Source organism: Macrobrachium nipponense, chromosome 5 (assembly GCF_015104395.2).
Source record: "Macrobrachium nipponense isolate FS-2020 chromosome 5, ASM1510439v2, whole genome shotgun sequence".
In the NCBI taxonomy this organism is placed as follows: domain Eukaryota; kingdom Metazoa; phylum Arthropoda; class Malacostraca; order Decapoda; family Palaemonidae; genus Macrobrachium; species Macrobrachium nipponense.
Genome location: NC_061107.1, coordinates 12,877,589 through 12,949,677, shown reverse-complemented (window position 1 = coordinate 12,949,677; position 72,089 = coordinate 12,877,589). Strand labels below are relative to the sequence as shown.

At 37.0% G+C, this 72,089-nt stretch overlaps 1 protein-coding gene and 1 long non-coding RNA gene across 11 annotated transcripts in view; both read left to right on the top strand.

The window, feature by feature from the left end:
• LOC135215210 (Ig-like and fibronectin type-III domain-containing protein 1) overlaps positions 1–16,074 on the top strand; it is a 485,867-nt gene extending 469,793 nt beyond the window's left edge. For all 8 annotated transcript variants that reach the window (XM_064249702.1, XM_064249709.1, XM_064249708.1 and 5 more), the window contains 7 exons: positions 2,743–2,856; positions 3,364–3,538; positions 4,366–4,512; positions 5,801–5,912; positions 6,459–6,658; positions 8,349–8,530; positions 12,148–16,074. In XM_064249702.1, the coding sequence (XP_064105772.1) occupies positions 2,743–2,856; positions 3,364–3,538; positions 4,366–4,512; positions 5,801–5,912; positions 6,459–6,658; positions 8,349–8,530; positions 12,148–12,390 (1,173 nt within the window). In that variant the 3' untranslated portion in view covers positions 12,391–16,074. The remainder of the gene's footprint in view (positions 1–2,742; positions 2,857–3,363; positions 3,539–4,365; positions 4,513–5,800; positions 5,913–6,458; positions 6,659–8,348; positions 8,531–12,147) is intronic.
• A 24,506-nt stretch (positions 16,075–40,580) lies between these two features.
• Positions 40,581–65,105, top strand: LOC135215967 (uncharacterized). 3 transcript variants are annotated; one of them, XR_010314770.1, is made up of 5 exons: positions 40,581–40,769; positions 50,295–50,506; positions 52,899–53,021; positions 59,851–59,938; positions 64,468–65,105. It is a non-coding gene; the product is annotated as an uncharacterized LOC135215967 (long non-coding RNA). The 3 variants fall into 3 exon arrangements; XR_010314769.1 differs by lacking the exon at positions 50,295–50,506; XR_010314771.1 differs by lacking the exon at positions 59,851–59,938.
• Positions 65,106–72,089: the final 6,984 nt, after the last annotated feature.

Below are 72,089 nucleotides of genomic sequence, written 5' to 3'. Positions count from 1 at the left end.
TGAAATAACCTAGTCATACGAAGGAAGATGGAATGGCGTGGTCGGTATGGTGTTGGCGTGCCACCTCGTTGGCCGCGAGTTCTGTTCTCGGGCATTCCATTGATGTGTGAGAGATGTGTATTTCTGGTGATAGAAGTTCACTCTCGACGTGGTTCGGAAGTCACGTAAAGCCTTTGGTCCCGTTGCTGAATAACCACTGGTTCCATGCAACGTAAAAACACCATACAAACAAACAAACAAGTTGGAATGAAGAACGTGAATGAATATGGAAAAATGAATAGGGTGTCACATACTGAAAACAAAGGGAAATAAATGTGAAAGGTTCTTAAAGTAAAAGACAATAAGAGAACGTGTTTTAGCGCGAGAACTTTATATCCAAGGAAGACAGCATGGAAAGGAAAGTGAAGGAATATGAAAACTGAATACGAAGTGTCATCCTCAAGACCGATGAGAGAAAATGGATCATATTATTATTAAATAAGACCAACGGGTATATGTGTTTTAGTGCTCGATACATGTGTTGAATTCCTAAACGATTTAACATTCTGTGCGCTCTGTTTAAATTTATGTTGAAAACAGTATTGCACATAAAGAAATGTAAAGTAGGTATTAAGGCGAAGTAAACATGGTTCTCTGACCTTCTCACGAGGAAAGTCGCTAACTGAAAAAATATAATGAGAAATGAAGTTAAAATAAAATAACCAACAAAGTATTATTATTTCTGTAGTTTCTAGACGTCGAACGTATGACTAATGACAACATTGTCGATAATATTTAAAATCATTTCGACTGATTTATGAATAGATAGAGATTATCTCCGGTGAAATATTCACGTGTCGGTGACTACTTCTATACGAATTTTATTTGCATGTAAGTTGGCAAGACGACCCATAAATAACTTCTCCCTTACCCAATTCCATTTTGGGTGAATAAACGATATCCTTTGGTTTGAAATTTAATGACCTACTAATCAATATTTAGAAAAAAAAACACTATTGACCTTAGGAGTGAGTATGTAACTCGGTGCTTATACTGTACTTAATTTCCTTTAAATGAATGTCTATTTCCATTAAGTTAATGTACGTAAGGTTTTCATATTCTGTGCTGGAAAGTATGGCAATATTACTAACCTGGGTACACCCTATATGAGGGAAGGGGTTGTGGGTACTCCCCCCCCTCCTCCTCCCCTCTTCCCCATTAACCACCACTTCCAATTCCCACATCCCAACAAAGTGTGATTGTAGTACCCACAGAGATATGTCCTAACCTATCTTATTTAAGGACACTGAGTCCTACCTGTTTTTTTTCTGTAAATGTAAGTAAAGGAGGCTTTGCGCATTCGAAAAAAAATTGCTCTTGCAGAAATTGAAAAGTTCAACGTATTTGTACTTTGTCGAAGTGATACTTAATTTGGACCAATAAGACAGAAACTTTTGTGTCCAGTGAATGCTTGTGGGCGTCTAAGGCATCTCAAGTAATATGTGTATTGGAGCATCTAAACGAATAATTCTTTAATTACTCAGTGTGAAAACTTCTGTTTCCTTTGCACTTGAAATAAGCATCCATTGTTGTAGTGAAACCATCTCGAGAGGGCAATACGGTAGGGGGTGGGGAGGGGGAGGGGGAGGGGGTGAGACGGACGAAATCCGGGAACTTCAAAGTTTGAACTTTGTTGAAGTTTTAATTTGCTGAAAAAGTTGCCTAACTGGTAGGTCTCTGAGAGACAGTAAATAGATTTCACAAGTGGCCCTTTCTAGCGCATGCGCTGTACGTGCTGAAAGTTGGGCGAACGATGCTAACGAACGGTGAGGGAAGTCGTTGTAGACGTCAGCTTTCAACTGTGATTAAAAAAAAAAAAGTTTGAATAAACGTCAAACGTCTTTGCTTTTGCCCAATTTTTGCATATATGCCCACTTGAAAGTGCAAAAAGAGGTTCAAAAGTAGGAAGTAAAGTAAGAGGCGACTTATGCTCGTAGAGCCTGTTAGTAAGTTTGATTTGGTTAAGTCTTCAGCTATCCGCGGCAGCTATATAGCCAAAAGTATAATTGTACCCTGTTGAAGGGGCTGCTCTAGGAGCAAGAGCCCGTGCCAGCACAATGGCTAGCTTATATCTAAAATAGCGACAAAAAAATTGTAAGTGGCTCATTTATTGACTGTGGACTATACTACTGAGCATTTATATGCTCTCCGCTAAATATTTAATTCCAGTGACCGTATCAGGCAGTAAAATGTATTTATTTATATATTTCACGTAGGTCTGAGTTGGACATTGTGGTCGTTCTCTGTTGGGAATCAGCTGAACCTATATCTTGTACTTTTGTTTATTTTTCATTTTTCATTGCGTAAGTAATGTCTTAATGTTATGTTTTGTGCTGTAGTCTGCTACCTAGTTTTTAAAATTCTGTTTATTGCGCTTTTGGCCTTCTGGTGCTATTCATATTTTAAAATCTGGATTTTTTTGCTGAAGCATAAGTACTATATAATTTCCTGAACTTACCAACTCACGTTCGAGAAAAATAATAATGAGTGGAGTGTCGGAACTTTGAACAGTTCTGCCAGAGTTGCCTCATCTGTGAAGTTCCTCTGAAAAATCTTTTTTCAGGGTCAGTTCAGATGGCTTGATATAGTCGAATTTTAGTCATTCTGTCGTACACTTTGTTGATCGTTGTGCCTCTGCCATTGAGACATCTTAGTTGTAGTCCCTCCAAGTCAAACATTCTTTTTTTTTTCCCTCTACCACAGGGCAGAGGAATCTACAGCATGAAGCTGTCCATCAAGACAGTCGGGGAGAACGAGACTGGCCTGTACTACTGCTTCGCCAGAAATGCCTTCGGAACATTCACACGCGTCACGAAGGTGAGTTATCCTGAGCGTAACAGAAGAGGAAAACAAAGATTGTCCACTTTAGATCTAACGCTTTTCTCTTATTTTCATTTAATCCCTGTAATGCACGTAGGAAACGTTGTTTACCTGTTTTCTGTGATATAACAGCGATTTGATTTTCGAGATGAGGTCCCAGTCTGTTTGACTGGGTGTGTATTTAGTTTCGTATTATATTAAGTTTGTTATCTCGTTTAAATTTTTAACTGGGCTATGTGATATAAATATATATATATATATCTATATATATATATATATATATATATATATATATACTTACTTACTTACTTACCTTACTTACTTACTTACTTCAGTCACTCCACATTATCCCCTCTTCCCTAACATTTTCTGTTGCCCTATATTCCGGTTGCTGTTTACAACTTCCAGTTATATTTGAGGTTTCATGCGATACTTTACAGTTATATTTGAGGTTTCATGCGATACTTTACAGTTATATTTGAGGTTTCATGCGATACTTTCCAGATAACATTGAAAACTCCCATCAAGCTCGAGATGGACGTAACGGAATGTTGCAGAGTGAACAATGTCTCCGACGCATGCGCAGATGCCTGCTCGTTCGACGAACTGAACTTCGAGCGTGTCATGAACAGAGAGGAGTGCATTCCTGAGTTCAGCAAACTAATGAAGTGCGCTGCAGGTAAGGTCTATTCAAATTTAAGCTTCTGAACTGACTAGACACACAACCAGGTTTTGTACAATAGACTGCATTACTTCCTGCGGTGTAGTAACAGTGTTCAAGTTACTGACTTTTGCTGTTTTGAAGCAGTGCTATTTATGTAAACTGACTGGTTAAGATTTAACACCATCCAGTCGATTATTATTGAATGGTTTTGGCCGAGATTCGCCACTCTTCTTCCTGCGGTCATTTTGCCATAAAGTTCCACAGAAAGAGGGTACCAAAGGTTTGTTAAAAGTTCTACAGAAAGAGGGTACTAAAGATTTGTTAAAAGTTCCACAGAAAGAGGGTACCAAAGTTTTGCTAAAAGTTCCACAGATAGAGGGTACCAAAGGTTTGTTAAAAGTTCTACAGAAAGAGGGTACCAAAGATTTGTTAAACGTTCCACAGAAAGAGGGTACCAAAGGTTTGCTAAAAGTCCCACAGAAAGAGGGTACCAAAGGTTTGTTAAAAGTTCCACAGAAAAGAGGGTACCAAAGGTTTGTTGGTAACAATAGTAATCAGTACTAATCTCACATGATTTAAAAGAACAGGATGAAAGTGTATTGTAATTCATCCTTACATTGAAATGTGTTATACATTCTATGATACTTCTCACCGAATATGAACTCGCAGGGAAAGGATACAGCAAGAAAAAGCAGGAGAATTGTTGGGTCAACTGCACCTTCTCAGACAAGTCTTCCTGAGTTGGTGGGTATCTGGTGGTGCAATTATTTCATTTATAAGAACAAATAATCCGACGTTTTCCCACTGAGAAGTCACAAACATTATTTCCTACTATATTCTAGATGGATCAGATCACAGAAGCTGTTGCAGTCAGAAAGGTGTGCCTGTACACTGCCTGGACTGGTGTCGAGGAGAGCCTGTTCCACGCCAGAATCTGTGTGTGCTCCAATGGGCTCCGCCGATATTCACCTGTTTCAACGAAGGGAAAGGTAAGAAGGATTATATATGTATATATGAAATAACCTCGAATAATAATTTTTTAATACGTAAGGTTGTATTCTCTTGATTTATTTTCGAGACATGGCGTCTTCTTCCCTTGAAACATTTCTTGAGGCTGAGTCTAGGCTAATAGCATGGGCGCTCGCACAGAAGGGCAAGTGACCCCTCTCCTCTCCCCGAAATCCTTAAAAAAATTTATATATATATATATATATATATATATATATATATATATATATATATATATATAATTGCATTATTCATTAAATAAATGCAGGTGCTGATACTGTTTTTGAAATTAACCTGCTAGCTCAAAGGGTCAAAAGTGTTTGCCTGCTTGATACCGGAAACTATCTGTGTTTATTAATATTTTGGCCCCCCTTGGTAAATATGCTGCGGGCGCCCATGCTGATAGTCTCGTAGCACCACTCTCTCAGACTGATTTATTTGCAAACTTCACTATCGCAAGGTTTTTATATTTATTTTATCCCCTTAAAATTTTTCAAGTTGGGTGAAGTAAGTTTGTTGATAGAACTTCTTTGTGTATTAAGTTTCATCTAGTTAATTACTTGGTTTCTAGTAGTCATTCATTTTGATAGAGCTGTTCGTGTAATTTTTGAACATTTGTTAAATAAAAGAAAAATTATTAAAAAAATAACGGTTTCTACGGACATGTTGCCCTGCTAATATTGTGTGACCTTGACCACTTTTAGTGTCTGTTATTTTAAACTCTTTTTTACCGGATCCCACATCGCCAAAGACATAATTTGGGCTGTTATGTAGACTACATTGTGTGATTTTATTGTGCGATTTTATTCTAACATTTTAGAAGGGGTTTGTTCCCAGAGCGTTGAATGGAAATATGTAGGTATTAAATAGACTTTTGCACTAGAAAACGTGTTATTGACTGGATAATCTGCAGGGATGAATTAACACGTTTAAATATCAGATAAAGACAAGACACACAACCAGGTTTTGTACAATATACTTCATTACTTCTTGCGGTGCAGTAACAGTGTTCAAGGTTACTGGCTTGTGCTAACACAGTGTATATTATAATTGACATCTTTGTATCATGAGAAAAAGACTAACAGTATATGATATATCATTGTCATGGTAACTTCTCTGCATTGTATTAAGAAGACATTAAGTGAAAATGAACAACTTGCAAAATGTTTAAATAAATGTGTGGGAGAAAGTAAGTTAAACAAGTGACATACAACACAGCTACCTACTTCCATGACAGATTTACTTACAAGTAAATGTCCTATTCGCCAGGTATGTTACCTGGACCTCCGCAGAACTTGAGTATCATAAGCGATAGCTCTTCAAGTGCCCATGTAGCATGGAAGGCACCTGTGAAGAATCCTCAAGCTGTTGAGTTGTACAGGTGAGTTGATCTCTGAAATCTCGAGTGAGAAGGATAGCTTCAGAAACTAATGGAAGTGTCAGTGAAGGTCATTCATCTCAAAATTTTACAGTAGCTCAATCTTGAGATACTAATTTGCCATGATAAGATTTAGTTTTCTTCTCCTAACCACATTTGGATATTCCAAAAAAATCTTGGCGGTTTTATACAGGAATTGTAGACAGCATTCAACAGAAGAACTACCTTGTGATAAAAAAAAAAAGAGCTATTTCACTGTTGTTGTAAACCTTCTGTCATTGTATACTATGTTTATACATCAAGACAAGACAACTTGTGCCAAAATTCTTCCTAATGGAAATGGTTTTTGTGATCCTTCTGATACAGTAGGCTGTACTGTGGTTTAGTAATGTATTAACTACCAGTGAATATCTTCTCGATCAATTACTGTGCTTTAGGAGTCATTCTGAAAGGACTTTTACCCTGCACTGTCTTCAGTAAAAAAAAAATCCATATCATAATTGGCTGTACATTTGTTTTTGTTTTTTAATAATGACCTGTGCTTCACAGAGTGTTTTGGCGACCATTTGGCAACCGCACTGCTATGAAGAACGATACTTCAGAGACTTCAATGACCATCAAGGGTCTCCAGGAGGGGATGACCTATGAGATAGCAGTGAAGGCTGGTAACTCTCAGGGCACTTCTGTTCTCACGCCTACAGTCAACTTCACTCACAGTTCTAATTATGTGACGTCTTCCAATTTACAAGGTAAGGGCTCATTGTCTACGTAACTTCTTTTATTTTTTTCTTCAAGAAATGTGTTTTAGGCAGAATACGACTTTAGGCTCTTATTTCAGCAATTTGTATGCAAATACTCTCGTGAATGCCTTCTTTACTCTCTTCAGCGTTCATCTTACAGTTCACCGGTGATGCGGAGCTATTCATTGCCATGACATGACCGTTAACTAATTCTGTCCAAGCTATGTTGACCCGAAATCTCAGAGATTGAGACATATGAGCATTGCATTTTTTGATGATTTTTCCTAGTGAAACTTTAAAGTAAACATTATTAATGAGGGTTTTGATGATATTCAGAATAACTTATAATGTAGGATTAAATTGAAATCTGATTCATCATCCAGACTGTATGGAGGATTAATGCCCTTGGCAGCAAAGTAGTTTATCATGGTTTGGCTACAGGGCCTTCCATGCATAGATAAAGGTACATATAAAAGCCATGTGGCAACTTCAACTAAAATAGTGGTAGCAACTGACGCCAGAGATCCTTGCAGAATTCCTAGGTGAAATGATAATCTAGTGGTACTCCTCTAATTCTGCTTCCAGTGATTTTTATTCAGGTCATAGCTTCGAGGAACTGAAGCCATTTGTATCTGTCAGTTTTATGGAGGGGAGGGAGTGGCCACCTAAGGCAAGATATGGAAGAAAGGGGCTAGCTTGGAGAAAGGGGTTCTCTTGGGATTATTTTCACGTCAACCCAAGAGAATTCTGGTTACAATGTAACAGCCTGGATACAAAAGGAAGAATGCAAGAGAAGTTGTCCTCTTTTACTGTAATGGTAGATTTGGTTCCAGACAGAGAAAAGAACACAGGGTATTTTGCAATTATACCAGATTGGTTTTGTTTCCGGTTTTAATGTTAATTACTACAAGCTCTTTTCTTTGCCTGCACCTTACACAGTGTACTGGAGGTAACTCTAAAGGTTATTTTGCGACATCCCTTCAGCCCCAGGCTGAACCAACTTTTTAACCTTTTACTATACCTTCATTCATGCTTCCTTTCTTCCATCTTGCTTCCCAACCACTTCAGCCCTCTTTTCACTATCTTGAGCACTGAATGGTTGAAAGTGTCCCGGTGCTTGGATTATAGTCAGATTTTTCTAATACAGATCATGGCAAAAAGGTACAGAGTCACAGATGGGCAAGTCAGTGCTGATCTGATATGGTGAATTTATCATGTTCAGATGATCGCTCCTTTGTGAAGATATAGTTTGTCGGCATGAATTTTGGTTTGTTACAAGTATCTGGTTACAAGAGAGCTGGTCTTGAAGGAGTTTATAGGAGATTCATGCAAGGCTATAGCCAGAAATGAGCTTGTTGCAAATGTGTGAGCGTGTAAGCCAATTGAAGAGGGACAGTGTAAAATGTGGCTGCCAAGTTAGCTGCCATGAAGGTTACACATTATTAATCCTGGGAGTTTGTGCACACAATTGTTTACCAATAGCCTAGCTTTTTTTTTTTTTTTTTTTTTTTTTTTTTTAGTATTTACTCTCTTCTGTCTTACTTTTCCCTATTCCGCTCCTATTACTATTAAGAGGTTGTATTGAAAGAATAGAGAGATGATTTCACTCTGATTAGGCCCTACAACAGTGCATCTCATTTGTGAAATTCAAGTTTTGACACAGAATTCATTATTTAACCAAACTATCTTACCCTTCCAGGAAGCTCTGGTGTAGGAGTAGCAATTGGTGGAGTTGTCGTAGTGTTGTTGACTACTACAGTGGTCGTGGCAGTGTTCTTTGCTCGTAAGAAACACTTATTTGGAGGAAAAGGATCCGCTAATGGAGGAATATCCTTTGAGAATCCGTCTTATATTAGAGAACAAAATGGAGATACTGTTCAGGTAATGTAGAAAACTTTTTATGTAAAGCAAGATAGGGGTACTGTTAGTGCATACTATAAAAACTTACTTAGACAGGAAGTATGGTAATATAAAACTTTATATTCTGTGATCATTCATGACTAAAATTAAATATTTTGTACATTTTAATAACTTGGAAACAAATGTTGTTGTACCCAAAGAGAAAATTTTTTTTCAAAGTTGTTCAGTATTAAGAAACTATTAATATCTTGGCAGATTAATATCTTGGCAGATCATGATATTCCTTAATGCTAAGTAGTTTTTCCAGTTTTCACTAGAATTGTTTTTTTTTTCATTGACCTGTGTTTTGAGATAAATATTTTGCTCTTTCTCCATGGTTCTCTATGATCATGTAAATCCCATTTCAAGATACAACCCTTGTGTCCATGTCCACACAAATTACAAACCTATTATTTACATAAGCTAGTTAAGGTAGTTACTCTGAGGAAAAAATGTATCTCAAGATACAGGGATGTTATTTGAAGCCCATATTCTCAATGAAGAAATGTGCCATATATGTAAATTAAGAGAAACTGTCAGCCCAGAATGTTGATTATGGAATGCATATAGAATACTTGAAGAAAACTACAGAGATGCAATTATGGACGCAGTTTTGATGTCCATAACTTGATCTTTTTTTGAAACTTGCTAAATGTTTAGATCGTTCACTCATAGAGTCATGCTTATTTAGTATGTATAGTTTAGAAGAAATATCTTCTTGCTTACGGGTAGCAGTTAACCATCATCATCACCAGTTTTAGTAGCTATACAAACTTGCAATCTTGTATAATATAAGAGCATTCACTGAAAAAGGTTATCAAAGCTTGTTATAAAAAGTAGTTAAGTGATGACAGGTAGGTGAGTGGAAGAGTTATTGCTCAATCACCCTGTCTGCAGAATGGAGACACTTAGGTATCCTGCATCAGCAGTGATAATGCAAGATTTATTTGATAAGATACTGTATTGTGATAACAAAAACTTCAGGTTTGTATATCTAGGGAAAAGCAAATTAGTTGAAAATTTGTTATTTTTTCCAACATAGATAAATACCATTGTTTTTTTTTTATTTAAGATGCTTAAGACTGTAGGTGAGAGGTTTGTTAGGTTCCATATCAGAATTTGCATTCATGTGCATGAGCAGGGAAAGGATGACACATGTAGCCTTCTATGCAGCATTGTATATCAGTTGCAGATACTGATGGGCATTATTCCAGAGATAGACACTTACAAAGAACTTATGTAATGGGAACCCTTTCATGCCATCCCTTGCATCTAAAGCTAGGTTCTATTCTTTCCAAAAGGAGCCTGAGAAGCTAGGAGTCACCATAGATCCTATGAAGTAGACGTCCGAAAAATTTGGGCCGAATTAGTGTAGAAATATAACATTAATCTGTCAGCCATGTACATTCCAGACAGGAGGAATGTTGTGATAGACCAGCTTCGTTGCATGCAAGTGACAGAATAATCTCTACATTGTTGCTTATTGTAAGGCATTTTGAGTTTTAAGGAGCACAGTAATTGATCTACTCTTTAAGAAGCAAAGGTGTGCCAGACACCAGCCTTTAATACTCCCATGCCTGATTAGTCCCTTAGAATGGAAAGGATCACAACCTCGTTTTGCCAGCATTAGTACAAAAGAACATGAAGCTGAGGCTAGCAAGAGAAGTTTAAAACAGATAGGCTCAAATGGTGGCTGGGTGAGACACTGGAGAATGAGAGTCATGTCCCGCCTTGAAGGATTAAGTTGACAAGCTTGACAGGATTGCTAAAAGTTCCTGTTGAGCCTCGACAACTCTGGCCCAAGCCTGAGTGTTGGCTTTTCACAAGCCTCTTAAAGGAGCTGGTCTTCACTAAGGTGGGCAAGGAAATCTGCAATCTTCGTGCCAAAAGCATCCTCCGTGCAAGGGCTGCTAATTAGTAATACCCTTAAAAGGGACAAACAAATCATTTGTGGGCTGTTAACCAACGCATGGGGCTATCTAAGAAGAGTAGCCCTTGGGGTTATCTCTCTCAGTGCCTTGCTGAAAAAAGCCTGCAGGTTAGAATTGTTGGCTTTTAGCTGATGAGGAGCCATCAGAATCATGGTGAGTCCTAAGGTGGTCAGCACATCAATAATGTAGGGACAGTTCTGTTACTTGCAACTGAGCTGGTCTGTCACAGCATTCTTCCTGTATATAATGTATCTTGTTGACTGATTATTGGCACTGTGATTTACCCACTCATACATACACCTGCCTTGCCAGCAGGTAAATAGAAGGAGACCATCCATACCATGCCCAGTGACATGTAACACTACACAAGTGTTGTTGCTTATGAGAATTATAGAGTGAGTCATAACTAGCAACACTTTGCATTCCAGAATATTGACATACAGGTGAAGGTTGTCGAGTGTCCACACATCCAAAACAACTAGGTTCCCGTAGGGAACCCTTTCATTGCAGCCGATGCCATCCCTTGCATCTAAAGCTAGGTTCTATTCTTTCCAAAAGGAGCCTGAGAAGCTAGGAGTCACCATAGATCCTATGAAGTAGACATCCGAAAAATTTGGGCCGAATTCGTGTAAAAATGTAACATTAATCTGTCAGCCATGTACATTCCAGACAGGAGGAATGTTGTAATAGACCAGCTTCGTTGCATGCAAGTACCAATGCCTCTCCAAGGCAGATAGTGACCAAGAACAGCCTCTCCAAGCCTCATTGGTTGTTTCTTTTGAGACGTGTTTTAGGGTGAGACCCTCACTGCTGCTATTGTACCTACCACCATACAGCCATACCCTGGTCATTTTGAAGCCATTTGAGCAAAAGGTGCAACTTCTTCCAGCTTACCACAATCTGTAGATGGTGGCATTATACGATGAAGTTCGTTCTCTTCCTACCAGTGTCTTGCAGACTATGACCACAGGGTGACTGGTTGGGAAAAAGAACCAACCAGTCACCCCGTGGTCATAGTCTGCAAGACACTGGTAGGAAGAGAACGAACTACTGTACATGGAAGATGCTACGTGCAAAGAGGTTCCATACTGCACATCTGACCCCTGCAAAAAGAATAGTAATATTGATGAGCAGCAGATAGGGTAACACTTTCAGCAACCATACACCTCACAATCTGGATGCCTTTACTGTTTGATCTCAATCTTACCACCATCAGAATAGCCATCCCTCTCATATTTACATAGGACTGATACAGAAAACAAGCACACAAGTGAACAACAGAAATTCTTAGAAAGTTGCCTCAATACACCAGAGACTTTTGTGCTCAAACAGTGGGCAAAGAAATCACAAGGGTAGGAGAGAGGATGGTATCTTCCACTCATTTGCTGGCACTAAACTACCTTGTTAACAAGTTTCAGTGACTCCCCAGTGGAACGAAGAACCTTCCCCCACTTTCCCACTCTTTATACCTAGTTAAGCTGTAAAGGAATATGTTTGCATTTGTGAAACTTTTATACATTGGAAATATAAAACAAGATATGTAAGATTTCTGACCATACTAAAGATGTTCTTGATAATACAAAGTTCTGTAAGGTATATTAGAGATGTTACGAGCTTGAATATTTCAACATTTTATCTTTTACTAAAGTCGAGTCATATCCTTCACAGATTGCAGAGACCCCAAATGGCAGCCTGAATGGAAACATAACTACGGGAATGAACGGCAGAGTGAACGGCAGCATCTCTGACGGCATGCATGGCATCATCGGCGGCAGTGACATAGGAGAGAATGGAATCTCGCCCATGAACATAAACAATGGCATGTGGAACCTACAGACGGCGTCCAACACAACCCCTGGATTCCAAGACGACCTTCCGAGTAACGGAGGATACAAACGATTCAGTAGCTAGTGATTGGTACGCTGCGGTCAGTGTCTTTTCCCAGTGACAGCAACCTCGTCTGCAGTGGTGTGATGATGAGGCTGGACCCTTTCATATGTACATTCTTTTCTGAAAAAAAAATATATATACGAATATATTGTTTTATGTGAATATAATTCACGGTGATATTTGACTTACTCTTTCATAGTGGTATTCTAATTACTGCAAGGAGTTGGCTATGATTGTAAAGAGGGGGAGAAAATTATACACATAAAAAGAAAAAAATAAGGTAACCTCTATTGCATTTGCTGATCAAAGACGAATTTAAAAAATCCCTGTTGTGAATGACGGGTGAAATAGAAAAAAAAAGCACTTTCTTAACTGGCTTATTTCAGCGAGACGCAGACTGTGTCTTCGCTTCTCTCATTACTGTATCTCTTGGTCATAACCATTTTTGTCAACTCTTGTCACACCCACGTCGACTCTAAATGACATTTAAAAAAAATGGCACTGTATAGTGTCAGTCTCTGACGATGTCTTTAGAATTCTAACAGTGTGGAGCTGTAAGTCACTTTCAGGAGTTATCTCTGGACACTAAAAGCAGTGTGGTTTTTATGGCATTACTAGAATTATATACAGATACTCTTTGTGGTGGTGTAAATGAATAAACAACTGCTAGCAAACGCAAAAATCATGATCCAGTGGCCCTGTAAAGAGGTAAAAAAGCACGTGTACATTTTAGCATAATACAATACTTGTCAGAAACACTATTTTGCATTATTGTAGAGGAATATCTCTATAACTTCTGAGGGTTTTATACAATGTGGGTTTAAAAAGAAACATGTAATTTTTTGTTTTGTTTTTGCTTCTTGTCAGTGCCTTTGTGAAGACATTGACCAAACAGGTGGTCCTCGTATTTGATATCTGAGAATCCTGTAGATAATGCTGTAATGATGTTGAAGTGCTACTGTAATGACAGCATAAGAACGAAATTGCAATGTCCTAATGCTCCTTAAAATAGGGGTTTTGGACCGGTTGTTTTAGTATTAACGGAGTTGTCAGTCCCCATGGACTAGATGAGTTTTTGTGATAGTAGAAGAGAGCTCTTCACAAAGTCTAAATTTCTCGCACTCCCAACAACACAGTGAGTACCTTTTGTGAGTATCCGGAGTTGTAAATCATTCTTTTTGTTGAGAAGTAACTCTAGACTCAGATAAAGCGTTTGACCTCAAGGGAAGCTGTCAGTCCTGCCCAGGCAATAAATTACTATTCTCTGATGGAGACCACCACATCAACCATTAGTGGGTACCTTCAGAACTGACATCTCTATCTCTTGGCTAAAAGTAACCTGATTTGGGTAACGAATATTCATGGCATTGTGCTATTATACTTTAAGCTCTTTAGCTGGTGAAGATCGAATTTGAACCTCATATATTGAAGAAAAAAATTAATTAATCGTAGCAAAAAATTGCCGGGGCATTTATAAATTCTCATTAGGAAATTTGGAATCTTACTATTTCCTTCACTTTATAGTCATGGAAACCGATACACGTTAGCAGCTGATAGAAACGGGATTGTAATTCTCAAAAAGCAGAGTTTTCGTATATCAAATGAGAGCACCACTTTGTAATCTGCCGGAGAAGACTTGTAAATTTATGCCAGTGTACAGGAGTATATAAATATAATAATAGATTTATGTACATTTACATGAATTGAGTGTGTCTATAGTAGGAGAAATCTTTTATCAACTGTCTTGTGTGGGAGAGCAGTAGAAATGAAATTTCTATTTCTATTTTTCTATAATGTATGACTTGTTCAAAATTTTTTATATTTATTGATGTACATATATCGGAGATAAGAGAGAAAGTCCCTTGGTCAATGAGTCACTGGAAAGTGGGCTTTGTAAACAGATTTTAGGAGTAAGTTTTTTGCTATGCAACCGAGCAGCCCATTTACCTTTTGACATCTTATTATTTCTGTACTCCAGATCGACATCGGAATGTGATTCCATTGAGTTTCGTTTTTCATCGTTTTTATTCAAAATTCAGTGATCTCAAAGTCTTAGGTGCCTTATATTAAGGTTCAGTCTTTATATCCCGAAACGAAATCTTGTTCAGCTGAGTAAGAAAGTCTGCTTCTTTGAAAGAACAACGTATCTTCATTAAAAAAAATGTTCAGTGATTTTACTGATACCTAATCTCCAAGTGTTAAGGCTCCATATAATACATCTGATATAGTTTTAACATGGACGGTTGAACAGGATTTTTGTTTCGTTGTTTCGACTTTAGATCTTTTCAGTGTCAATTTTGCTGTTTTTTTTGTGAAGCGCTGGAACCATTTCTTGCAGGAGATGGACAGACATCATGTCGTTTAAAAAAAAGCTAAGCGTAACTTGCGGGACGACAAACGTAGGTGGAATATATATAGATGAACTGTTGTAGTTTATTTAATTAATGGGTCATTAACACAATTCAATAAAATCTATGTTGCTGTTACATTGTATATGCATATCAATTTTGTTACATGACCGCGGTAGTGTAAACGTGGATTAGTTCACAAAGATTACAAGAAACAAGCCGGAAAAAATCTGTTTTTTGTCCTCAAGTTAAAAGGTATTGAATGGAAATGTTGAAATCACAAGACAGATCTAGTTTCTGTTAGTTTTTACTAGAACTTTATTCTTTTTAAACGTAGAAATGTAAAGAAACACGGGAGAACATTGCTATATGCTTTAGGATGATAATAAAGTCTTTACAAGTGTTAAGTTGATTAAGACTTCACATGTGTTAAAAGTTTAAAAGTTTGTGAAGTTGCATCCTTACACATTTGGCTATGTTAAACCAGGTCTGGTTCCATAGCAGCGGGTCCTCCTGACATACTAATTCCTTACATAATAGTCTTTTGTAGTACCGAAGTACCTGTTAGGTAATATGAGTGATATGTTATCTATAGGGTCTCCTGTGACGTAGTTCCTCCAAATCTGGGATCACTTTGAAGGTGCTATAAACTTATTCCCACCTCTGCCCCTGTAAGAGATTAAGGCGTAGCTCTATTGTACATAGGAATCAACCAATATCTCTTCACTCACAAAGTAAAAGTAACACCCAGTTGTCAGTTGCTGCTTTGTTAAAACTGCTATCACATTTCGATGACTGCAGCAGCCATGTTTGTATCAAGAAACTAATGTATCGTCTAAAAACCATTTAAATTTGGTAACATATCAAGTTTTTATTTTTTTTTTTGCTGTTAACTTGCAAACTTATCAATGAGAAGAAAATCTTGATGCATTAGAATCAGCGATGGATTATTTTTGAAATATGAATTTGTAGTGTTCATTTAGTCAGTTCCACCGTTTTATTGAGCCTCTGATGTCTTGTCCATCGTAGTGGAAATGCAAACGAAAGCTTCCGAAAAAAACAGCAAAACAAAGAACTAGGAATGAGCTTTCTTTCAACGGAAAGCTCAATCAGTACCTATTTTATAGGTCGAAAACACATAGGGCTGCATATCTTTATAACAAGATGTGACACTTAGTGACAGATGAGGGCTATTTTTACTGGATTCAACTGATGGTCTGTAAAATTTCGAATGACTTTCTGCTGTTTGCTTACTTTCAACGTTGTATATTTTATAAACAGCTCAGAAATATATGTAAAAGTATGCTGTGTAGCCATACCACCAACACTATTAAAAGAAAACTAAGAAAACACGAAACGGCCTTTTCATTGCCTGTCAACCTGCCCCTGTTGGGTTCTTTTCAGAAGCTAAACTTCGAGTCGAAAGTCTACGGAGACTGTTCCTGTTAACTAGGGAATCCGACAGAGTTTGTGGATATAATCGAATGTGTGAGAATTGTATTTTATCGTAATCATGAATTCTTTCGCCCTTTTTCTACTGGGCGGTGTTATGTTCGTCGATTGTAAGTTTCACCGAGGCGAGATATTTTTTTAAAGAATTTTTCAAGGTGAATTCATGAAGCATGAAGTTTTATCACTGTCGCAAAAGGCGTTTTTCCGGAAGAAATTACATCTGTAAGTTTATGGATGCAATGGGTTAACCGACCATTTCCAAGTGAAATGCATTTCAAATCATTTGAGGTGTGAGAAATGTGTATTTCTGGTGACAGAAGTTCACTCTCGACGTGGTTCAAAAGTCACGTAAAGCCGTTGGTCCTGTTGCTTAATAACCACTGGTTCCACGCAACGTAAAAACACCATACAAACAAACAAAACAAACTAGCATTTCAAATAATGTGAGAATCACTACAAGAACGATACCCTCGTTCTGTAATCCTCTCCTAAACCATTAATCTTGTAGCTTCACTCATGCTACTTTCGGCAATTGTCAATTCCAAGAGCTTATTAATTAATAGTGACAGCAGCCATGAGTTCGACTAGCAAGGGTACAACAAATTCTTTGCCAGCCTGTTTCGCCAACAACCCACAAACCGTACTCGACAAGAAGCTGAGCTGCCCACTTTCTGTTTCCCAAACGTCAACAATGGCTGTTCCATGATACTCAAAGTTATCAATGTAGTTGACATACATTCCCTGAAGAAACAGATTCCTGATTGATTTAAGATTTGTTGTGCCAGATGAACGTTAAGGCCTGTCCACACTACGAAATATTGTTTGCAAACAATGTTTCCTTGACTGGTTTTCGTGCTTGAGAAGCAGGAAACTACTCGCAAAAGAACCGGAAGAAACCGTAAAACTGCTTAATCATCGACATTCCCCGACCTCACGCGATAGACAGTAAAACTTATGTAAACCCTGTAAGTGATAAGTTGAAAGTTGGCACACCGATGACTTTGCAAATGCAAAGGGGACAAGACGTTCGCTCTCGTGAGATCACTATGCAGTGGCTGAATACAGATAGATTAAATATCGCTCGCATGTTCAAAATTCACACAAGACGTAACTCCAGAGTCCAGAGAAGGACCAGAAAAATGTCAGTCAAGAGAAATGGGGCAGTAAAAGTGTGAGGATTGAGTCTGGGCGCTCTCCCCTTTCCTTTAGGTTGTGACAAAGAAGGCGCCTAATGAGCAAGGTATGTAAGAATGTATTTTGGTTTCCCTTTGAGTTTATGGCCACCTAGGTCAGGTTATGTGGGAGTTAGGGAAGGGGGGGGGGGGCGAAGGTTTCTAGGTCAAGGTTACCCCTTTCTGATAGGCCCCGAGGGTCAGTTTAGGTTAGGGAGGATTACGTTAAAATACATTGTATTTTTGTACTTGAATGCGAGGTCACAATACTGCTATCTTTTTTATGTCGTCGTCTTTTAGTCTCCATGATATCCTTAATACGAAAAACGTACTAAAAATTAAATTTAGGTTTGCAGGTAACTAGATATTTACTGATTAATATTGTTACCAACTCTTGTTGACTTTTTCCAAATGCTTTTGTGTCGTCCATAAGAGTTGGTCTCCTGATCTATATATATATATATATATATATATATATATATATATATATATATCTATATATATATATATATATATATATATATATATATATATATATATATGCAAACCTAATATTTTTGTCTTGATGCATTGTGAGTAAATATGGATAGCGTATTTGGAACTCCTTTAGTTATTTTCACTTGGAAATGTGTGTTAGTGGACCCTGCTGAAGCTGGAAGGGTTCTTCTGTTCTAAGGTTCACCAGTCAAGTGAAATCTTTGGAATTCTGGCCTTGCTTAAAAAGAAAAGCTTCAATTCTTTGTCATGGCTCTTATGGAGGTAACGAGTAACTTAATCCAAAAATTATTTCAGACGTATTGCAGATTTCCAAGTGAAGTTTTTCATTGAATATCTCAAACATGTACGAGATACAGAGCCCCCTCATATCCCATAACTATGGAGGACCATAGCAGAAAACTAGGGTTTTTGGGAGGGTAAATGCATAAAACGAGTGAACTACAATATGTATTCTAAGATCTCCGTAATGCTTCATCAGTATCTGATTATCATTAAGTTAAGCAATGTACGTTTTCAAAGTGACATCCAAACTAGGTAGGTACGTGGTGACTTAGGTTAGTTATATGTAGGTAAGGACCCATTGTTCCAAGCTAGGTTAGCTCAGCTTAGGTCAGGTCACAACCCCATTGTTCATTTCAACGTAGAGTACCCTAGTTTAGGTTATGTGGGATCACCGTCCTCCCCAGCTCAGGTTGGCACCTTAGGTTAGGTTAGAATACATCCTTGTCATTCTCTCAGTTTGTTTTTCCCACCGTAAGACCTTTGTATCCCACAGTGGTTCCTATGATTGTAGGATATCAAGGGAGGCCAGTATCGGAAAAACATCGTTAAATCATATCTTCAATTCCGGAATACGATTTGGGTTTAAAGTAAAAATTCCTTTTCCAATTTATGGTGCTCTAAGTCAGGCTAAACTGGGATCAAACCCAACCCCCATCAGGTATGTCATAGAGCCTGAAGAAAGCTTAGCTTAGGGTACGTCCCTGTATTTCAGTAGTTTCCGAAGTCAGTCAGTGATACAGTACGTACTTTAACTGCGCAGTAATATGAAATTTTATATAAAGAATTGTTGAATAATAGTTATTCAGATTTTTTTTTATGCGATATAAGAGAGGCAAGCGAAAGTAAGTTACCTATTTACCGGTAAAGTTCGAAGACTTGAATCATCTTGAAAAACCATTGGTTTTTATTTCTATGGCGTGCCGTTAGTTTTTAAGACGTCCTAGATGCCATTTGTAAGATATTCGATTGAAATGCCATATTTTTTACCGTTTTAGTTATCAGTCTGCCAAAAACAAACTTGTCGAAGCGTTTCACATAAAAACATCATCAGGAAAACGATATACTCCGTTCGTACTCTGTCGAAAATTAATAAGTAGCACATTCCAATAACGCGTTTATTACAGAATGATAAACAAATTTATATTATATATATATATATAATAATATAATAATATATATAGATATATATATATATTATATATATATATATATATATATATATAAAAGCCTATTCACCCGTCAAAAATTACAGATGAGTTATGTAGATTACTACTGAAAATCATTCGGACACCAACGACAGGACAAAAATTAAAGGAATAACTATTATATGACTTAATTGCACTCGGTCGGCGTGATGGGTTGCCAGTAATAATCCACATGACGCTATAATTGCCAATATCTCTTGATAATGTAGATCAGCTAAGTGTGGAACATTTCGTGCGCTCGCTTCCAAAACCCACACCCACACACGCCCACAATTCTATTCGAATTGAAGAGTAGTTTTCATATGAATGAAAATGACGTCATTTTCAATTAAAACGTCGTGCCCTTTTGCGCATGCGTATCACGCAGTGGCATAAGCCTTTTAAGGCGTTATTTGGAATCAAATGGGAGAACGGGAGATCTGGTGTCAGGTTAAAAAAACGTACGAAGGAAAATGCAGATGCAACAAGATCGTGATTACGATAGGAAGAACTTCGTTGTAGAAAAGGGATACTGCAATAATTGACTATCATCTTCATATTAATAATAGTCAGTTATTGACTAAAGATTTTCATTGACCAAATTCCCTCCTACCACACCCCCTAATTGGGCTTAAGGGATATTCGGGACATGTATTTAGGGATCAGGGAAACGTACAACGCGAAAATACAAAGTTTTCCAACCGATACTTTGACCCTTCGATGGTGTGAGAGGCCAAAGACAACTGACCAAATCTATAATTCACGTTATTCTTTTACGAATCAATGTGTGCGTTTAGACTACCTGGATTACAGCAAGAAGGTAAGAAGGTTATTTAACGCTAGGTTATGTCACTCACGTTCCGCTAAACTAAACGTAAATGCTCTCTCTCTCTCTCTCTCTCTCTCTCTCTCTCTCTCTCTCTCTCTCTCCTCTCTCTCTCTCTTCCCATTCTTTTATTAGGAACAGTTTCTTCTCACGCCACTATCCATACTTCATCTCTCACTGTTTATCCAGCAAATACCTTAATTAATTCCGCTCGTTTCAATCATGGAAGAATCGACGAGAGTAAATACTCTCCCACGGACGGAAATAATGGAATCTGGAAAGCAAATAACACACGAGGGTAAACCACGTGAATCTCTCTCTCTCTCTCTCTCTCTCTCTCTCTCTCTCTCTCAAGTGTTCAGTGTACCGTGATATCACACAGACCTATCTCTTACATTTGTACCGATAGAGCAAGTCGCCTTATTCATATGTGTAGCCAAGAAAACTAAGAGTACGACTATATTCCACTTCACGCGCGCGCGAGATGATCAAGGAATCTGAGACAGTAATTAACCAAGCTAATTACCTTACGTTGTTATTAGGGACTTGGGATAGAAATAAGGAGATGGAGGAGAAGCAGGGGAAGGTTAGTTATCACGAAAACCTCACAGAGATTAGGGGAGAGCTCTCGGTTAGGTAGGGTCTGGGTTATCGTGACGAAGATTGATGATGGGGACAAGGGGGAGGTCTTGACTGCGATACGATTGTGTCTCATGATTTGAATTCGACAGCTTGATAATGAAGATCGTTAGACGACTACTGACTCGTTGATGCTCCGTTCAACTTAAGCCGGGAAGAACTGCGCTATTGATAAATACACCTGTTGTTAATTATTCGAAAGAAAATGCTGATTTTTTAAAAATAAATTTGCACAATTGAAGGACCAGCTGGTGGAACCCTAGATTTGAAAGTATTTCACCTTGCTATCAGGAAGCATTGTTTATTATTCCTAGCTCTTTGAAAGCTTAAGATGATGCGGCGTTTCTGAAACACTGCAAGAAACTGTACAAAATCAAAGAAATGGCTCCAGATATAATGGCCCAGGACGGTCAAATAATTTCGCAATTGACAATGAATCTGGCAGAGAATATAATATGACAGTGACTTCAAGTATAACACTCATGAATAAGATTTAGTATATCGGATAAAATCACAGACGCGTTTCTAAGGTCAACCAAATTTTCGTTTTTGTGATGAGAAATGTATTTGGTTTTATTGATATAACCACGGCTTTAAGCAGTTGAAATTTGATGTTACCGAAATTCAAATGTATGTTATAGACACTGTAAGTCTGAGCGTGCAAGCACTATGCAGTCATGTTTCCTTGTTGTGCAATATATGCGGTGTGGTTTTTAATATAGAGGAACAGCCTTTTAATCAAATAATCGGTAATGACTGAGTAGTTTTGCCCACGCCATTATTTCAATTTTTATTGATATTTTAATCAATCACTTTTTGTCATTTTTTATCAATCAGCTTTTGCCATTTCTATTGATTTTGTTCAGATTTATTTCCGCAATTGTTATTCGAAACTTTCGCTGAACAATGATTTTGTTATGGATCTTCTGCAATTTTTTTTTTCTTATTTTTGACTGAGATAGCATCATTGATCATTATTCGAAGTTTTCGCCGAACAATAATTTTGTTATGGATTTTATTGTGATTTTTTATTTATTTATTTTTTTTTTTGACGAAGATAGCATCATAGATCAGTCTGCTTAAGAATAAAAGTAACGTAACTTTACCCTGTTTAAGGTATGTGAAATCATATATCAGAACAAATTCCAGATGCCCTTAGCGGACCTGCAATGTCAAGGGGAAAGATTTATGATCAAAGTCATCGCCATAAATCTTGCAATATCCGGAACGTTTGCTTTCTGTTCGAAGGGGTCATGCATAGGGCGAAGGGAGAATGGGTGAGGGAAGGGGGAATAGCACGCATAATAAATAGAATAATGTCTGTATCTGGAAAAGAAAATACGTTACAGAATGAAAATAAAAAACAAAAAAGCCAACGGGGAAAACTGTGCTCGTATAAAAAACGGTGACAGTACAATGAACGACATATGAACATTTTAAAATATCCACAAGACGATACTGTATCTAGATAAGTAAAAAGCGCCTCAGTGGCGTAGTCGGTATGGTCTAGGCCTGCCACCTCGGTGGCCGCGAGTTCGATTCTCGGGCATTCCATTGAGGGGTGAGAGATGTCTATTTCTGGTGATAGAAGTTCTCTGTCGACATGGTTCGGAAGTCGCGTAAAGCCGTTGGTCCCGTTGCTGAATAACCACTGGTTCCATGCAACATAAAAACACCATACAGACAAACAAACAAATAAATAAGTAAAAATATAGCTACAATTGCGAAGGGCATCCCGGCTACCAGCAGGTAATTTAACAATGTCATTTCTTGAATTCTCGCCACACACACCCCCCCCCTCCCCCCTCCCCATAAAGCTACAAAAAAAAAAAAAATTTTTGACACTCGCAACGCTACCGCCATTATTTAGTTTTAGAAATGATAGTTGTAATCGATTTTATTTCCTTTATGTGTACAATGTAACATTTAAGGTTAGGAAAATTATTTTATACACAAATTTCCTTTTTTTTTTATTAGAAGTTTTCCTATCTCCTTTCCGAAACATACATAATTATGAGATGTGCCATTGGATATCGATGGCCTTCATTCCTCGTAAAATGTATACGGCTATACCACTGATTACTATATCATTCTTAATAAGTAACAATAAGAAAACACAAATAACTGATTTAGGGGTATATCTTAGGTTCGAGTATGAAATCATAAACACAATAAAGTAATCATTATTTAATCGCTATACTATAAGCATTAGACGCCACATTGTGTTTGAGCCCTAACGTCCGAAATTAAATGCCGCATCTGTTGCAAATGACATTTAGCCGAATGAGACTCAGTGTTATGCATTTAGCTTCGACCCCCAAAAAAAAAATTATTGAAGTGAAGATCTGAATGAATTGAATTAACATGAAATATGGCCATTTCATGCTTCGCTTCAAACCGAATGAGATGAAGGGTTACCCATCGTCTATAAATATTCATTTTGCACTGTAACTACGATTTCATACAGCCATTTCACCCGTCTGGGTAAATCTGCATCCAAAATCCCTGGCGACGTCGAATTTGAAATAGTATAGTTGATGATTTCGTTGAATTTTCTCCTCGGTGTTAAATATAGAGCTTATGCAACTGAGTTTCCAGAATACAGTATTCAGCATAAACGGCTTTTCGTTCATTTTCCAAAATAAGACCAAAGGATAATATGCTTCGTTATGTTTTTTTTTTTTTTTTTTTTTTTTTTTTTTTTTTTTTTTTTTTTTTTTTTTGCTCCTTTCGATCTGCATAAAGCGGGGAAAACCGTCTGCATTAATATTCTATCAGGTGATATTACTGTTCTGTTGAATGATGTTCTGTATTATCTTTTTTTATTTTTTTCAAGGGATGCCTAGCGCTTCGTGAAACCAGCTATCGAAATTTTTTGCGAAAATTAAGCTTGTGCGTCATATATACATTTGGTTAGCAAATTATCTAATCTGTTTTTGTCATGGCACTGTTTGCTGGAATCTTTGAAAGTTTTGACCCAAGGAAGACAGTAGAGGCACCGACATCAAAAGCAAGGTATAAAATTTTATACAGATCATACTTTTGTATGTGGCTATTCGCATATACCTATGCACATCTTGTTTCTTGATATTTCTGTAGTCTATGTTATTTCTATATTCTATATTAGTTCTGACTGGTTACAAATCAGCGATTTGTGACCAATGATTGTTTTAATCAATCTTGATCCATTTATTGTTATTTGAACCATTTCCTCAAGTTTCTTTGCCCTTTCATTTGCTCCTTTATCAATTTCTGTTCGTCAAAAATTACTGTTTTTTTTCAATTTCCATCCACGTCTCTCGTAATTCTTCGCTTTTTGCTTTCCCCACCATTTTTCTTGGCAGTATTTCCCGAAGCACATTTCACCGTCATCTTTCTTCTTTTATTACAGATTTGAAAATTACTCATTTGTCTTCATCCATTTTGTCGAACAAATTTTCCTGATCATTACTTGTCCTCATTATTTCCACTGGAACTTTATCGTTCTCCTTCTCTCACCCTCGCATATTTTGTCAATAACTTTACTTTACCCCCAAGTATTTCCTTGACATATTTCCATTCAAAAAATTTCACTGCAATGTTCTCCCAACATTAGAATATTTCGGGCTCCACTAATATTAGTACTTTCAACCCGTTAGCTTTTACTAATAAATCGCTTATTTCACAAAAGTCTCTTCATCAGTTAACTGCTTTCCGTTGTCTCAAGCTTCATTCAAGTGATAGTCTCCTTTGCTCTCTCTCTCTCTCTATCTCTATCTCTCTCCTCTCTACTATATATATATATATATATATATATATATATATATATATATATAATATATATATTATATATATGATATATATAACATATAAATATATAATATATATATTATATATATATATATAAATATATATATATATATAGATATATACATATATATATATATATATATATATATATATATATACATCTATATATATATATTATAATATATATACTATATCCATATATATATATATATATATATACTATATACACACATATATATATATATACTATATATATATATATATATTAGATATACTATATACACACAAATATATATATATATATATGTGTGTGTGTGTGTGTGTGTGTGTGTGTGTGTATGTGTGTGTGTGTGTCTATCGGGTGATCCGTTTTCAGCAATTTCAATATTCTCTTGGCCGACTTATTAATCAACTTTCAGATTTACTATTAACAGCCTTACTCAATCATTTTTGATATTTCAGTTATGTACATGTATATGTTTATTATACATAAATATATATATCCTCGCTCTCTCTCTCTCTCTCTCTCTCTCTCTCTCTCTCGTATCCTGCGTTTGACACCTTCCGTCAGGTCCTTTTACGGGACCTTTTTTCAGATTCTAAAAATTTATTTTTTCGCATCTCTTTCTTACCATGCACGATATTGGTTCATCTGCATAGCATATCTCTCGACCCTCCTCGCACCTCCATTCACTGCTTCTTCGTGACAGACAAAAAACGGACACATGAATAAGTTAGAAGGGGGAAGTGAAGGAAGATAACGAAGGGACTGAATGTGAGAAAATGGAGGTGAAAAGAGAAGGGGAGATTGGAAGAGGGGGAACACAAAGGAAGAAGTCACGGAAGAAGTAGTGAGAAATGGGAAGGAAGAAAGAATGCTGCAGAAAGATTCACCTAGAGAGAGAGAGAGAGAGAGAGAGAGAGAGAGAGAGAGAGAGAGAGAGAGAGAGAGAGAGAGAGAGAGAGAGGCCTTAAAGAAATAGAATATATACGTAGTTCATTCACTCGAAAATACGGCGATGATTTCAACCACGAGGGGCACAGTTTACGGGCTGCTCTCGGAGCAAGAGCCCATGCTGGCATAAGGCCAGCTAAATCTAAAACAACAGGACACAGTTGTATTTTAGTGATTATTATTATCATTGATGGACAAATCATTCTTATTGGCACAACAAAAATTTTTGGCACAATTTCTGCGAAGTTACCTACCAGCTCTTGCAGGTAACTTCGTCAATGCTATATTGGAGATCATATAAATGTAAATGAAGTTAGAATATTCAGTGACAGCTGTTTCGAAGAACCACCTACCCGCGTAAGAGAAGATAGGTGTAAAGCAATGCTCCAGATGACTTCATTCTTCCCTTTCTATGTAAAGGATGATTTGAGAATGAAACTCAGTTAAACACACTTGCGCACGCATATCATAACTATTGTAAATGTCAAGTAAGAGAGATTTTTGTTCTTGTGGTCATCGCGTGGCCGCGAACCAATGCATTTTAGTTACCCCCGATCCCGTTTACAGAAAACGTGTAAAAAAAACGGTGACCGCTCGTCCCACAAGTAGTAACTGTCATCATTAAACGACTTACCGATGATTACATAACAACTGTATTATTGAGTATAGTGAAAAGAATTTTAAAGAAGGATATTCGGCAGAAGCCGGAAAACTGAAGATTTAGTTTTGCATACAATTGTCGAACAATAACGAGTGAAATAAGTGAATAATAAAAGAAAATGTCCTTATCAGTTTATTTGAGATGTCAGTCGATTTCAAAACGAAAACTTCAAAAGCCAATCTGAAACCAATTAAATCACCACAGTTTCTAATAGTCATTGAAGAACTGTATTCGTATGCCAGTGACCTGTCAAGATTGGAACAATGCTTCGATAATATTATTTCTTAATTGGTATATTTTTTTGCTTTCGAATATTCAGTTCAGTAGAATTAGATTTCTCTAAAAGAAACGAAAATTCTAGGTCATGCTTTAAAGTACGTTGTAATGACCAGAATATGACTCGATTTAGCATTCTTATTTAATGAATAATGTAGCTTGAAAAAAACGTGAACGGATAGTAAGCTATCATAGACAACCGTTGAGTGTAAACAATAAAATTCCTATATTTATTTTTCTTATTAGTTATAGGAAATGACTAGCACATGCGCATTTCGACTAACTTACCTTACCCAGTGTTAGCTATAGATGAGAGGCTAAAAATTCCTCTAAAACCTGGAGGGAGAACAACTCCAGCTTGTTCCAGAATTGCATTTTCCCTCTCCAACGTCCAGATGTGTCAATAGCCATGTTCCCTACCTATAGTAGATTCACATCAACCGTGCGCCCTTACGACGTTCCCGATTGGCTGTTGATAAGCCAATCACTGGGCTGCAATCTCTCAGATTCTCTCTCGAGAGAGTTCACATAGGCAGGATGTATGTTCCATCTTTCCTGAGGGATACATTTGACGTATCCCTCAGGAGAAATGGAACATACATCCTGCGTATGTGAACTCGCTCGAGAGACTGAGAGTTTACCGCCTTGTGATTGGATAATCAACAGCCAATCGGGAGCGTCGTAAGGGACTGGCCTGGACATCAGGATGCACGCTAGATGTGAATCTACTGTAGTACCTCCTACACATCCTTTCTTCCCCTGGGGTATCCCCGGGGGATAGGAGGGAGGGGGGGGGGGGGGGGGGGGGGGGTTGTGGAAGAGTGGAGGATGGGCGGAGAAAAATCGTAAAAGGTCTGGAAGACAAAAGGAGAATTAAACCGACGGAATATTTTTGTCCGCAGTTGCTTGTTTCCGTCGTCGTCGAGATCTCGGAATTGTTCGTTTGTGGTGGAGAAATGTGAAGTCGTGGTTGTTAGAAGGTAAAAGAAGAAGAAAAAATAAGGATGTCAAAAGTTTATGATTGGACGGAAGACCTTCAATTTAGACTGAAGTTTTTAGGAGTATTTGGGTGGCATTTACCTCTCTCTCTCTTTTATATATACTCATATGCAGTATTCCATCTCTTTCATGTGCTCTCTGTAGAGGTGTATACATGCATATACGTACAAACATATGCACCTCTCTAGAAACCACAGTTACCACATAATATGTTTAAGTGGAATAATTGACATACGAGTCCTCATGATCCAAATACGCTCTAATCACTTTCGAAGAACAACGTCTGCATAATCTTAAAATTATGATAGATTGATAATACCATAATCTATAAGGGAGTTAAAATGTAGTCTTTCCCTACACTGAAATTTCTTTGATACAATATTTTTCTAGCTTTTCGTCTAATCTTAAGAGAGAGAGAGAGAAAGGTTACGAAGGGGTGCATGTTGCAGCGTTTGTCTTTTGTCATCCAAGAATTTTTCGTTTTAGAGGGAAGGAGGAAGAACCCTCGTTCTCACAGGAGAAGAAATGTCTCTTTCTCAAAGGCTGAGACAGAAGAGAGAGGGCGGAGGAGATAGGAAAGGTCGGCTAAATTCCTCAAAAGAAAGTCAGGAGATTGGAAAACGGACGAGTCGATAAGGCGACCAGAGAGAGAGAGAGAGAGAGAGAGAGAGATGAAGGTAATTTATTATATTATTTGTAGACATTGAAGCATTTTCTTTTTTCACAACTTTAATCGTCAAAACAACTCACAACCCTCTATAATAACATGCTACAAGATTTCGGCTAGACTTAAATGAGACAAATTTAATATCAACAGCCTAGCTTAGCCTAAAGAACTGTATTTAAACCAAAAACCGATGGGCAGACCATACTCTGGATAATCAATTGTGGCCGTTACCGATGACGTCATCATAATACCAGCGTATCCTCTGTTACTGAAGTTACTCTAGCTAAATATCAAAGTTGGTATTGGGAGAAAACCCCACAAGATTAATAAGTATAATTTGTTTACTTGTAAGTATTTACATAGTATTTTTGTTAACGCTCGAGTACTTCCAGGCCCTATCTGTGGCCCTTTCTCAAGAGATGTGTAGGTGGCCAGACTGGGTCAAGTTGTTAATGTTGAAGCAATATTATGAGTCGTCATGCTATGAAGTGCGAATGTCCAGAACACATGGGAGATTTGCCATGCACAATACAGACAACACCTGGAGTCAATACTTGACTAGCTTCAGATGGTTTCATTTATTTGAGCCAAGAGTCACTTCGAATGTTGGTTTTATAGCCCTCAAATATGCAGCCCCAAGACTGAACAGTTTCGACTGAAAATATCCGAGTGCTATGATACCGTGGATTTAACAGTCACTATGGAAGTGTTGCTGTTTGGACAATAACAGTGCAGAAAATAATGAAGGAATAATAGAAACTTAAAAGAATCATTCACAAAAGTAGTTATACACAGCATCTGTCGGCTTATCTAGGGAGGCGAATAAAAGGCAGACATTTTCATAATGATAATAATGTATTGCTGTCATTAGCTTTAATGTGTTTCAAAAGGTTCAATAAAATAGCCCCAGATCAGTTAAGGCTTTTAGTATGTCACGCACATACATACACAAGTCCACACAAACATACATAAAATTTATCATTTCAACAATGAAAGAGTCTCGTTTGAGCTAATGGATTAACCGTATTGTTATTAGAGTATTTCATTATCACCTTCACTTCTATATTCAAACATTTCTGTGTTTATATGAGAATGTTTTTTTGTTTAGTGACTCAAGGTAGAAGTTCACATTTATAGCAACGGTCTATGTATTTTAAGTTACACTATAACGTTGCAACACAAAGAGGAGGTATTCCATCATTCCCCCAGGTTAATGATTAATTTCATTATAAAACCAAATATCAAGCTATTAAGAAATTACACATTTTCCTACATATTGCATCACATGACATACTGTGTATAGATATTAAGGGAAGGAAGGGACTGAGAATTCCGTTTTCTTTCACTTGAAATACATGCTTGGCTCTTACACAAAGTCACTGGTTCAATGTCGAGGTATTTGTGATTTTTATGTGGTGTTCATTTTGTTTATTTCTTGTGGGTTTCCCATGCCAAGGCTGTTAATGAGGATTGGTTCCATTTTTTAAGGCATATTGAGAGGTCACTTCGGAAGTGAAAGGGATCGATATAATACTCATGGTCTTAGCTGCCACGAAGGTAGTACACTTGCAATATTTCTTCACTGCTTGAAATTTGCGAAATCATAATTAATCCCATTTACCCACAGAATCTAATTTCACTATATTACATTGATATTTTTCATTGCTCGTATCCTTTATTTAATTTTCTCTATATATTTTTTTAGAATCTAATTTCTCTATATAACATTGATATTTCTTCATTGCTCATATCATTTGTGAAATTTTCTCTATATATATATTTTTAGAATCTAATTTCACTATATAACATTGATATTTTTTCATTACTCTTATCATTTATTACATTTTCTCTCAATATTTTTTTAGAAATTCAGATTTCCCACTTCCATATTTGCATTGGCTGAAAATTGATGGAAGTCTTAAACAATTTCTGAAGCCTTCAATACGATTTTTTGTAAAACTTCCATTTCCATTTCAACAGCTGATTAAAATTCCTATTTTTTTTTTATTACACTGCAGGTATTGGAAAAGATATCTACTACAAAGCATTATCCTCTGAAAAAGAACCGAATGCAAAATATAGAAGATGTGTTCAAGGTGGAGAGCTCTGATTGGCCAAGACCCTTTCCTGCCTGGTCTTAATAGTTCATCTCAGAAGCTCCTGACAGCGGTGCTTACTGCCAGTGCTTGGAGTTTTTCAGTTTCATTTTGAAGGGGATTATATATTATAGTTGTGGTGAACCAGTTCTACGGTGATAGGGCACTCTTTATTCAACTTATTGTTACCCCGACGAAGGAATTTAGACTTGCATACGTGGCGGCCATCTCCCAGACAAGCATTTGGTCTTGTGCCAACACCATCTGCTGCCAGAAGTGAAAGAATGGGTCTTCTACACAAATTCGTAGCCTTTGTGGTTAAACATTGCATAAAGGGATCGGTCGTTAAGTTAATTAGGTATATATGCTTTATTGGCAAAAAATGCAATGAACTAAGTACGTAATCTGTGAATCTTACTGAACTATTGAATAAATGTTTTAATTGTCGACTGGACCTCTGGAGGAACGTTTATTTAAGTGACAAGTCTAAATTTTCTGTCATTGATTGCAATGCCAAGCTTAGGAATATATATCATTCCGGCTGTTACTCGATACCCTTTGGGGATCACGAGGCACTGTTACTGAACCTCCTTTCATTTTCTCTCTCTTCCACCTTACTTTCCACCCTCTCCTAATAGTTGATTTATACTGCAACTGCTTTGAGGTTTTCCTCCTGTTACACCTTTCAAACCCTTTACTCACAATTTCCGTATCAGCGCTGAATGACCTCGTAGGTCCCACTACTTGGCTTTTGGCCTAAATACTATATTCAGTTCAATTCAATATATCACGTGGCATTAAAAATGTTACCGATAACGTCGTCTTGAACAATCTGATGATACTATTTCGTGCAAGATTTATGTACCCGGTTTTGTAAGCTGCAAGTCTTTTATTCTGGGAAGTTCAGGCCTCAATAGAATACAAGACGAGGGATGTGGGGGTTAGTGCTTTTAATTCAACATAAAGTCGGTGATATAGTTGTCTTTGGCAAAACCCAAAGGTTTTGCAAATTCGTCTTTATTTACCGAGAGAGACCGTTCTCTTCGTTTATTGGATATATCGAAAGAGGTAGTTAGTTTCACGTTGACAATTTGTCAAATACAGGGTGGATGTAACTTGCAGATACTGAAAACCTTTATCGAATTTGGAAAGGTTGTTGTAGTACCAGAGCTATTTATTTGACAAAAATACGGTAGATCTAAGTAATAGCTCCGCGTCGGGTATTTCCTGGTAAATTAAATTTTTCTGTAGTATTTGTGTTGCTTATTACGAATTTTCCGTTATTTTATGCCGGTAATTAATACCCAAGGGGCTAACAGTAAACACGACGAAATACATTTGAAGTCTCCGCTCCTCCCCTCCGCCCCCACATAAAAAAAATTAAAAAACTGTAATTCTAAGCCCTCATTCCGCGGTAAAGTGGACTATGGCAGTCGACGTTTTCCTACGTTATTTTACTTACTGAACAAGAATTTAAAGTAATATTTATTCGGACGACTGTAATTAACCCCCAGGGGCCAGTACTAAACACAGCGAAATATACTGGACGCCCCAATCCCTAGTGGATGTCGTATTCGCGATTACGTTTCTTGCAGGGTAATTCTAAAGAGTAGTTCCGCAAGGACTGCAAGGAACGTAACCGTGGATACGACATCCACTAGGGATTGGGGTATACAGTGTATTTCGCCGTGTTTAGTACTGGCCCCTGGGGGTTAATTACAGTCGTCCGAATAAATATTACTTTAAATTCTTGTTCAGTAAGTAAAATAACGTAGGAAAACGTCGACTGCCATAGTCCACTTTACCGCGGAATGAGGGCTTAGAATTACCAAAAACACACACACACACACCACAATAAGTCCCTAGTGGCTTGCGTAGTCGAGGGACCGTTCCTTGCGGTCCTTGCGGAGTTATTACTTAGAAATGTCATTTGAAATGCAAAATTTTACCAAAAAAATGGTCTCTCTCTCTCTCTCTCTCTCTCTCTATGTGCAATCTTCGAATTTATTAGTTCCCCGAAAGGTGATCTTGAGTAATTTGAACTTTAATTTTCAATGTGCCATTAGACAGACTTAGGATTGAGATCATTAATTTTTGGGGCTTTTATATTCAGTGGCCTTTCTTTCAGCTAATCATCCTGGACCCATTTATTTTACGATTGCAAGCTTATAGTTTGAGTTACAAGCTTTAACTTCCTTGAGTAACATGCTCATTTGCTATGAACTTTTTTAATTCGATAGGTATTCCATTTCAATATGGCTGCCTCAGTGTTCACATTTGGGTATTGATCGACTTACCCAATAAACCTAAAGCCATGTCATTTGAAAATATTTTTGAGTATAATAAGGCCATATTGATGAAAATGTGTGATTCAATAGGAGGATTACAAGCCATGATCATTTCGGGTCTAGATACAGGTAACACTGATATCGAGGATACTTGTGTAGGCTGACGAAGAACAGTAAAAGGAAAGAGGAATTGGTTATCATTGTCTTGTGAATCCGCCTAGCCTCCTCAGTGAGTGTCTTGAGTATGTTCTAAGGTTTGTAATGATAGGATGGTTTAGATTTTAGGTTTATTAACAAGGTCCATAAATACAGTTTTGGTTTCCCAGCTCATACACCTGTGAGGAGACGGATAGGTACACGAGGAGTCTATTTTCTCTAGGATTAGATAACGAAACCAGGCATTTCGCGAACTGTCTGAAATTTGAGGCAAATAGCGAACTACACTTAAGAGACATATGAGCCCCCAAGGGCTAGTACTAAACACGGCTAAATAGTGATCTACCTACACTGTTTTGCCTTGTTTAATACTAATCTCTTGTGGGTCTAATGTATTTCGCCGTCTTTGGTACTAGCCCCAGGGGGTTCAAATATCAGTAATTGCATTTCGCGATCTGCCTGAAATTTCAGGCAGTTCGTGAAATACCTGGTTTCGCTATCTTTATATATTGGAAGCCTGCTAGATGCTTTAGATGCCGTTTCAGAATTCTAATGTTGAAAGTTAAGGTACTATTATTCTTACAATTAATGCATAGTGAAATGTTGGGTATTATTGGTATACTGTAACTTATGGTTCGGAAGTCACGTAAAGCCGTTGGTCCCGTTGCTGAATAACCACTGGTTCCATGAAACGTAAAAACACCATACAAGAAACAAACAAACAAGAAACTGAGAAAGTCAAACTTAACACGTTTGGCTTTAGTGCATACAATAACACGAGTATATTTTAAATAACAGTTATGAAGCGGCGTTAATGAGGAGAGAGAGAGAGAGAGAGAGAGAGAGAGAGAGAGAGAGAGAGAGAGAGAGAGAGAGAGAGAGAGAGAGAGGTTGCCAAATTAAACATATAGGAATAAAGGAAAAACTAAATGTAAAGTCTGGGAACAAAACAGCTATGCACCTCAATTTGTTAAGGGTCTTTTGTCTGCAGTCAATTGAGACAGCAGGATGTTAGTGAATGGAATGGAAAAGTAGAAAGAATTGATGGAATTACTTGTGCCAGTGTGATTTGCTTGTTGTTCCTTGTAAGGATTCCTATTAACAACTGTAGATTTTTAACCATTCCAGCGACATTCTCATAAATCCTCTCCTCAACCAAATCTTGATATTTTTACGTTTTCTTTCCACTTTATAGGTTATACATCATTTTGGTCAGACTACGTAACGATTTATTGATTTTTTATTTTTGTACTTACAATTTTAATCCTCCACAATACGAAAGAATAAAGCACTTTAAAGTCTTCATAAATTAAGTCTCAGAACTTTAGGATTAAATTATACCATGATTGATAGTTCTCTCGAGCTCTTCCAAGGTTGGTAGTACTTTTCAGATAGGAAAATTGTCAATTGCATTGTTAGTGGCTGAAGAACCTTCAACGCCACTGATTTGCAGTAGGAACGGATCTAAAAAAAATACATAAAATAAAATAAAGTAAAATAAAATAAAAAAATAAATAAAATTGTCTCAGCAACTCACTTGATATGGATGGTGATAAAAGGATTGTTTTGACTTGAGAATTTATTTCCAGTTGCTTCGGGGGCATTTCATGTTTCAGATTTTTATTTTCTTGAGCAAACGGAGAGATCAGAAATGCTGTTCTCTGTTGTTTCTTCCTTTCTAAAACTGGATCTGGAAAACTTGTAGAAATTATTACTCTGCTCCTTTTCCCTTAATCGAGTCAGACGGTCATGAATTCTCCGGTAATCTAGGCTGTTTTATGGACTTTTATACTTGAACTTTACTCGACTCTGGTCCAATAGTTGTCTACACGTTTTTTTTTTTTTCTGGGGCTATCTTCAGTTCTTTGCCATCTGCTACCATTTTTATATTTTTTTTCTAATTTTTCCTCATCCGCTTTCATCATATATCCAAACCATCATAGTTTCTGAAATTTCAACCGTTTAACCAGTGGACGCCATATCTAAGCAACTTTCTCAAGTGCATCATAATTATCCTATGGCAGTTTGCCGTGAACCTTAACTTTTATAGGAGCCCTTTTTTTTAGAATGTCTAATACCTTGGTCTGTCCCCTTTTTTCTGTTAAAAAAGAGCAGTATAGGCCTTATACACTCATCGTAAGTCTGCTTATATAGCATATTTACTTTTCAAGCAGTCTAGTCCTCGCTTTCCACCTCATCCAGCCAGCTACTGCTGTTTTTCTTGATGCCCTCTCAGTGTTTCATTGGGCAGTGTATCTATCACGATGGCAACAGATAATATATTTTATCTAGCACAAGACAAGATTGTGGCAGTTGACGTTTTTCTATAGAATTTTACCTCCTGAACAAGAATTTAAAGTAATATTTTTTCGGCCGGCTGTATTTAATCTGTAATTTACCTTTGAATTCTATCCTACGGTAAGGTGGACCGATGGGAATGCGGGGTTTGGGGTGGGGTAAAACACTTGGGAGAATTACGCCTTAAACTCTATCCTACGGTAAGGGAGACCGATGGGAATTTGGGGTTATGGGTAGGGTAAAACACTTTGGGGAAGGTTTTGCCGTGTTATTGTGTTATTTCCTCTTATTTATGACATTTTAAACACGAAATACAAGTTGAAAGAAAGTGATAAACCGATAATGGAGCCGTGTTACATAGCCAAAATCCACCTATTACTACTGCTATTACGACGCCGAATCCTACTGCACATGCGCCATGTTACAAGTCGGGTAACACGTTCTCCTAGGTTAGGTTAGGTTAGTGTCATAACCTACATGTTACACTCCCTGCTGGTTACGTATCCCACACTGCCTAACAGAATTCCAATATGGTGGTATGTTTACGTTTATTGGCTCTGAACCAAAACTTCGAAAATTGTTCAGTCGAAGTAGACTGTGGCAGTTGACGTTTTTCTATGTTATTCTACTTACTTTACAAGAGTTTAAGGTAATATTTGGCCAGTCGCCTGTAACTAATGTTCTTTCTTTGAACTCTGTACGTCAGTACACCACAACCCTGGTACCGGCATGTAGTCTGCAAAGGTAAATTGCGATTTAATTACAGTCGGCCGAATAAATATTACTTTAAATTCTTGTTCAGTAAGTAAAATAGCATGGGAAAACGTCAACTGCTATAGTCTACTTTACCGCGGAATGAGGGTTTAGAATTACCTTAAATTTTTCTGTCATTGATTGCAATGGCAAGGTTAGGTATATATATCTTTAATTTTCTCTCTTCCATCTTCCTTTCCACCCTCTCCTAACAATTGCTTTATAGTGCAACTGCTTTGAGGTTTTCCTCCTGTTACACCTTTCAAACCCTTTACTCTCAATTTCCGTATCAGCACTGAATGACCTCGTAGGTCCCAGTGTTTGGCATTTGGCCTAAGTACTATATTCAGTTCAATTCAATATATCACGTGGCACTGATAATGTTACCCATAATGTCTTCTTGAACAATCTGATGATACTATTTCGTGCAAGATTTATGTACCCGGTTTTGTAAGTTGCCATATAAGTCTCTTATTCTCGGAAGTTCAGGCCACATTAGAATGCAAGACGAGGGATGTGAGGGTTAGTGCTTTTAATTCAACATAGAGTCGGTGATATAGTTAGTTGTCTTTGGCAAAATCCGATGGTATTGCAAATTCATCTTTATTTTCCGAGAGAGACCGTTCTCTCCGTTTACTGGCTAGATAGGAGGTGGTGGTTAGTTTAACGTTGACAATTTGTTGTCAAATACAGGATGGATGTAACTTGCAGATACTGAAAACTTTTATCGAATTTGGAAAGGCTGTTGTAGTACCAGAGCTATTTATTTGACAAAAAAACAGTGTAACGCCCAAGAGGGTAGATCTAAGTAATTGTTCCGTGTCGGGTATTTCCTTCTTGATTGACTTTTTATAGTTTTTTGTTGCTTATTAAGAATTTACCGTTATTTTGGTAGATCTATATTACTATTCCGCGGCGGCCTAGACTATGGCAGTTGCGGTTTTTCTATGCAGTTTTACCTCCTGAACAAGAATGTTAAGTAATATTTATTCGGACGACTGTAATTAACCCCCAGGGGCTCGTCCTAAACATGGCGAAATACATTTGACGCCCCAATTCTTGGTGGCTTTTGTATTCGCGGGGACGAGCGATGCGAAATGCTGATACAGAAATACCAGAATTTACTCTTATTAATCCCCAAGGGGTTAGCAGTAAACACGGCGAAATACGTTTGAAGCCACACCCCACCCCACCCTACCCTACCCTAAGTCCCTAGTGGCTTTCGTATTCCCGGGAATGTTCCTTGCACTCCTTGCGGAGTTGTTACTTAGAAATGTCATTTGATATGCAAAATTTTACCAATGAGTGGTTTTTCTCTCTCTCTCTCCTCTCTCCTCTCTCTCTCCTCTCTCTGTGTGTGTGTGTGTGTGTGTGCAATCTTCGAATTTATTAGTTCCCGAGAGGTGATCTTGAGCAATTTGAACTTTAATTTTCAATATGCCATTAGACAGACTTAGGAATGAGATCATTTGGCGCTTTTATATTCAGTGGCCTTTCTTTCAGCCAATCATGCTGGACCCATTTATTTTACTGTTAAAAGCTTATAGTTTGAGTTACAAGCTTTAGCCTTCTTGAGTAAGATACTCATTTGCTATAACTTTTTTTAAATCGATAGGTATTCCATTCCAATATGGCTGCCTCATTGTTCACATTTAGGTATTGATCAACTTGCCGAATAAACCTAGAGCAATGTCATTTGAAAATATTTTCGAGATTTGGTATATAACGAGTATAATAAGTCGATATTGATAAAAATGTGTAATTCAATAAGGGGATTACAAGCCATGATTATTTCGGGTCTAGATACAGGTAACACTGGTATCGGGGATACTTGTGTAGATTGACGAAGAACAGTACAAGGAAAGGCGAATTGGTTATCATTGTCTTGTGAATCTGCCTAGCCTCCTCAGTGAGTGTCTTGAGTATGTTCTAAGGTTTGTAATGACAGGATGGTTTAGATTCAAAGTTTATTAACAGGGTCCATAAATATAGTTCTGGTTTCCCAGCTCCTGCAGCTGTGAGGAGACGGATAGGTAGACGAGGAGTCTGTTTCCTCTTCATTAGATAGCGAAACCAGGCATTTCGCAAACTCTGAAATTTGAGGCAGATAGCGAACTGCACTTAGAGACATATGAGCCTCTCCAGGGGTTAGTACTAAACACGGCTAAACAGTGATCCACCTACACTGTTGCCCCGTGTTTAGTACTAACCTCTTGGGGGTCTAATGTATTTCGCCGTCTTTGGTACTAGCCCCAGGGGGTTCAAATATCAATAATTGCATTTTTCTACCTGCCTGAAATTTCAGGCAGATCGGGAAATTGTTTCGCTATCTGTATATATTGAAAGTCTGCTAGATGTTTTAGATACTGTTTCAGAATTCTAATAAAGTTAAGGTACTATTATTCTTAAAATTAATGCTCAGTGAAATGTTAGGCATTATTGGTATGCTATAACTTATGATTTATCTTTCAGAATGGTAAGGAGACCTCCCGTGTCTTGCACTCGATGCGGCAATTCATCGCAAAGGTTTAAATACCGAAACGTTTGGAGTTTTCGGAAAACCTAAGAATTAAACGCTCCTCCACTCTGCCGTAGGTGAGTAAAATATGCTTATAGGAAGAAAAAAATGCTTATAGGAAGAAAAAAGTTATATAGCCATTAAAAATGGGCAGCTTATCTGAAAATCCGAGAGATGGCATTTTTTTGGTACAGTAGAGTTTGTCTATAAATCCTAGAGATGCCCTTTGTTTTGGTACAATATGACTCTCAAGCACTGAATCCATACCCGTGTTATGAGGGATTGGATAAAGGTATAAATTCAGACTATGTGCTTTTAAAGTAACCGTACCTGTACAAAACCCTGGGTTCATGCCAAAAGATTGATTGAGGTTATTAAAGTTGCCATAAAAGTTTGTTACACGACAGAAAACTTAAATTGTAATAACAGCAGAAAGTACATTTTTGTTTGCCACCATTAATTTACTTGCTTATAAACTGGTGTAAGGAATGAAATACTCTGGAAAGGTGAATAATTAAAATTGAATTATGGGTCATGACACTGGTACTATGAATGTGTAACTCTCAGATAAAAAAATTAACCCCGAAGTACCATTAACGTTTTTCCGAGTGTATTCCTGTTCAGTTTAATCCAAGCAGTAGGCTAATAAATTTGCACCGAGACAAAACCAGCCTTAAACAATAGACTTGGGCATTATCAAAGGGAGTCTTCAGGGTTTGTGTAGAGGAATATGTGTAAAAGGTTTCCAAAGGTATAAATAAATACTAAAGTATTAGTCGGTTCCAGTTTTTAAAATAGTTTTAATTTGATTTTTTAATGTAGAATACTCATTGACCGTAGATGTACCCAGATTGAGTGAATAATGATGACTGTTCTCTGGACTTACATTATTAGTTGGTTACATTTCTACACTGACTGAGTAAATGAATAATTGAATGACTATCGAGCATTACTGGTTGTAGTGTGTGTGTGTGTGACTTTCAAATGGTGTTTACAATCCTGAACACCTTGCATAATATGAAATCATCTTACTGGGGACTTTGACTCACACACCTAGACAATAATTGTTGAGACCTGTAATTGTCAAGGGTTATATGCAAGTACTCAAAGGTTTTCGGTTTCATTTTGACCCTGTGCCATTGTCTTCTCAGAAGGACTTGTTGGTTCTAGTGCCATAGTGTCGAGCATATTCGAGCTCTCCCTCATAAAGTTCTCTGCTGGCCAAACTAGCATTGCTTAATTCCTATGACAGAAGCTCTAAATGATTACCAGTCCATGATAAAGAGCTTTCGCCAATAAGTTTTGCTGACAGGAATTGCACGTCTTATGGCCTGTCCACATTAGCGGGCATGCCTGTTGAGCCCTTCCAGCAGTTTATATTTTCTCTCGCTTCTGAAGCAGTATTACCATACAATTTCATCGTTCTGGCTCCATACTCTGCCAGTCAGTACAATGAAACAGGTTAGGGAACAGCGTTTGCCCGTCGGGTAGTGCCCGGTAATGAGGGCAGGGCGTTAGTTAGGCCAAAATTATGATAAAGTAGCAAGGATAAACTTCTCTAATAAAACTGGTGTTTACAGTGTATAGGATCGTTGCATTGTTAGCGGCTGAAGAACCTTCAACGCCACTGATTTGCAGTTGGAACGAATCTCAAAAAAAAAAAATAAATAAATAAAATAAAATAGAATAAATAAAATAAAAAAAAATAAAAAAGAGAGATTTAAAAAAACCATTGTAGGTAGTCATAATTAAGTTCTTGCGACACTTTTGATATTGTCTCTGCAACTCACTTGATAAGGATGGTGGTAAAAGGATTGTTTTGACTTGAGAATTTGTTTCCAGTTGCATCGGGGGCATTTCATGTTTCAGATTATTTTTTTAGATCAAACGGAGGTATCAGAAATGTATGCGAAATCATTATTAATCCCATTTACCCACAGAATCTAATTTCACTATTACATTGATATTTTTTCATTGCTCATATCCTTTATTTAATTTTTTCTCTATATATTTTTAGAATCTAATTTCTCTATATAACATTGATATTTCTTCATTGCTCATATCATTTATTAAATTTTCTAAATATATATTTTTTAGAATCTAATTTCACTATATAACATTGGTATTTTTTCATTGCTCATATCATTTATTAAATTTTCTCTATATATATTTTTTTAGAAATTAAAATTTCCCACTTCCATATTTGCATTGGCTGAGAATTGATGGAAGTCTTCGACAATTTCTGAAGCCTTCAATACGATTTTTTGTAAAACTTCCATTTCCATTTCAACAGCTGATTAAAAGTCCTATTTTTTTTTTATTACACTACAGGTGTTGGAGAAAATATCTACTACAAAGCATTATCCTCTGAAAAAGAACCGAATGCAAAATAGGGAAGAGGCGTGTCAAGGTGGAGAGCTCTGATTGGCCAAGACCCTTTCCTACCTGGTCTTGAATACACTCGCTCTGTTTAGTTCATCTCAGAAGCTCCTGACAGCGGTTCTTACTGCCAGTGCTTGCAGTTTTTCAGTTTCATTTTGAAGGTAATTAAATATTATAGTTGTGGTGAACCAGTTCTACGGGGATAGGGCACTGTTTATTCAACTTATTGTTACCCCGACGAAGGAATTTAGACTTGCATACGTGGCGGCCATCTTCCAGACAAGCACCTTCTACTGCCAGAAGTGAAAGAATGGGTCTTTTACACAAGAAATTCGTAGCCTTTGTGGTTAAACATTGCATAAAGGGACGGTCGTTAAGTTAATTAGGTATATATGCTTTATTGGCAAAAAATGCAATGAACTAAGTACGTAATCTGTGAATCTTACTGAACTATTGAATAAATATTTTAATTGTCGACTGGACCTCTGGAAGAACGTGTTTATTTAAGTGACAAATCAAATTTTTTTGTCATTGATTGCAATGCCAAGGTTACGTATATATATAATTCCGGCTAGGACTCGATACCCTCTGGGTATCACGAGGCACTGTTACTGAACCTCCTTTCATTTTCTCTTCCATCTTCCTTTCCACCCTCTCCTAACAATTGATTTATAGTGCAACTGCTTTGAGGTTTTCCTCCTATTACACCTTTCAAACCCTTCACTCTCAATTTCCGTTTCGGAGCTGAATGACCTCGTAGGTCCCAATGCTTGGCCTTTGGCCTAAATACTATATTCAGTTCAATTCAATATATCACGAGGCATTGATAATGTTACCCATAATGTCTTCTTGAACAATCTGATACTATTTCGTGCAAGATTTATGAACCCGGTTTTGCAAGCTGCAAGTCATTTATTCTCGGAAGTTCAGGCCTCATTAGAATGCAAGACGAGGGATGTGAGGGTTAGTGCTTTTAATTCAACATAGAGTCGGTGACATAGTGTCTTTGGCAAAACCCAAAGGTATTGCAAATTCGTCTTTATTTTCTGAGAGAGGCCGTTCTCTTCGTTTACTTGGGAGATAGGAGGTGGATAGTTTAACGTTGACAGTTTGTTGTGAAATACAGGGTGGATGTAACTTGCAGATACTGAAAACTTTTATCGAATTTGGAAAGGCTGTTGTAGTACCAGAGCTATTTATTTGACAAAAATACGGTGTATCGCCCAAGAGGGTAGATCTAAGTAATAGCTACGCGTCGGGTATTGCTTTCTTAATTGAATTTTTTATAGTATTTTTGTTGCTTATCAAGAAATTACCATTATTTTTGGTAGATCTATATTACTATTCCGCGGCGGCCTAGACTATGGCAGTTGCGGTTTTTCTATGCAGTTTTACCTCCTGAACAAGAATTTTAAGTAATATTTATTTGGACGACTGTAATTAACCCCCAGGGGCTCGTCCTAAACAAGGAGAAATACATTTGACACCCCAATTCCTGGTGACTTTCGTATTTGCGGGGACGAACGATGCATAATGCTTATGTAGAAATACCAGAATTTACTCTTATTAATACCCCAGGGGCTAGCAGTAAACACGGCGAAACACATTTGAAGCCCCACCCTACCCTAAGTCCCTAGTGGCTTTCGTATTCCCGGGAATGTTCCTTGCACTCCTTGCGGAGTTGTTACTTAGAAATGTCATTTGATATGCAAAATTTTACCAATGAGTGGTTTCTCTCTCTCTCTCTCTCTCTCTCTCTCTCTCTCTCTGTGTGTGTGTGTGTGTGTGTGGAATCTTCGAATTTATTAGTTCCCGATAGGTGATCTTGAGCAATTTGAACTTTAATTTTCAATATGCCATTAGACGGACATAGGATTGAGATCATTTGGCACTTTTATATTCAGTGGCCTTTCTTTCAGCCAATCATGCTGGACCCATTTATTTTTCGTTACAAGCTTATAGTATGAGTTACAAGCTTTAGCCTTCTTGAGTAACATGCTCATTTGCTTTAAACTTTTTTAAATCGATAGGTATTCCATTCCAATATGGCTGCCTCAGTGTTCACATCTAGGTATTGATCAACTTACCCAATAAACCTAGTGCAATGTCATTTGAAAATATTTTCGAGATTTAGTATATAACGAGTATAAGAAGTCCATATTGATGAAAATGTGTAATTCAATAAGAGGATTACAAGCCATGATTATTTCGGGTCTAGATGCAGGTAACACTGGTATCGGGGATACTTGTGTAGATTGACGAAGAACAGTACAAGGAAAGGGGAATTGGTTATCATTGTCTTGTGAATCTGCCTAGCCTCCTCAGTGAGTGTCTTGAGTATGTTCTAAGGTTTGTAATGACAGGATGGTTTAGATTCAAAGTTTATTAACAGGGTCCATAAATATAGTTCTGGTTTCCCAGCTCCTGCAGCTGTGAGGAGACGGATAGGTAGGCGAGGAGTCTGTTTTTTTACATATGAGCCCCCAAGGGCTAATACTAAACACGGCTAAATAGTGATCCACCTACACTGTTTTGCGTGTTTAGTACTAATCTCTTGGGGGTCTAATGTATTTCACCGTCTTTGGTGATAGCCCCAGGGGGTTCAAATATCAATTATTGCATTTCGCGATCTGCCTGAAATTTCAGGCAGTTCGTAAAATACTTGGTTTCGCGATCTTTATATATTGAAAGCCTGCTAGATGCTTTAGATGCCGTTTCAGAATTCTAATGTTGAAAGTTAAGGTACTATTATTCTTACAATTAATGCATAGTGAAATGTTGGGTATTATTGGTATACTGTAACTTATGATTTATGTTTCAGAATGTTGAGGAGACCTCTGCAATATGGCCATTAAAAATGGGCAACTTATCTAAAAATCCTAGAGATGGCCTTTTTTTGGTACAGTAGAGTTTATCTATAAATCAGAGAGATGGCCTTTGGTTTGGTACAGTATGAGTATCAAACACTGAATCCATACCCGTATTAGATGGGATTTGATAAAGGTATTTAATTCAAAGACTATGTGCTTTTAAAGTAACCGTACCTGTACAAAACCCTGGGTTCGTGCCAAAGAATTGATTTAGGAAATTAAAGTTGCCGTAGTAGTTTGTTACACGAGAGAAAACTTAAATTTTAGTAACAGCAGAAAGTACATTTTTGTTTGCCACCATTAATTTACTTGCTTATAAACTCGTGTAAGGAATTAAATACTCTGGAAAGGTGAATAATTACAATTTAATTATGGGTCTTGACACTGGTACTATGAATGTGGAACTCTGAGGTAACAAAATTAACCCCGGGGTACCATTACCGTTTATCTGAGTGTATTCCTGTTCAGTTTAAACCAAGCAGTAGGCTAATAAATTTGTACCGAGACTGACTAAACCAGCCTTAAACAATAAACTTTAGCATTATCAAAGGGGGTCTTCAGGGCTCGTGTAGAGGAATATGTGTAAAAGATTTCCAAAGGTATAAATATATACTAAAGTACTAGTCGGTTACTGTTTTTAATATGGTTTTAATTTGATTTTTTAATGTAGAATACTCATTGACAATAGATGTACCCAGACTGAGTGAATAAATGATGGATGTTCTCTGGACTTATAATATTAGTTGGTTACATTTCTACACTTGACTGAGTAAATGAATGATTGAATGATTATCGAGCATTACTGGTTGTAGTGTGTGTGTGTGTGTGACTTTCAAATGGTGTTTACAATCCTGTTTACCTTGCATAATATGAAATCATCTTACTGGGGACTTTGACTCACACACCTAGACAATAATTGTTGAGACCTGTAATTGTCAAGGGTTATATGCAAGTACTCAAAGGTTTTCGGTTTCATTTTGACCCTGTGCCATTCTCTTCATAGAAGGACTTATTGGTTCTAGTGCCATAGTGTCGAGCATATTCGAGCTCTCCCACATCAAGTTCTGTGCTGGCCAAACTGGCGTTGCTTAATTTCTATGACACACTCAAAATGATTATCAGTCCGTGAAAAAGAGCTTTCGCCAATAAGTTTTGCTGACGGGAATTAAACATGTCTTATGGCCTGTCCTTATTAGGCGGGCATGCCCGTCTATCCCATCCGGCTGTTTATATTTTCTCTTGCTTCTGTAGCAGTGTTACCAGACAATATCATGGTTGTGGCTCCATACTCTGCCAGTCAGTACAATGACACGGGTTAGGGAACAGCGTTTGCCCGTCGGGCAGTGCCCGGTAGTGAGGGCAGGGGGTTAGTTAGGCCAAAATAATGATAAAGTAGCAAGAATAAACTTCTCTAATAAAACTGCTGTTTACGTTGAATACGAGCGTTTCATATTTAGTGGCAGATTTTTGTCTCAAACTACAAAACTAAGAGTTGCTAGAGTGACCAAAGGACTTAATGAGGATAATAAATAACTATTCGCCATTTATAGACCTCCTGCAAGTAGCTTTGTTCGATAGAAAGTTAAAACGAGGCTGCTTTGTGGTCTCGGGCACTAAAAGTTCCACTGGTGAACTTTGGCTTGAGTAAGATGCAGTGGTATGGCACAGATTTTTTCCCCTCAATCCTTAAACAAACAATTTGTTTCTCAGTCCTTAAACTAGGTATGTTTAAGGCCAAATGCAAAAAAATAAATAAATACATAAATAAATAAATGCATACCATAAAATTGCCTAAGAACTGTTAACTTAAGGAACCTCAGAAGTAGAGTATTTAAGCAATGGTGGAATTGATCGTGATTTCACAAGGGATAAGATTAATAATGTTTTATTTTTTACAATACCAGATTCATTTCTATATATGTTTTCCTCGGTGCTGCATTCCCACTGATATGTAGGTTTCGAAAGACTGCTAATTACTACTGTAGTAACCGTAGAAATCCTTGTTGTTGTTTTAGATTAAACTGACCTTATGCCAGCACGGGCTCTTGCTCATAGAGCAGCCCGTAATAATTCCTTGAGACCCATATATCGTGTACTCGAAACGTGAGCAATGTGGCTGCGCAGTTTCTGTTGATCTGTTACAAGCCTTGATAAAGTAGATAATTCCTCAGTGGATCATTACTTAATAAGATTCAGACCAGTCGATACATTGCATATACGAATGTCCTTCCTTGGAAACCAGAAAACTAAAATGAAATGGTGTGGGTAGTTCATTGCATAGTTTATTCCTGAGGCTAATTCCATAACCCCTTTTACTTGTTATATTTCCATAGTAATTTGAAATATTTAAGAAGGATGGTCTTGGAGTATTAAGATTAACTTGGTAGATGTTCGTAGAATCCAAAACTATATATATCTATATATATATATATATATATATATTATATATATATATATATATATATATATAATATATAAATATATATATATAAATATATATATAAATATATATATAATATATATATATATATATATATATATATATATATATATATATATATATATATATATAATATATGTATATAGATGTATAAATATATATCTATTATATATATATATATATATATATATATATATATATATATATATAAAATATATATATATGTTTTATATATATGTATATATGTATATATATGTATATATAGTATATATATGTATATATATATTATATATTATATATATATATATATATATATACATATACCTATACATATACCTATATATATATATATATTTATATATATATATATATTATATATTTATATATATATACATATACTATACAATATACATTATATATATATATATATATATATATATATATATATATAATATATTTTACCTTATATATATATATATATATATATATATATATATATATATATATAAATATATATATATATATATATATATATATATTATCTATACACACATACACACACATTGGATTGTTGAGCATTTGGTTTGTTACGAATTAGGTTAAAATCAAATGAGTAATGTTTTGAGAACAGAACCTCTTGGGATTCTTAGCTCTGATAACACGTTGGATGTAGGGTCTAGCAAAAAAAATGTATTTTGGTCATGTGCGAGATTCTTGTGTTATTCGTAATTTTTATGGTTTTTTCATTCAAGTAGCGAGTGCATAAAAAATTTTCAACAATATAAGGACTAGCAAACATTATGCATACAGAAATTATGTATGAAAATTCGTAAAGTAACTAAGTCTACGGGCATAACTAGCCTCGTTTCACGGGCAGAACCAACTCTGTTTAAGGGAGTCTTCTCACCCCCACCCCCTTCGGAGGGTCGGGTAGGTAGGATGAAACCCCGTTGTAAACTATCTTAGAGGTCGCTTCTATAACCCTGCCAAGTTTCATGCCCATTGGACTAGCCATTTGTCGGTGATTGAATGACAGGCGGACGGACAGACATTATGCCTAGTATAGTATTTGGCGGGTCACTGAATTTTTTAAGCATACCAAGCTGTATGTACAAATGTTTTAAACACAGTTTTAGGGGTAGATTCATATGCCAATAATGCAGGTGATTAAATACTGTCGGCTGCTTCTGAGATAATGCTTCATTACCAGGAAACATTCCTCACAAATTATTGTTGGAATATATAATTGAGATTAATGACTAGTTTAAAGATTTTTGACTCCTTGATCTGTATTTGATATTGTTTACAACGGTAGGACATTGTTTATCCGGTGGTTATCTAGTTACCTTGGTGCAGGCCAAGGGGCTCATTGTTAGTTTTTATGGTTCCCAAGTCAACTTACAGGCACTTTAATATCTATTATATTCGCTCTCTCTCTCTCTCTCTTAAAATTATGGTGTATGAAAAGACAAAATTGGGTATAACTATAACTGTCGTTAACTAATCTTTTTTATCAGATCGATAACAAGACTGATAACAGAACCGAGGTGGCATCTAATAGTACCCAGCGTCAAATACCAGAGTTTAAAAACCTAACGAAGCCAAGTAAGGGGATCTTAAATTCCTATTGTAGACACTAATGGTGTGAGAATATGTTTGACTGATCTGCTCGTAGTTTTTTTCTATTCACCTCTTAACCACCCTCGTATGAAATTTAATGACGGTGGCTGGGCACATTCCGAACCCTTGGTATTGACCTTTTAGAGATCTCGGTTATTAACATGGTTTTGAATTCTTCTTTGGATGTATGTACTTAGATGCTGGAGCACGTGACGGTGGTGCGCTCCAGGACAAAGGGAAATGGAAGATTCCTTATTCGTTTTTATTGGGAATTTTTATATTCAAAAGAAAAAAGTTCATTGCCATTTTTAGAAGCGAGGTGGGAATAAGTGTTTTCTCTGATATTACTGGAATAGTTCTCCTTGCGTACTTTCCGTACTTAACAGACTGAAAACGCCATCTCTTTATAATAGCATTCATTCAGGGATTTCACGATTCGAAGTTTATTGGTTGAGGGCGTTACCTTCCGAGGTGCTTTTGCAGGGAAGGAATAATAAAAATTGTGGAGTTTTAGGAAGTTTGGGCCTTTAGAGATTTACGAAACTTGTGCAAAAATTGCTCGGGATATTGCTTTCCCAATAAGTAAATTATACGAATTGACTAATTACGCGGAAAACATTATATTTGCGTACGACAAACGTAGTATGTGTACGATTAACAGTTTATGCACTGAATATACGGTGTTTAGGTACAATGTAAAGTTAAAGTAATTGGTTGTAGCAAATTCTCCAAAGCGGATGGAAATGTAATCAGTTGCGAGATAGACTGTAAGTGATTTAACATACCTTGAGATTGTTAGTTAATCACCAAGCTATCCAAAATGCAGATGAGGAAACAAATATTCTCTATATGCCTTTATTAGAACTTTATTGTTCTGAATAGTCGAGACAGTTTAATAAGAAGTCAAAATGCAGAATGCTGTCGTTTGTCAGTTGTCAAACACTGCGCCCGCAATCAGAAGGGCATAAAGGATTCTTAGAAGGGTTTGATTCAAGGGAAGGTGCTAGAAAATAAAATATAATTAATAAAAGCCATTGCAAACGAGGGGAGAAACTGGTGGAAGGTAAAAGAGGAAACTAAATACAGACAAAGAGGGGGCGAAGGAGGGCTACATCTATCTCTGTCCGGGAGAGAGAGGAACTCTATTTAGTCCATTTTTAGACACTGCAGGGAAAATACAATTCACGAACTTCCAACAAGAGTTCATTAACAAGAAATTGGGTTAGAGATGTGTATTTCTGGTGAAAAAGTTCAGTCTCTACATGGTTCGGAAGTCGCGTAAAACCGTTGGTCCCGTTGCTGAATAACCACTGGTTCCATGAAACGTAAAAACACCATACAAAAAACAAAGGAACAAGAAACTGAGAACGTCAAACTTAACACGTTTGGCTTTAGTGCATACAATAACACGAGTATATTTTAAATAACAGAGAGAGAGAGAGAGAGAGAGAGAGAGGTTGCCAAATTAAACATATAGGAATAAAGGAAAAAACTAAATGTACACTCTGGGAACAAAACAGCTATGCACCTCAATTTGTTAAGGGTCTTTTGTCTGCAGTCAATTGAGACAGCAGGATGTTAGTGAATAGAATGGAAAAGTAGAAAGAAATGATGGAATTACTTGTGCCAGTGTGATTTGCTTGTTGTTCTTTGTAAGGATTGCTATTGACAACTGTAGATTTTTAACAATTCCAGCTACATTCTCCATAAATCCCCTCCTCAACCAAATCTTTATATTTTTACGTATTCTTTCCACTTTATAGGTTATACGTCATTTTGGTCAGACTACGTAACGATTTATTGATTTTTTATTTTTGTACTTTCCATTCTAATCCTCCACAATACGAAAGAATAAAGCACTTTTGCAGACTTTATAAATTAAGTCTCAGAACTTTAGGATTGAATTCTGCCATGGTTGATAGTTCTCTCAAGTTCCACCAAGGTTGGTAGTCCCTTTTAGTTCCACCGTGGTTGATAGGGCTTTTTAATTCTCTAGGTTGACAGTCCTTTTCAGATAGGAAAATTGTCAATGCATTGTTAGCGGCTGAAGAACCTTCAACGCCACTGATTTGCAGTAGGAACGAATCTCAAAAAAAAAAAATCAAATAAAAAAAAAATAAATAAATAAAGAAAAATAAAATAATAAAATAACCAATAAAACAAAGAAAGATTTTAAAAAAACATTGTAGGTAGTCATAATTGAGTCCTTACGACAATTTTGATATTGTCTCTGCAGCTCACTTAATATGGATGGTGGTAAAAGGATTGTTTTGACTTGAGAATTTGTTTCCAGTTGCTTCGGGGGCATTTCATGTCTCATTTTTTTTTTTTTTTTTTTTTTTTTTTTTTTTTTTTTTTTTTTTTTTTTAGATCAAACGGAGGGATCAGAAATGTATTCGAAATCATAATTAATCCTATTTACCCACAGAATCTAATTTCACTTTTACATTGATATTTTTTCATTGCTCATCCTTTTTTTAATCAATTTTCTCTAATAATTGACTATATCTTTTCTCTATAATGAATCTAATTTACTATACTTCGATATCATCATCATTTATTACATTTCTCTATATATATATATATATTTTTAGAAATTCAAATTTCCCACTTCCAAATTTGCATTGGCTGAGAATTGATGGAAGTCTTCGACAATTTCTGAAGCTTTCAATATGATTTTTTTTGTAAAACTTCCATTTCCATTTCAACAGCTGATTAAAAATCCTTTTATTTTTTATTTTTTTATTACACTACAGGTGTTAGAAAAAATATCTACTACAAAGCATTATCCTCTGAAAAAGAACCGAATGCAAAATATAGAAGAGGTGTGTCAAGGTGGAGAGCTCTGATTGGCTAAGACCCTTTCTTGCCTGGTCTTGAACACTCTCGCTCTGTTTAGTTCATCTCAGAAGCTCCTGACAGTGGTGCTTACTGCCAGTGCTTGGAGTTTTTCAGTTTCATTTTGAAGGTAATTATATATTATAGTTGTGGTGAACCAGTTCTACGGTGATAGGGCACTGTTTATTCAATTTATCTCTACCCCGACGAAGGAATTTAGACTTGCATATGTGGCGGCCATCTTCCAGACAAGCATTTGGTCTTGTGCCAACACCTCTGCTGCCAGAAGTGAAAGAATGGGTCTTTTACAAAAGAAATTGGTGGCCTTTGTGGTTAAACATTGCATTAAGGGATCGGTCGGAAAGGTAACTGGGTAGATATGTTTTATAGGCAAAAAATACAATGAACTAAGTACGTTATCTGTGAATCTTACTGAACTATTGAATAAATGTTTTAATTGTCGACTGGGTCTCTGAAGGAACGTTTATTCAAGTGACAAGCCAAAATTTTCTGTCATTGATTACAATGCCAAGGTTAGGTATATATATAATTCCGGCTGGAACTCAATACCTGCGGGGTATCACGAGGCATTGTTACTGAACCTTCCTTTCCCCCTTCTCCTAACAATTGATTTGTTGTGCAACTGCTTTGAGGTTTTCCTCCTGTTGCACCTTTCAAACCCTTTACTCTCAATTTCCGTTTCGGAGCTGAATGACCTCATAGGACCCAGTGCTTGGTCTTTAGCCTAAATACTATATTCAGTTCAATTCAATATATCACGTGGCATTGAAAATGTTACCCATAATGTCGTCTTGAACAATCTGATGATGCTATTTCGTGTAAGATTTAAGTAACCGGTTTTGTAAGCTACAGGTCTTTTATTCTCGGAAGTTAAGGCCTCATTAGAATGCAAGACGAGGGATGTGAGCGTTAGTGCTTTTAATTCAACATAGTCGGTGATATAGTTGTCTTTGGCAAAACCCGAAGGTATTGCAAATTCCTCTTTATTTTCTGAGAGAGGCCGTTCTCTTCGTTTATTGGCTAGATAGATGGTGGTGGTTAATGTTGACAATTTGTTGTGAAATACAGGGTGGATGTAACTTGCAGATACTGAGAACTGTTATCGAATTTGGAAAGGCTGTTATACCGTGGTTATTAATTTGACAAAAATGCGGTGATCGCCCAAGAGGGTAGATCTAAGTAATAGGTCCGCGTCAGGTATTTCCTTGTTAATTGACTATTTCTAGAGTATTTTTGTTGCTTATTAAGAATTTACCCTAATTTTTTACCGGTAATTAATACCCAAGGGGCTAGCAGTAAACACGGCGAAATGCATTTGAAGTCCACCCCCCCCCCCCCCCCCCGCCCAATTTTGCATTTGAAATGCAAAATTTTACCGAAAAATTGGTTTCTCTCTCTCTCTCTCTCTCCATGTCCAATCTCCGAATTTATTAGTTCCCCGGAAGGTGATCTTGAGCAATTTGAACTTTTAATTTTCAATATGCCGTTAGACAGACAAAGGATTGAGATCATTTGGCGCTTTTATTATCACCGATTTATACTAGATGGCCTCTCGGCCAGTCATTTGGAGCCCATTTATTTTACGGTTACAAGCTTATACTTTGTGTTAAAAGCTTTAGCCCTCTTGAGTAACATGCTCATTTGCTATAAACTTTTTTAAATCGATAGGTATTCCATTCCAATTAACTTTCTCAGTGTTCACATTTAGGCATTGGTCTACTTGCCCAATAAACATAGAGCCATGTCATTTGAAAGTATTTTCGAGGCTTAGTATACAACGAGTATAATAAGTCGATATTGATGAAAATGCGTAATTCAATAGGAGGATTACAATCCATGATTATTTAGGGTCTAGATACAGGTAACATTGGTATCGAGGATACTTTGTGTAGGTTGACGAAGAACAGTACAAGGAAAGGGGAATTGGTTATCATTGTCTTGTGAATCGGCCTAGCCTCCTCAGTGAGTGTCTTGAGTATGTTCTAAGGTTTGTAATGACAGGATGGTTAAGATTCAAAGTTTATTAACAGGGTCCATAAATATAGTTCTGGTTTCCCAACTCGTGCACCTGTGAGGAGACGGATAGGTAGACGAGGAGTCTGTTTCCTCTTCATTAGATAGCGAAACCAGGCATTTCGCGAACTGTCTGAAATTTGAGGCAGATAGCGAACTGCACTTAGACACATATGAGCCCCCAAGGGCTAGTACTAAACACGGCTAAATAGTGATCCACCTACACTGTTTTGCCGTGTTTAGTATTAATCTCTTGGGGGTCTAATGTATTTCGCCGTCTTTGGTACTAGCCCCAGGGGGTTCAAATATCAATAATTGCATTTTTCTATCTGCCTGAAATTTCAGGTAGTTCGGGAAATAACGGGTTTCGCTATCTTTATATATTGAAAGCCTAATGTTGAAAGTTAAGGTACTATTATTCTTACAATTAATGCATAATGAAATGTTGGGTATTATTGGTATACTGTAACTTATGATTTATCATTCAGAATGTTGAGGAGACCTCCGCGCTCCGCACTCGATGTGGCAATTCATCGCAAAGATTTAAATACCGAAAAAGTTTGGAGTTTTCGAAAAACCTAGGAATTAAACGCTCCTCTGCTCTGCCATAGGTGAGTAAAATATGCTTATAGGAAGAAAAAAAAAAGTGTTAATATAGCCATTAAAAATGGGCAACTTATCTAAAAATCCGAATCCGAAGAATGGCCATATTTGGGTGACAGTAGCAATTTATCTATGAAAATCATATGGTATCATATGGGAAGAAAAGGATAGTTGGTGGTGGGATGAAGACAATTGAGAAAAGTAAGTAAAAAGATAAGAAGGAAGGCAAAGGCAAAGAAAAGATGGGAAGAGTCACAGTCCGTGTAAGGACAAGACAAAATAGGTACCGAGGCGAGAAAAAACAAGTGGTGGGGAAAAAAGGTGGTAGCCCAAGCTAAAGCAAAGTCGGATGATGATGTTATTTTATAATGAGCCTGGGGACAAAGGTAAGTGGATTAAAGAAGATGATGAAGCTATCAAAGGCCTAGAAATAAGAGCACCAAAGATATAAACACCACATCAAAACAAACTAAAGAATCAAGAGGGGGGTGTAGTGCTTTAGAAAGGAGGAAGACATTGTGAAGAGATGGCAAAGAAGTGTAGTTTGCGAACAGTTGTGTTGTTAGAAATGAAGAAAATAAAAGTGGCTAACGTACTAATAAGAGGAGGATGGGCAAGTGAAAGTCATTGGCATGGTAATGATGGTTTTCTAGGCAAGTAGGTTTACTAAATGCCACTGGAAGATTGGAAGAATGGGAAGGCCAACCGTGGACGCCAGACAAATTGAATCCCGGTGCACGGAGGCATGGAAAGCATTAGGAGATGAAGGAAGGCGTGGGATATTACTGTACGATCTTATGATAAAGAGTCCTTGAAACAGGAAAAGATAACCTAAATGAGTTGCGGCGTGGGAGTTATATTGATCCCAATTGTTTTTAAAGGGAAAGGCGATGTCCAAGAGTGTTGGTAATTCATAGGGGTCATTACAAATTGATGTCCCAGGCCCCCACTTTGAAGATACTGGAAAAATGAATGAAGATGCTAGGACTGTAGAAGAAGAAGTACAAATAGGTAAAGAAGCAGATGGGATTTATGAAGGGAAGGGGAACAACAGATGGTATTATTTTTGTCTGAGGCAAATAATGGAGACAAAATTCGGGGAAAGACAAAAGGACCTACCATATGGTAATTCATTGACCCTTGAAAAGGCTTGATGACAGAGTCCCGAGACAAGAGGTATGGGGAGGCCAGCCTGAAGGGGAGAAGATGGTCCAGCCAAGAAGTATGTGCGGATTGATACAATAAGGACTGATACCGGAATGGTAATTTTTACCAGAAGTGGAGGAGCATTGTTGGGGACAGACAGAAGGGTTTTGAGGTGAGAGTTAGGATTACACACCCAGGGGTCGGCTCTGAGGCCCATTTATCTTTTAACATAGTGATGGATGTTTATAATAGAAGAAGTAAGGGGGAGTACAGTACCATGGAAACATATTGTATGCGGATGATATTGGTTGCTGTGGTGGCATGGTAGCAGGACAACGGGATCTGGAAGTGAAATTGGAAAGATGGAGACAAGTACTGGGAGTTGGGACAGAGGAAATGAGAAATAAGTAGATCCAAGACAGAATATATGGTTTACCACCACTGAGGGGGATGATAAAGTATATTCAGCTTGGTGGAAGAGCAAATAAGGAGAGTTTGTTATAAGTTTAAGTATTTGGGATCTTTTGGTTGAACTGCTGGTGACTTGGAAGGTAATGTGAATGGAAAGGTAACGTAGTAAAAAACATCGGGTAGCAAGGCAGGGGCGTGGGAACAAAAGCGTGGTTGGGAGAGCGGCCTCGGGAGTTCTTTGTGACAAAGAAAAGGTGCCGCTTTAGGTTAAAAGGGAAAATTTCGAGTCAAAGACGGTGGTAACAAAGACAGCAATGACTGTATGGTACGGAAACAGCAAGCATTGAGAAAAGGCAGAGCAGAAGAAGATGGGATGTTGGGAGCCAAATGAGAATGCCTTAGGTGGATGTATGGGGTAATCAAGCATTGGATAGGATCAGAAATGACTACAAGAAGGGGGTCAACTAAGGTGGTGGAAGTATCAAAAAAGAAAAGGCAGGAGGGGAGGTGGCTGAGATGGTATGGACCACCTGTTGAGGAGAGATGAGGACCACGCTGGGTAGGGACATACTATGGGAGTGGAGGTGCATAAGGAAAGAAGAAAGAGAGGGAGGGACCAAGAAAGAGATGGAAGGACTGTGTGAGAGGAGATTTGACATGAGAAGGAATTGATGAGGCAGAACGCCGCAAGATAAGAAATAGATGGAAACGGCTCATCCGAAAACGGCGAACCCCATATAAAAATTGGGAAAAAGCTGGGAAGAAGAAGAAGCTTTATTACTATTAAATCCGAGAGATGGCCTTGTTTTGGTAACAGTATGAGTTATCAAAACACTGAATCCGATACCCGTATATTTATGGGATTGGATAAAGGGTATTTAATTCAAAGACTATGTGCCTTTTAAAGTAACCGTACCTGCCTTACAAAACCCTGGGTTCGTGGCCAACCAAAAGAACTTGATTTAGGAAATTAAAGTTGTCATTAGGATTTGTTAGCAGCGAGACAAACTTAAATTGTAGTAACAGCAGAAAGTACAATTTTTAGTTTTGCCAACCAATTTAATTTACTTGCTTTATAAACTCATGTAAGGAAATGAAATTACTCCTTGGAAAGGTGAATAATTCAAAATTTAATTGAATGGGGTTTCTTGACACTGGGACGATGAAGTGTGGAACTCTGAAGGTAACAAAAGTTAACGCCCGGAGTACCATTACCGTTTTTCTGAGTGTATTCCTGTTCAGTTTAAACCGAGTCAAGTAGGGCTAATAAAAATTTTGTTCCGTGACCTCCAAACCTAGCCTTAAAACAATAGACTGTTTGGGCATTATCACAAAGGGGTCTTTCAGGGTTTGTGTAGAGTGGGATTATGTGGTAAAAGGTTCCAAAGGTAATAAATAAATTATTTAAAGTACTAGTCGGTTACAGTTTTAATAATCAAGTTTTTAATGGTAGATTTTTTAATGTTGAAGTACTTGCAGTTGAACCGTAGATGTAACCCCAGATTCAGTGAATAAAATGATGACTGTTCTTCCTGGACTTAAAATATTAGTTGGTTACATTTCTTTTAACACCCTGACTGAGTAAAATGAATGATAATTGAATAGATTATCGAAGCAATTAACCTAGGTTGTAAGTGTTTGTGTGAAGCTTTCAAAAGGTATTTACAATCCTGTTTACCTTGCGATAATAATGTAATTCATCTTACTGGGGGACTTTGACTCACAACCCATAGAAGAAGGCCTCAAAGCGGCGTGGGCTTGGTATGGGTATTAGCGTTTTCCCACCTTCGGTGGTCGCGGGTATTCGATTTCCTCGGCCTATTCCATTGAGGAAAAGTTGCAAGAAGACTGTTGTTATTTCTGGTGATAGAAAGTTCAAATTCTCGGACGTGGTTTCGGAAGTCAAAACCACTCAATGCAAACAAACAAAACAAACAATCACACCACCTAGACAAGAAATTGTTAGAAGGACCTGTTAGTTATCAATGGGTTTTATCCCGATTAGCCTATATATGGCAAGTGGCTCAAGAAAGGTTTTCAGTTTCAGTTTTGAATCCTGTTGCCATTGTCTTCATAAAAGGACGTTGTTTGGTTCCTAGTGGCCAGTAGTTGTCGAGCAATAATTCGAGGCTCTCCCTCATAATGTTCTTGTGCCTGGCCAAACTAGCGTTTGCTTAATTCTATGACAGGACCACTTCAAAAGATGGTTGACCAAGTTCGTGAAAAAAAGCTTTTCGCCATAAGTTTTTAGCTGAGCGAGAATGTTGGCATCGTCTCTTATGGCCTGTCCACAACTTAGCGGGCAATGCCCGGTCTATCCCAACCAGTACAATGAAACGGATTAGGGAACAGACTTTGCCCGTCGGGCAGTGCCCAGTGAAGTTGAGGGCAGGGCGTTAGTTAGGCCAAAATGAATTGATCAAACTTCTCTAATAATAAACTTGCTGTTTTACAGTGGAATAGGCAGCGTTTCAGTATTTAGTGGACCAAAGATTTATTAGTCTCAAACTACAAAAACTAAGAGTTGCTAGAAGTGAACCAAAGGAATTTTAATGTTGATGATAATAACTAACTATTCGCCCTTTCTATAGGCTCCTGCAAGTAGCTTTTGTTCGATAGACAAAGTAAAACGAGGCCTGCTTTGTTTGGGTCCTCGGGTACTAAAAGTTCCACTAATGAACTTTGGCTTGAGTAAGATGCAGTCCTTAAACTAGCTATGTTTAAAGGAACAAGTGGGAAAAAAATGAAAAAAAAATTGGTTACTGTAAACTTAAGCGGAACCTCGGATTAAAAGTAGTTTAAACAATGGTGGAATTCCATTCGTGGATTTCACCGCGGGAATCAGATGTTTTAAATTTTTCATGGTTTTATTTTTTACAAATAACCAGATTCATTTTCTTTTATATATGGTTTTCCTCAATGCTGCATTTCCCCACTGCATATGATTGGTTTTCGAAAGAACCACTGCTACATTGAGCTACTGTAGCTAACCTTAGAAATGCCTTGCTTGTTGTTTTTAGGATTAAGCTGACCCTTAGTGCCAGCACTGGGCTCTTGCTCAAATGTAGAGCAAGGGCCACCCGTAATAATTCCTTGAGAACCCATATATCGTGTAACTCGAAAACCGTGAGCAATGGGGCTGCGTCAGTTTCTTGTGATTGATCTGTTTACAGGCCTTTGATAAGGTTAGATAAATTCGTCAGTGGATTCATTTACTTTTTATAAGATTTCAGACCGGCCAGTATCGGATATCAATTGCAATATACAAACGTCCTTTCCTTGGAAACCAGAAAACTAAAATGAAATGGTTATGGGTAGTTCACTTGCAATAGTTTTATTTTTTCTGAAGGCTAATTCCATAAAACTCTTTTACTTGTTACGTCTCCAATAGTAATCGTTAAAGTGATTTGAAATATTTAAGAAGGATTGGTCGTGCGGAGTTAATAAGTTTAACTTGGTTAGATTTTGGTTAAATCCAAAACTTGATAAATATAATATATATATATGATATAATATTAATATAATATATTATTTATATTATATATACGTATTATATTATAATTAATACTATGTAATAATAATATTTAGGTAATTATATATATAATATATATTATTATATTATATTTATAATATATATATAATTATGTTGTATTATTTTTAGTATATTAATATTATTATTTAGATATATTTATATATATATATATATATATTATATATATATATTATATATAATAATATTTATATATATATATTATATATATATATATACTAATTATTATTAGAATATTAATATATTATAAATATAAAAAAATCTCTCCCCGTTCCTCCTTCCAAGCTCCCCCCCCCTCCCTCCCCCCCTCATTCCCTCCCCTCCCCCCTCCTCTCCCCCCTCCGCCTCTCCTCTTACCCCTCCCTTAATCCCCTCTCCCCCCTCCCCCCGCAAAAAAAAAAAAACCTCCTCCCTCCCCCCCATTTACCCCTCTCCTTTCCTACTCCTTACTCTCCTTCTTAAATATATATTATACATATATATATATATATATATATATATATATATATTAGATATATATATATATATATATATATATATATATTATATATATATATATATATATATATATATATTATATATATATATATATATTATTCTATATATATATATATATATATATATATATATATATATATATATATATATATATATATATATTACTGTATATATATATATTATATATATATATTATGTATATAGTATATATGTATATATATATATATAATATATATATATATATATATATATATATATATATATATATATATATATATAATATAGTATATATATATATATATATATATATATATATATATATATATATATATATATATATATATGTTGAGCATTTGGTTTGTTACGGATTAAGTTAAAATCAAGTGAGTGATGTTTTGAGACCAGGACCTCTTGGGATTCTTAGTTATGGTAACATGTTGGATGTAGGGTCTAGCGAAAAATGTATTTTGGTCATATTTTGCTCTTGTGTTATACGAAAGTAATTTCCGGGAAGCCCATTTCACCCCCACCCTCTTCGGAGGGTGGGGTAGGTAGGATGCAACCCAGTTGTAAATTATCTTAGGGGTCACCGCTATAATCCTGCCAAGTTTCATGCCCATTTGAGCCGTTTGGCTGTGATTGAATGACTGACGGACGGATAGACATTACGTCCATTATAGTAAGATTTTAATTCGTAACACTTCATATTGAGACAGAACTAAAAAAATTTGGCGTTCAATGAATTTTTGAAGCATCCGAAGTTGTATGCACAAATGCTTTAAACACAATTTTAAGGGTAGAGTCATATGCCAATAGCGTAGGTGATTAAATACTCTCAGCTGCCTCTGAGATAGTGCTTCATTACAAGCAAATATTGCTTACAAATAATTGTTGGAATATATAATTAAGATTAATATGACTAGTTTAAAGATTTTTTTTTTAAAAGAAACTCATTAATCGTGTATTTGATATTGTTTACAACGGTAGGACATTGTTTATTGGGTGGTTATCTAGTTACCTTGGTGCAGGCCAAGGGGCTCATTGTTCGTTTTTATGGTTCCCTAGTCAACTTACAGGCACTTTACCCTCTCTTAAATTGTGAAGTATTTTGGTTTTTTCACTCTAGTGTTTACCTTATTATCTAAAAGTCTCTCTCTCTCTCTCAAAATTAAGGTGTATGAAAAGACAAAATTGGGTATAGCCATAACTGTCGTTAACTAATCTTTTTTCAGGTTGATAACAAGACTGATAACAGAACCGAGGTGGCATCTAATCGTACCCAGCGTCAAATGCCAGAGGTTAAAAACCTAACGAAGCCAAGTAAGGGGATCTTAAATTCCTATTGTAGACACTAATGGTGTGAGAACATATTTGACTGATCTGCTCGTAGCTTTTTTCCATTCACCTCTTAACCACCCTCGTATGAAATTTAATGACGATGGCTGGGCACATTCCGAACCCTTGGTATTGACCTTTTAGAGATCTCGGTTATTAACATGGTTTTGAATTCCTCTTTGGATGTATGTAGTTAGACGCTGGAGCACGTGACGGTGGTGCGCTCCAGAACAAAGGGAGATGGAAGTTTCCTTAGTCGTTTTTATTGGGAATCCTTATAGTCAAAAAAAAAAAAAAATTTAATTGCCATTTTCAGAAGCGAGGTGGAACAGAAGTGTTTTCTCTGATATTACTGGAATAGTTCTCCTTGCTTACTTTCCGTACTTAACAGACTGAAAACGCCATCTCTTTATAATAGCATTCATTCAGGGATTTCACGATTCGAAGTTTATTGCTTGAGGGCGTTACCTTCCGAGGTGCTTTTGTAGGGAGGGAATAAAAAAAAATGTGGAGTTTTAGGAAGTTTGGTCCTTTAGAGATTTACGAAACTTGAGCAAAAATTGCTCGGGATCTTGCTTTCCCAATAAGTAAATTAGACGGATTGACTAATTACGCGGAACACGTTATATTCGTGTACGCCAAAATTGTGTACGATTTACAGTTTATGCACTGAATATACGGTGTTTGTGTACAATGTAAAGTTAAAATAATTAGTTGTATCAAATTCTCCAAAGCAGATGGAAATGTAATCATTTGCAAGATAGACTGTAAGTGATTGAACATACCTTGAGATTGTTAGTTAATCACCAAGTCCAAAATGCAGATGAGGAAACAAATATTCTCTATATTCCTTTATTAGCACTTTATCGTTCTGAATGGTCGAGACGGTTTAATAAGAAGTCAAAATGCAGAATGCTGTCGTTTGTGAAACACTGCACCCGCAATCAGAGGGGCGTAAAGAATTCTTAGAAGGGTTTGATTCAAGGGAGGGAAGGTGCTAGAAAATAAAATATAATTAATAAAAGCCATTGCAAACTAGGGGAGAAACTGTTGGAAGGGTAAAAGAGGAAACTAAATACAGACAAGGAGGGGGCGAAGGAGGGCTACATCTATCTCTGTCTGGGAGTGAGAGGAGCTTTATTTAGTCCATTTTAGACACTGCAGGGAAAATACAATTCACGAACTTCCAACAAGAGTTCATTAACAAGAAATTGGGTTAGAGATGTGTATATCTGGTGAAAATGTGCAGTCTCTACATGGTTCGGAAGTCTCGTAAAGCCGTTGGTCCCGTTGCTGAATAACCACTGGTTCGATGAAACGTAAAAACACCATACAAGAAATAAAGAAATAATAAACTGAGAAAATCAAACTTAACACGTTTGGCTTTAGTGCATACCATAACACGAGTATATTTTAAATAAGTTATGGAGCGGCGTTAATGAGAGAGAGAGAGAGAGGTTGCCAAATTAAACATATAGGAATAAAGGAAAAACTAAATATACAGTATGGGAACAAAACAGCAATGCACCTCAATTTGTTAAGGGTCTTTTGTCTGCAGTCAATTGAGACAGCAGGATGTTAGTGAATAGAATGGAAAAGTAGAAAGAATTGATGGAATTAATTGTGCCAGTGTGATTTGCTTGTTGTTTTTTGTAAGGACTGTTATTAACAACTGTAGATTTTTAACCATTCCAGCGACATTCTCCATAAATCCTCTCCTCAACCAAATCTTGATATTTTTAGGTTTTCTTTCCACTTTATAGGTTATGCGGGTTGGTCATAATCCATAAATTATTGATTTTATATTTTTGTACTTACAATTTTAATCCTCCACAATACGAAAGAATAAAGCACTTTAAGGACTTTATAAATTAAGTCTCAGAACTTTAGGATTAAATTCTATCATGGTTGATAGTTCTCTCGAGCTCCTCCAAGGTTGGTAGCCCTTTTTAGTTCCACCGTGGTTGATACGGCTTTTTAATTCTCTAGGTTGACAGTACTTTTCAGATAGGAAAATTGTCGATTGCATTGTTAGTGGCTGAAGAACCTTCAACGCCACTGATTTGCAGTAGGAACGAATCTCAAAAAAAAAAATAATAATAAATAAAAAATAACAAATAAAACAAAATAATTTTAAAAATCATTGTAGGTAGTCATAATTAAGTCTCAGCAACTCATTTGATATGGATGGTGGCAAAAGGATTGTTTTGACTTCGAGACTTTATTTCCAGTTGCTTCCCGGGCATTTCATGTTTCAGATTTTTTTTTTTAGAACAAACGGAGGGATCAGAAATGCTGCTCTCTGTTGTTTTCTCCTTTCTAAATCTGGAAAACTTGGAGAAATTATTACTCTGCTCCTTTTCCCTGTATCGGGTCCGACCGTCATGAATTCTCCAGTAATCTAGGCTGTTTTATGGACTTTTATACTTGAACTTTACTCTGGTCCAATATTCGCCTACATGTTTTTCCTAAGTTTTTTTTCTGGGGGCTACTACAGTTCTTAGCCATGCTGCTACCAATTTTTTTTCCTCATCCGCTTTTCATCATATATTCCCAAACCATTATAGTTTCCGAAATTTCAACCGTTTAACCAGTGGACGCCATATCTAAGCAACTTTCTCAAGTGCATCATAATTGTCCCATGGCAGTTTGTCGTGAACCTTAACTTCTATTAAAGCCCTTTTTTTAGAATGTCTAATACCTTGGTCTGTCCCCTTTTTTCTAAAAAAAAAAAAAAAAAAAAAAAAAAAAAAAAAAAGCAGTATAAGCCTTACACACATCATAATTCTGTTTATAGATCATGTTTACTTTTCAAGCAGTCTAGTCCTCGCTTTTCACCTCATCCAGCCAGCTACATACTGCTGTTTTTCTTAGTGCCCTCTCAGTGTCTGTTTCATTGGCCAGTGTATCTATCACGATGGCAACATATAATATTTTATCTAGCACCAAATGATCTTGTCCATCAAACAATACTGTTCCACCTCCCAGTCTTCCACATTTGCCCTTCTGATACATTCTGGCTATATCGCAAGTCTCTTGATTCATATATATTTTGCAATTCTGACAATGTTTTGTGACATTTTGATTTGCATACTTATGTTACCCTCACTTTTCAAGCGGCAAGTATGCTAAGAAAACACGACTTTTTATCGAAGATTGTTTTATATTTAATTTATTTGTCCCTTTTCTATTACATCTGCCATATTATCTAAAGAATTTCCACCTGAATTTATATTTCTCATTTCATTCACACATGCTTTTTGCGGCAGCTCTGTTGGTTAGCTTGTCTGTATGGTGTTTTCTGTTAAAAACAGAGCAGTATAGGCCTTACACACATCATAAGTCTGTTTATAGAGCATATTTACTTTTCAAGCAGTGTAGTCCTCGCGTTCCACCTCATCCAGACAGTTACTTCTGTTTTTCTTAGTGCCCTCTCAGTGTCTGTTTCATTGGCCAGTGTATCTATCACGATGGCAATAGATAATATTTTATCTAGCACAAGATGATCTCGTCTATCAAACAATACTGTTCCACCTCCCAGTCTTCCCCATTTGACCTTCTGGTACATTCTGGCTATATCGCTATTAAGTCTCTTCATTCATATATATTTTGCAATTCTGTGCTTTGTGACATTTTGATTTGCATACTTATGTTGCCCTCACTTTTCAAGAGGCAGGTATGCTAAGAACACACTACTTTTTATCGAAGATTATTTTACATTTAATTTGTTTATTTGTCCAATTTCTATTACATCTGCCATTTTATCTAAAGAATTTTCATCTGAAATTATATTTCTCATTTCATTCACACCAGTTTTTGCCACAACTCTTTGTATGGTGTTTTTACGTTGCATGGAACCAGTGGCTATTGAGCAACGGGACCAACGGCTTTACACGAATTCCGAACCACGTCGAGAGAACTTTTATCACAAGAAATACACATCTCTGACCCCTCATTGGAATGTCCGAGAATCGAACTCGCGCGACAGCCCTTTGATATTAGGAAAACCACTGCTAGCATAAAAGACATCTTGTGGTTGGAATCAAAGCTATATTACTATAGTAGGTATAGGCTGTAGCTCGTTTAAAACCTGAACAGAAATATAATGAGATAGTTTTTGCAGTAGCTCTCGGCAGCACTATATTCTCTGAACTAGCAAGCAATTTAACCCATGGGTATATTTATGATCTTGCACGCAATTTTAATTAAAGCATGTCTATGGAAAATGTATATCAAGTGTTCACTGGTTTGACTCGAGCTCGCATCAGATACAAAGTAAATATAATAAAACCATGTCAAGGAAGAAATAAATTTTCACTTCCATGGCATGGTTTTAAATACTTTGTACTCCGATGTGAACTTGTCAACCAACGAACACTGATATACATTATCCCCGTTTTCAGTTGGCATTAAGCCCAAGTCTTGATTGGAATTTTATGTCCTCTGGGACAGGATAGGCAATGTACATAATTCTGGTCGTGCTTGTTGGCGATTAACTGCCATTTCTTTTGCAGGAGCGGATTACGAGTCTGCGCAAGATGGCTACATCTTCAGACTGTTGTGTAATTGTGCAGAATGGCGAGGTGGTGTTCTAGTTGTGGTGTAGTCACTGAAGATATTTCTACAGAGCTAAGGCGATACAGAAGGTAATGCACGGAACACTAGAGCATAGGAGAAATGGGCATGTCTTGAGAGGCCGACCGAGCTACTACGGAGGTGGGAGAGGAATGAGAGCTGTACTATTTTGAAGCTATCCACATGGCTAGGAGGATACTGAAGCTAAATCACAGACAGTAATGGAAGAAAGTTGTGGACAAGTGTTGTGGAGACCGATCGAACTAATACAGAGGTGTAAGCGGGGCATCAGCTATATTTAACTGCAGTGCAATAGTGCAGTGTGTAAAAATGTACTGTTTAAGCGAAGCTATCCACATGGTTTAGAGGTTACAGAAGAAGAAATAAAGCAGGATTGTGGAGGTTGGAGTGGTTAAAGGAAGCAAGAAATTTCATCTCTCTCAATTTGAGAGCAACTTGGGGTTGTAAATATTATCAACCATTTTTAAGTTATACAATATATTCCAGGTTTATTGAAATTCCATGTTTACACTTATACTATTCATCAAAATGACCTTAGAAGGCCAGTAAAAAATATGTAACCATTATTTTGAAACTTAATACACCTTTCTTTTCATCAGGGTTTTTTTGGCTTCAAGAAAAAAAAGTTGATAACTAGTCCTGATTTTAGATGGGAAATCTATACCTTAGATTATCAACTTTCCAAATATTGGAAGTGGACTTGCACGGCACTTGTATAAGATATGTTGATGTTCTCTGCACGGCACTTGTATAAAAATGATTTATAAGAGCAGCAGAGAACATTCAAACACCTGTGTATCTATGTTTCCTGCTGGTGCTACTTTATAGTACTTCTACCTCTGTGGTGCTTCTTGTAGTGCATCTATATCTGCTGCTGCTGCTGCTGCTGCTGCTGCTTGTAATACAGCTATCTCTGCTGCTGGTGCTGCTTCTCGTAGTACAGTTATCTCTGCTGCTGGTGCTACTTCTTGTAGTACAGCTATCTCTGCTGCTGGTGCTGCTTCTTGTAGTACAGCTATCTCTGCTGCTGGTGCTGCTTCTTGTAGTACAGCTATCTCTGCTGCTGGTGCTGCATCAAAGTACAGCTATCTCTGCTGCTGGTGCTGCTTCTTGTAGTACAGCTATCTCTGCTGCTGGTGCTGCTTCTTGTAGTACAGCGGTATCTCTGCTGCTGGTGCTGGTGCTGGTGCTGCTTCTTGTAGTACAGTTATCGCTGCTGCTGCTGCTGCTTCCTGTAATGCATTTTGGAGTTTCTCTGCAAAACAAAAACATCAAAGTTTAGCCTTACCAGCTACTTCAAACTAATACTTTATTAATAAACAAGCTTAATAGACTTAAGCTTTGGAGTTTCCTCCAAAGCTTAAGTTTATAAATATCTTAAGACATACAAACTTCTTCAAATAAGGCTTACAAACTTCAACTATTATTTTTAAACTTAAGAAGCTTTATAAACTTCAAACTAAATAAACTAATAAACCTAATAAAACTTCACAAAATTCAAGTTCTTTCAACATGAAAGAAGTACACATTGGCTTTTATTGAAATGAATAACTGAAGAAAGAGTTACTGAGGAATGACTTAAAAGAAAACACAAACGTCATATGCCTCACATAGTTCAAGTGGCCTCCATTCTTCGCCTATTAAAAGATCTTAAATGGTAATACTGCCAGCCCTTTAATTGCCAACTATTTCAATATATATAAGATTTTGATTTTTCAAACAGCACTATGAAAAAATTGAATCGGCAAACAAACGACCCAGACCCTACAAAGCACTTTAATAAAAGATCATTTCACCAGATAATCATTCAAATGACATTAGTTTTAGCAAACAATTACCAGGAGTTATCTATACTGGGTTCAAACAATTAACAGGAGTTATCTATACTGGGTTCAAACAATTAACAGGAGTTATCTATACTGGGTTCAAACAATTTTCAAACAATTAACAGGAGTTATCTATACCATAAGGGTTATCTCTCAACTACATTCAGGCCAAGACTGGACCTTCAGTCACTCTTGCCACACACACATTACTATTCTTACCTATCAGACAATGTACATGGATTTAAAACCTCGCTATATCAAATATATAGTACAGTTATTCTATCTAGGAATGCTCAACTAAGGAACAAATCAAAAGGCAAATCTGTTGCAATGAACAGTCAAAAGCGAATTTGTGTTACTAAAGAAATTCCGTGATCGAATTAACTGACAAATATATGAACCTGATGCAAAACCTAATGCAAGAATAATCTCCCTGAATGCTATTAATCTGTCCAGCCCCGAATAAATAAAGAGGGAGAGAGGACTCTACCAAGAAAGCAGGGATGAATCAACTCTTAAAAGGATTAATCTTATTTTTAGGGCAGAGTTAGAGTAATAGAAATACTATTAGTTCTTTTTTAGGGCGGAGTTAAGAGTAATAGAAATACTATTAGTTCCAAATATTATTCTGGCCACAATAAATAAGCCTGTCTTAGCTCTTAAGAAACCCATAGAACTATCAAAAATAATCTTGGACTATAAAATACATCACTGTCCCTGGTACATTAAGTACAATAGTATACACGTTAGCTATAACATTTGACCAGTTAAAGATATCGGATATGATCCCAGCTACCACAACCCCTCTTTCATTTTAACTACCTCTCTAAAAATTCTACCGTCTATTTGAGTCTCCTAATAAAATTTCTTCCTATTGTCGTCCCTTAAAAATTATTCCTACTATCTGTGTCTCCTACAAAAATCTCTTCCTACTATTATCATTATTTGGTAACACTTACTATAATCATTATTTGGTAAGTAACTACTGCTACTACCTGCACTGACCGCCACACGCACACAGGGCGAGCTTAAAATACGTACCGAGCAAAGTGGCATGCAATAAAATTCGTACTTTGAGTGTTTATCAATAACCCACGTCTATATCAAAAGGGTACAGTCCGTCTCATAGCAATATTTCAAGGTATGAGAACTTATTTAGTAAGAGATCTGTTTCAAGTGGGAACAGGCAACCTAGTCAATAACATTATATAAAAACTAATGCAAGATAATCAATAACTAACAATTTACCCTCAATACGCTGTATTGTGAAATCTCAATTCCAACACGAGTAGTTACTAAGAACAAAACCCATGGTCAAAGTTATGTCCTTACCATTCATGAAAGGATTTATTATTGAAACCAGCAAGCCATATATAAATTCTCCAACTCTTACACTTCGGAACTTTCAGGCCAAAATTACCTAAATAATTTTTAGAACTTTAGATAAGTTAACTTTTTTTTTTTGAGAAGCGAGTTTAAATAAAAGAGCAGTCTAAAAAAATTCCTTGGCTAGTTATATAAACAATATCCTTTCATGTTGAAGTACGATCAGCTTCATTATCTTGTCTGACTGAAATCCCATCAACTGGGGAATATGACAAATCACCCATGACAGAGTGCCAGTCTGGCAGGCAGAACGATAACTTCCTTTCTTGAAAATGTGTGATGGTCTACTACTATATTAAGATTATCTGAAATTCCTTCTTGGGGTAAGATGAAATTTCTTGAAAACTCAGGCAAGAGAGAAACTAAAGAACAGACAACTGACCACTATCTTCCTTCATACATCTCTACGCATGTTAGTCTACGTTTGTACAAAGTTGAAAATTCCTTCAACTATTTATGAGTTACAAAGTAAATATCAGACAGAGCTGAACAAAATCTCCTTTAAAGGTCACTAATGAGATGCAACCTAGGGAAACATCACCAAGCTATCATGGTGATTGAACATATACAAAAAATCGGTGCCAAGCACAACTCTACATTATGTGAAGACCAAAGAGGACTGGGCAGTGGCTGATAATGACTTATGCCAACACCTGATAGTCTATTCTCATACCAAGTTTGACCAAAATCCCTTAAACCATGTTGACAAGTATATATTCCTTAGATACAGAATATCAAATAATAAACCTCACTCATACCCTGGAACACTATACCTGAACGACTTAGGGGTGAAAGTCCTTTGCTTACCAATCTTCACATAATTGTATACATACTGTAATCACTAAAAAATTGATATGGACTACTTTGTAAACCATGGCAAAACACTGTAGCCATAACTCTCTCACACATGGTACCATAGGAAATAAAATTTTGACTTGCCATTAAGGGAATCTTATTGCAATACTACAGAAGTTTCCGTACTAGATGTCGTGTGGGCTATCCTTTCTTCTGTCTGTCTAAGATATCGAGTACCCTCTTTCTCTTGGCAGCCGGAGGTGAAATCACATTAACACAAACAGGAAAAATAGCCCTGGTCATGACCAAGGCCACCACACAAGCATTTTTGGGGTCGAGGCCCACTCAATTCTTTCAAGTGCTGCTTTTGGGTTTCGCCACGATATGTTAAGTTTCCCAATTCCAATCGGCCTCTGAAAAAACAGTTTCAAACATTCAAATACCTTAACAATAATAGTTTCCCAAACACCATTTACAATTAAAGGTATTTTTCAACAAATTGATGCAGGTGTTAAGCAGTAAATACGTCAACAGTTACCTCAAATAATACATTAATCTTTAACAGATTTGAGTAATTTCATTTGGGTATTGTCGTTTTATCACTACACTAAAGTTTATCTTGAAATACATTATACAAAACTGTACCTCAAAAGAAATGTGATGTCCCAATTTGATGCACTGCACAACATGCAATCACCCTGTCGGATAAAAAATAGCACTGCTTCATGTATTCTGTAGTCCTGAAATGCAAATACAGTATACTTAATAAACTGCAAAGTCTAAAGTCACCTTAACACCATTTTCAATCAGTTTAACTACAAAAAATGCAAATTCATCCTGAATAATTAGCATTTTGCCTACAAACAAAACCTAATATCTTTCACACAAATAAGCATTTTAGGAATACTGGTCAAGTTGTCGGGGTATGGTGGCGAGTGAGAGGGGAGAGGGGTGGCAAGCGAGTGAGGGGGAGGGGTACCAATAAGAACTAAGTCAGGTTAAGTAAGGTACAACCCCATTTTTTACTTTATTCTATTAGGAAAAAGGAAAAGGCCCACTGCCCTGAGTTAGGTTAGGTTAAATACATCCTTGTATTTCACTTTTGAGTTTCCCACAACCACAGGCCCTGGTGTTCCAGTGTTGCTCTACATAATAGCAAAATAAAAATTCACTTGCTAATGAATTTAATGTCCAAACATTCAAAGCACCATTAAAGGTGGAAAAATAATTTTGAACTCCAAAAGGAGGGCTAAGGTTTAAAGCAAAGAAGTCTTCACAACATTATATCTATAGTGTTCTTACAAATGGGTCTGCATTAGTAGCATTTGACATGCGCACTATCATCTTAAGCACTTGGCTGTTGTAGCCTTTGATCAAGTGTTCTGATCAACTATAGCCAAAATAAGTTTTGCCTTTTCATGCTCCCATTCAGAAGGGCCACCACCAGGCACAAATCTATTCGTTTTGTTGGTTCCTGCTCATATAGAAAAGAAACTAGGGTAATTCTACAGAATAGTTCCGCACGGACTGCAAGGAACGTAACCGCGGATACGACATCCACTAGGAATTGGGGCGTCCAACGTATTTTGCCGTGTTTAGTACTGGCCCCCGGGGGTTAATTACAGTCGTCCGAATAAATATTACTTAAAATTCTTGTTCAGGAGGTAAAACTACATAGAAAACCGCAACTGCCATAGTCTAGGCTGCTGCGGAATAGTACTGGAGATCTACCGAAACTGACTAACAGAAAGGCTAAAGATACATACTAAAATACAAATTTTTAATTAAAAAATTCACTCTTTTGGGCGAGATGGACCACAAAAGCTGATATGCTAAATACAAAAACAGTTGTGGTTATCACCTTTACAATAAAAGGATTCGAGGAGAAAGACTTCAAGGGATCTAGCTACAATTTGAACAAGAGGTCTTAAATGAATCTGACCCGCCCCAGGATTGTGCATACTAGATTAACCTATATTTCCTTTTGTATGGAGCCAGTGTGCTAGTACCCTATCCAATAAGAACAACCTTGTATGCTGATTCAGTCCATTTACAGAAGGATTACCTGTTATTTTACTTGCTTTACAAGAGTTCTGGGGAATATTTTTTGGTAAAATTAGAGTTTCGACCATTATGGGAAAACTGGGATAAAAATATATTTGTTGCATCAGAAATAGTGTATTTCCTACGGATTTAAAGTTTTATTTTGACCGCACACCATACGATTTAGATTTACTATATAATTGGAGTTAAAACAGTTTTTCCAGAAAAATCAGTGTTTGTAACTTTATATTGTTTTTGTTTCATATTATGTTGTAATGAACAGTTGCAAACACAGAGATTTCTGTTCAGAAAGATCCTACATAATCGCAACAATTATGGGGGACACCAGGGGAACCGGGGTTTTAGGTGGGGTAAAATGATATTTCCAATAAAAAAAAAAAAGTTTTTATATGTTAGAAAAACCTTAGAGCAGTTAAGTATACCACAGACCTTAATCTTTCATCACAAACCCTAAACCTATCCCTAAAACTATACCAGGTAACCTAAACAAACCCCCTAACCTAACCTAGGTAGAAGGCCCTGGTCACAGACCCTAGACCTACCTAAACCTATCCCTAAACTAAACCAGGTAACCTAACAAACTCCCCTAGCCTAACCCATAAGACAGGTCACAGACCCTAGACCTACCCCAATCACCAGAACACCAGCTAACCTAACCATCCACCTAACTTAACCTTCCTTACCTACCGGGGGGGGGGGGGGGGAGCTTTGCCCCCTTGCCTGCAACCCCCCCTTAACCCTGGGCTAAATTTGGTAAATGTCCGGGAGAAGGCCGCACCCGTTTTTCAAGTATTAACGACGAAAAATGGCAAAAAACGACCAGATTGGTGTTGCACATCGCATAGAAACATGAGGAAATGAATAAAAAAATAAAGGTAAGACTTTACTCTTACACACAAAATGTAAGCATAAACCTAACTACTACAATTATGGGTGGGAAGCGTGGTTTCTGGGTGGGGGGGGGGGGGTGGAGGAGAAAAGTGATTTTTGGGGCACTATCGAACCTAATACAAAAACCACCTAACCCAAACCTATGGGCCCTATACCCCTACCGGCCTAGGCCTAGCGGGGGGGGGGGGGGGCGGAGCCCCCCCCCTTGCAACCCCCCCTTTAGGCCACAGTGATTTTCGGGGGCGCTACCAAACTAATCACCACCTAACCTAACCTAGGGCCCTGTTACCCCTACCTAGGCCTAGCGGGGGGAGGGGGGGGGCTCCGCCGCCCCTGCGACCCCCCCTTAAGGAAACTACATAAACACATCCATCAAACCAAATCCAAAGTGATGGTACTGCTGTATACATCATTATACTACCACCATTATAATATACCCTATAAATAATGAAGCTTACCTTAAACTGTTGGTTGATAAAGATGTGCTGCTGCTTTGAGGAAAATGTGAAAGCCGTTGCGAAGGTTCCCTGACATGCAACTTAAAGTAGGAAGTGGCCAGGTACCCGACGAAGTGTTGC